Source organism: Monodelphis domestica, chromosome 4, assembly GCF_027887165.1.
Source record: "Monodelphis domestica isolate mMonDom1 chromosome 4, mMonDom1.pri, whole genome shotgun sequence".
NCBI classification, from domain to species: Eukaryota; Metazoa; Chordata; class Mammalia; order Didelphimorphia; family Didelphidae; genus Monodelphis; species Monodelphis domestica.
The window spans coordinates 352,072,418-352,144,506 of record NC_077230.1 but is presented as its reverse complement, the minus strand read 5'-3'; the positions used below and the strand labels follow the sequence as shown (position 1 = coordinate 352,144,506).

Below are 72,089 nucleotides of genomic sequence, written 5' to 3'. Positions count from 1 at the left end.
GGGTTTTTAATTTGATCGCTTTCGAGTTTTTTCAATTGCATTTCCAATTGATTGATCTCTGCTCTCCCTTGTTTGTTAATATGAGCTTTCAGGGATATGAATTTGCCTCTGATTACCGCTTTGGCTGCATCCCAAAAGGTTTGAAAGGATGTTTCGCCATTGTCATTTTCCTTGATGAAATTATTAATTGTTTCTATGATTTCTTCTTTAGCTAAACGGTTTTGGAGTATCATATTGTTTAATTTCCAATTGGTTTTAGATTTGGTTTTCCATGTACCATTACTAATCATTATTTTTATTGCCTTGTGATCTGAGAAGGCTGCATTCATTATTTCTGCTTTTTTGCATTTGTGTGCTATGTTTCTGTGACCTAATGTATGGTCAATTTTTGTGAATGTGCCATGTGGTGCTGAGAAGAAGGTGTATTCCTTTTTATCCCTATTTATTTTTCTCCATATGTCTATTAATTCTAATTTTTCTAAGATTTCATTCACTTCTTTTACCTCTTTCTTATTTATTTTTTGATTTGATTTATCTAAATTTGATAATGGTTGGTTTAAGTCTCCCACTAGTATGGTTTTATTGTCTATTTCTTCCTTCAATTCTCCTAGTTTCTCCATTAGAAATTTGGGTGCTATATTATTTGGTGCATACATGTTGATTAATGATATTTCCTCATTGTCTAGAGTCCCTTTTAACAAAATATAATTACCTTCCCTATCCCTTTTGATCAGGTCTATTTTTGCATTGGCTTTATCAGATATCATGATTACCACTCCTGCCTTCTTTCTATCAGTTGAGGCCCAGAAGGTCTTACTCCATCCTTTAATTCTGACCTTGTGGGTGTCAACCCGCCTCATGTGTGTTTCTTGAAGACAACATATGGTAGGGTTTTGGATTCTAATCCATTCAGCTATTCGTCTACGTTTTATGGGTGAGTTCATCCCATTCACGTTCAAAGTTATGATTGTCATTTGTGGACTCCCTGGCATTTTGATTGCCTTCCCTAATTCTAACCTTTTCTTCTTCGGCTCTACCTTTTAGTCCAGTGATTTACTTTGAATCAGTCCCCCTTGTCCCCTCCCTTGATGTTTCCCTTTTTAGTCCCTCCCTTTTTGTTCCCTCCCCCTCCCCCCTCTCTTTCCCTCCCTTTTTGTTCTCCCTCTCCCCCTCCCCCCCTTGGTTTTCCCTTCTCCTTACCCTTGTTGGGTAAGATAGAATTCAAGATCCCAATGGATCTGGATGTTTTTCCCTCTCAGAGTTGATTTCCCTGAGATTGAGGTTTAAGTAACCCCCCCCCCCTCTCTTCCTCTCCTTCTTATAGGAGTTTTCTTCCCCTCCCCTTCCCCTGTGAATCTTTGTGTGAGAACCATTATTCTATTTGGTCTTTCTTTACCCCCTATTTATACATTACATTTTCCCCACATATTAGTATACATAGGTTGATATAAATGTAGTCCTTATAGAAGAGAGTTTGAGTAAAAGAAGATAACATTTTTCCCCTTTCCTTAATATTTACCTTTTCAGGTATTCCTTGCTCTTTGATTTTCGGTATCAAACTTTCCACAGAGCTCTGGTCTTTTCTTTGCAAAAAGTTGGAAGTCTTCTATTTTGTTGAATGCCCATACTCTCCCTTGGAAGTATATAGTCAGTTTTGCTGGGTAGCTGATTCTTGGTTGGAGACCCAGCTCTCTTGCCTTTCTGAAGATCATGTTCCATGCCTTACGATCATTCAGCGTAGAACTTGCAAGGTCTTGTGTGATCCTGATTGGCATTCCTTTATATCTAAATTGTCTTTTTCTGGCTTCCTGTAGGATTTTTTCTTTTGTTTGATAGCTTTGGAATTTGGCAATTACATTCCTGGGAGTTGTCTTTTGGGGGTTTAGTGTAGAAGGTGTTCTGTGAGCTCTGTCAGTGGATGTATTGCCCCCTTGTTCTAGAATCTCTGGGCAATTTTCTTTGATTATATCTTGTATCACCATGTCCAGTTTGGTGTTTATTTCTGGCTTTCTGGGAGTCCAATTATTCTTAAATTTTCTCTTCTCCCCCTGTTTTCCAGATCTATCACCTTGTCGGTGAGATATTTTATGTTCTCTTCTAATTTCTTGGTGTTTTGGCTTTGCTTTATTAGTTCTTGCTTTAAAGCCTGGTTTTCTTTTACAGTTTGGTCAAACTGGTTTTGTAGATGCGTGAATTTCTTTTGCATCATTTCCCACTTTTCCTCCCAGAGGGCTTCCATCTTTTTGGTCCTTTCTGATTCAAATTCTTCATGGGTTTGTGGAGAGTTTCTATTTCCTTTGGAAGATTTTGGAGAATTTTCTTGTATATCTTCTTCTATCTGCTCTGTATTTTGTATTTTGGCTCCATAGAATGTGTCCAGAGTCGCCCCTTTCTTCTTATTTTTCTTGGTATTTTGGGGCTTCTGTGCTTCTGTGGAATTTGTCATCTCTGAACGTGGAGGATTGGCTTTTCTTGTCTTTGTCTGGTGATCAGTGGCTTTAGTCCTGGGCAGATGTTGGTTCTATGAGCGTTCCCTGGGTTAAACTGAATATGCCTCACTGGAACTGGAATGGAAGGGTCGGACCACGAGGCCACACTCTCCCCCTGGCTCGATTTCCGGAAGTTGCCTTCAGAATCCCTGGCCGTGAGGCTGTTTCGTCGGCCTGCGGGGGGATGGGCTGCCGCTTCCCCAAGCTCCGAGAGCACAGACTTTCACTGAGACTTGGATAGCAGGATCCAGCCCGTGAGGCTGTCTTGCCCGCCCTGAGGGTTGCTGTTGTTTTGACCAGCTCTCTGCAGCGGAGGCCCCAGGCAGTAACTTTCACCCGGACTGACCAGCTCTTTGCAGCGGAGGCCCCAGGCAGTAACTTTCACCCGGACCTACGGGCTCTCTGCAGCGGAAGCCCCAGGCAGTAACTTTCACCCGGACTGGGACTTGGGTAGAAGACCCTGAGGGTTGTTGTTCCTCAGACCCTGCTCTCTGAGCCCGGCGCGGCCGCCGCTTCCGGGAGCCTTGGACTCTGCGCTCCTACCCCTGAGGTCCGAGGGATCTCGGGTTCTGGCTTTTAAGGGGAGCCGTACCTTTTGAACCGGGTCCAGGTCCAGGAGGAGGGTTCCCAGGGTCTGTGCTGTTGATCGTTTTGAATTTCGGCGCCTTAGGAGCTTCTAGTTTGAGATCGGTCGGGAAGGGTTTTCCAGAGATCTGAACTTCAGCTTTCTCTAAGCCGCCATCTTAACCGGAAGTCTTCTCCAATTTTTAAGTAAACACTCCAAAGGGGAATCTCGGGGTACTCTCTGTCTCTGTCCCATTTAGATGTGAGATGGCCAATTCCACACCTGAGGGTCAACAACTGTGCATCCACAGAGGTTGCCCAAACAAGAGCAAGACTTCTCACATACCAGAACATCTTCCAGTGTAGAAGGGGGAGCCAACAGATAGACCCCAAACTCCAGCAGCCATACTGATCTGGGGTAGCTTTCAGGAGAGCCAAAAATGTTGGGAACCAAAATGTTATGGGGGTTCAGATGTGTACCCCTGGGGTTCAGGAAGGATACCTTTTTGCAAAAAATGCAAGGCTCCAAAACTTAGCTTAAAAACAAAAAGAGAAATTTGTTAATTTAGGAAGTAATGTTGAGAATGATCAGGAAGATAATAAGGTGGAACAGCAAGATGGGGAGCAGTTCCTTGGAAGGACAGTATGGATGAAAGGCTGTCCCCCAGATGACATCAGTTCTGGGGATTTTATATTCTTTACAACAGATGCTATGTCATGGTATGGACAGTAAGTAGTAAGCCCTCAGGCATTTGGTGGGGTAGGGTGGTCATCTGACTGTGGTCTGCCTGGAGGCATAAAGATTCATGTCTTTGTCCATCTTAAATCTAGAGACAATCAAAGAGGATAAACATGTCAGGACCCTAGGGGGGTCATTGGGTGTTTCTAGGTTCAGAGTCATGGGGATTCAAAGGCAAGGGAGTTTCCCTGATAATAGTTTGCCTGGGTTTCTGGGGGTACAGTGGCCATGTCAAAAACAATGCTCAGTTTCCATACTCACTGCTTTCCTTAAAGTCTTCACAGAAAAGAGCAAAATTGACCTAAAATTGCCCCAGGCATTGAACATATCATTCACATCCCTTTACATTATAGTTTGCTCCCCTCCAGTGGCAAACAGAGTAAATCTAAATTGTGGGTAAAGCCAGATAGATCAAAGTGGATCGTTAATAAAGTGACCTCAATTCCTTGAAGACACAGGACAAAAACTGCACAAACAAATGACCTCTTTCTTAGTAACTAAGGAAGATAAAACCATTCCTGTAAATCCCTATCCACTCTTACTCTTACTTTTACCTTCATCTTAACTTACCTTGGTTACTCACTTTCTTAATTATCAATAGCCACACTATTGAAGAAAAAGATCATAGAAACTTGCCCTCCAGATTTATCCCAATGGGGCCACATATCCCAAGAACTAAGAATGACATTCCTTATGTTTCACAAGGCTTCACAAGATATGTTATCTCAGGGATATGTTATCTCAGGACTTCATGTTTCACAAAGATATATTGTCTCAGAGGTCACCGACCTGACCTAGGTCCTCAGGACCATATGTTGAACATCTGGTACCAAAGACTAAGATTGATGTGCCCTTCCTTTTGGCGCCTAAGTGCTGAGACTACCCCCTTCCCTTACTGATCATATATAAACCCTCTCTAGGTAAGGCTTGGGGTCTCACTTCTTGTGAAGACCCAGGCAATAGCTTATATTAAAGTACCTCCTGCCTATTGCATTGCCATGTGTGTGTGTCCTCCTTGGATTCAGAACCAGAACTGGACATTACATTTGGGGGCTCGTCCCTATGAGAGCTCCCGGGAGATTCCAAAGGTTTAGACTACACAGTGGTAAAGGTATTTGAATCACTGAAGGGAAATCTGAGTGTGTATGAGTGGGCTTGTCTGTGTGAACGTTGTATGGGGAAGGAGAGTCTGGATCATTGGGTAAAGCTAAGTGGCTGGCAGATTCCATGCTCCCCGGGTTATAGGGAGACAGCCTATTGCTAGGTTGGGTCCATAAAAGCCTCCTTTCACCTGTTTCTGAGTGAGGACCTTCCCAGTATGCGGTTCTTGAGTTGTGCGAGGGGCCTGGGCCTCAACGGCTGGGAAGCGAAAGTGTTATTCGAGAGACTGAGAGATTTCCCTTCTAGAGGATTTGTTAAGAGCTCTCAGTAGGAACTTTAGGGTGGTTAGAGGCCCCCCACCCAAGTTGAACTTGGGACGACAGAGGTTTGAGTCCTGTGTCCTAAGGAGCACCATTAGACGGTGAGTGTGAGGGATTTACACTTTGGCAGACATGCCAAGGGATAGGATATTTAAGATAAGCCCTTGGGATTGGGGTAGTGCACTTCTGCCTGTCTCAAAACCTTGTGAAAGTCTGCATCTCTGTTGTTTGTCATATACATCTATTTGTTGTCTTGTCATCTTGCCCTTATTGTTTGTCTCGTGTGTCTGTCTATATTTGGGCAGTTAATACTCCTCATGGGCCAACAAACTTCTACCCCCTTAGATTTGGCCCTGACTCACTTCTCTGACTTTAAGGAGTGAGGCCAGAATCTCTCCCTCATTGATATTTTTTTCATATTAAACATTATTTTATTTGGTCATTTCCAAACATTATTCATTGGAAACAAAGATCATTTTCTTTTCCTCTCCCATAGCCGATACATGATTCCACTGGGTATCACATGTGTTCTTGGTTCGAACCCATTTCCATGTTGTTGGTATTTGCATTAGAGTGTTCATTTAGAGTCTCTCCTCAGTCGTATCCCCTTACCCCCTGTAGTCAAGCAGTTGCTTTTCCTCGGTGTTTTTACTCCCATAGTTTTTCCTCTACTTGTGGATAGTGTTTTTTAGATCCCTGCAGATTGTTCAGGGACATTGAATTGACCCTAATGGAGAAGTCCATTATCTTCGATTGTACCACAGTTTATCAGTCTCTGTGTATAATGTTTTCCTGGTTCTGCTCCTTTCGCTCTGCATCACTTCTTGGAGGTTGTTCCAGTCTCCATGGAATTCCTCTACTTTATTATTCCTTTTAGCACAATAGTATTCCATCACCAACATATACCACAATTTGTTCAGCCATTCCCCAATTGAAGGGCATCCCCTCATTTTCCAATTTTTGGCCACCACAAAGAGCACAGCTATGAATATTCTTGAACAAGTGTTTTTACTTATTGTCTCTTTGGGGTACAAACCCAGCAGTGCTATAGCTGGATCAAAGGGCAGACAGTCTTTTATCACCTTTTGGGCATAGTTCCAAATTGCTCTCCAGAATGGTTGGATCAATTCACAATTCACCAGCAATGAATTAATGTCTCTACTTTGCCACATCCCCTCCAGAATTCACTACTTTCCTTTGCTGTCATGTTAGCCAATCTGCTTGGTGTGAGGTGATACCTCAGAGTTGTTTTGATTTGCATCTCTCTGATTGTAAGAGATGTAGAACACTTTTTCATGTGCTTATTAATAGTTTTGATTTCTTTGGTTGAGAACTGCCTGTTCATGTCCCTTGCCCATTTATCAATTAGAGAATGGCTTGATTTTTTGTACAATTGATTTAGCTCTTTGTAAATTTGAGTAATTAAACCTTTGTCAAAAGTTTTTATGAAGATTGTTTCCCAATTTGTTGCTACCCTTCTGATTTTAGTTACATTGGTTTTGTTTGTACAAAAACTTTTTAATTTGATGTATTCCAGATTATTTATTTGCATTTTGTGACTCTTTCTAAGTCTTGCTTGGTTTTAAAGCTTCTCCCTTCCCAAAGGTCTGACATGTATAGTATTCTCTGTTTGCCTAATTTTCTTATAGTTTCCTTCTTTATGTTCATGTCATTCACCCATTTTGAATTTATCTTGGTGTAGGGTGTGAGGTGTTGATCTCAACCTAATCTTTCCCACACTGCCCTCCAATTTTCCCAGCAGTTTTAATGAAATAGTGGATTTTTTTTTCCAAAAGCTGGGATCTTTGGGTTTGTCATATACTGTCTTGCTGAGGTCACTTACCCCAAGTCTATTCCACTGATCCTCCTTTCTGTCTCTTAGCCAGTACCAAATTGTTTTGATGACCGCTGCTTTATAATATAGTCTGAGATCTGGGACTGCAAGGCCCCCTTCCTTTGTATTTTTTTTTCATTATTTCCCTGGATATCCTTGATCCTTTGTTCTTCCAAATGAACTTTGTTATGGTTTTTTCTAGATCAGTAAAAATTTTTTTTTGGAATTTCCATAGGTATGGCACTAAATATATAGATGAGTTTGGGTAGGATAGTCATTTTTATTATATTGGCTCATCCTACCTATGAGCAGTTAATGTTTTTCCAATTGTTCAAGTCTAGTTTTAGTTGTGTGGAGAGTGTTTTGTAGTTGTGTTCATAAAGTTCCTTTGTTTGTCTCGGGAGATAGATTCCTAAGTATTTTATTTTGTCTAAGGTAATTTTGAATGGGATTTCCCTTTCTAGTTCTTGCTGCTGAGCTGTGGTGAAAATATATAGAAATGCTGATGACTTATGTGGGTTTATTTAGTATCCTGCAACTTTACTAAAGTTGTTGATTATTTCGATTAGCTTTTTGGCTGAATCTCTAGGATTCTTTAAGTAGACCATCATGCCATCCTCAAAGAGTGATAACTTGATCTCCTCATTGCCAATTTTAATGCCTTTAATTTCTTTTTCTTCTCTAATTGCTACTGCTAGTGTTTCTAGTACAATGTCAAATAATAGAGGTGATAATGGGCATCCTTGTTTCACTACTGATCTTAATGGGAATTCATCTAGTTTATCCCCGTTGCAGATGATATTAGTTGATGGTTTTAGATATATACTGTTTGTTATTTTTAGGAACGACCCTTCTATTCCTATGCTTTCTAGTGTTTTTAATAGGAATGGGTGTTGTATTTTATCAAAGGCTTTTTCTGCGTCTATTGAAATAATCATGTGATTTTAGTTGGTTTGCCTGTTGATGTGGTCAATTATGTGGATGGTTTTCTTAATATTGAACCAGCCCTGCATCCCTGGTATAAATCCTACTTGATCATGGTGAATGACTCTTCTGATCACTTTCTGGAGTCTTTTTGCTAGTATCCTATTTAAGATTTTTGCATCTATATTCATTAGGGAGATTGGTCTATAATTTTCTTTCTCTATTTTTGGCCTGCCTAGTTTTGGAATTAGTACCATGTTTGTGTCAGAAAAGGAATTTGGTAGAACCCCCTCTTTGCTTATTATGTCAAATAGTTTGTATAATATTGGGGTTAGTTGTTCTTTGAATGTTTGATAGAATTCACTGGTGAATCCATCAGGCCCTGGGGATTTTTACTTAGGAAGTTCTTTGATGTTCTGTTGGATTTCTGTTTCTGATATGGGATTATTTATGAAATCTATTTCTTTTTCTGTTAGTCTAGGCGATTTATATTTTTGTAAATATTCATCCATATCACCTGGATTGGTATATTTATTGCCATATAGGTGGGCAAAGTAGTTTTTAATGATTGCCTTAATTTCTTCTTTGTTGGAGGTGAGGTCCCCCTTTTCATCCTTGATGCTGTTAATTTGCCTTTCATCTTTCCTTTTTTTAATTAGATTGTCTAGTACTTTGTCTATTTTGTCTGTTTTTTCAAAGTATCAGCTTCTAGTCTTGTTTATTAGCTCAATAGTTCTATCACTTTCGATTTTATTAATTTCTCCCTTAATTTTTAGGATCTCTAGTTTAGTTTTCTTCAGGGAATTTTTAATTTGTTCTTTCTCAATTTTTTTGATTTGCATTTCCAATTCATTGATCTCTGACCTCCCTAATTTGTTAATATATGCACTTATGGATATGAATTTTCCTCTAAGTACTGCTTTGGCTATATCCCATAAGGTTTGAAAGGATGTCTCACCATTGTCATTTTCCTCAATGAAATTATTGTTTCTATCATGTCTTCTCTAACTAACCGATTTTGGAGTATCATATTATTTAATTTCCAATTAATTTTTGATTTGGCTCTCCATGTACCCTTTCCGATCAATATTTTTAATTGCTTTATGATCTGAAAAGGTTGCATTGTTATTTCTGCTTTTCTGTGTTTGATTGCCATTTTTCTGGGACCTAGTGTATGATCTATTTTTGTGAATGTGCCATGTGGTGCTGGGAAGAAGGTGTATTCCTTTTTGTCCCTCTTTATTTTTCTCCATATGTCTATTAACTCTAATTTTTCTAAGATTTCATTCACCTCTTTTACTTCTTTCTTATTTATTTTTTGGTTTGATTTATCTAAATTTGATAGTGGTTGTTTCAAGTCTCCAACTAATATGGTTTTACTGTGTATTTCCTCTTTCATTTCTCCTAGTTTTTCCATTAAGAATTTGGATGCTAAACTATTTGGTGCATACATGTTGATTAGTGATATTCCCTTATTGTCTATACTCCCTTTTAACAGAATATATTTACCTTCCCTATCCTTTTTGATCAAATCTACTTTTGCTTTGGCTTTGTCCAATATCATGATTGCAACTCCTGCCTTCTTTCTATCAGTTGAGGCCCAAAAGGTCTTACTCCATCCTTTAATTCTAACCTTGTGAGTATCAACCCACCTCATGTGTGTTTCTTGAAGACAACAAATGGTAGGGTTTTGGGTTGTAATTCAATCTGCTATTTGTCTACTTTTTATGGGTGAGTTCATCCCATTCATGTTCAAAGTTATGATTGTTACTTGTGGATTCCCTGGCATTTTGATAACTTCCCCTAGTTCTGACCTTTCTCCTTTATCTATATCCTTTTGAACCAGTGATTTACATTAGGTCAGTCCCCCTAGTCCCCTCCCTTGATATGCTTCCCTTTCTAGCCCCTCCATTTTTATGCTCCCTTTCCAACCCCCCTCTCCTTCCCTCCCTTTTTGTACTCCCTCCCCCTCCCCCTCTTTGATTTTCCTTTCTTTCTTACCCTGTTGGATAAGATAGAATTCAGGATCCCACTGGATCTAGATGTTCTTCCCTCTCAGATTTGATTTCACTGAGAGTAAGGTTTAAGTAATACCACTTCACACTCTCTTCCTCTCCTCATATGAGAATTCTTCCCCTCCCCTTCCCATGTGTATCTTTGTATGGGAAAGATTATTCTATTTAGCCCCCCCCCCATTTCTTGAAGTAAATGTTAGTATTATCGAAGATTCTTCCCTCCTTTTTTCTTTCTCTGCCCCCTTTCACCAAATATTTTGATGCCCCAATCTTTCCCTATGTATGATTCTTCTAACTACTCATATGATGCATACAATATTTGAGAGTTAAACAATATATTTTCCCCACATATTAATATATATAATTTGATATAAATGTATTCCTTATAGAAGAGAGTTTGACTTAAAGAAAAAGATAAGATTTATCTCCTTTTCCCTTTCTTTCATATTTACCTTTTCATGTTTCTCTTGCTTTCTGCGATTGGATGTCAAGTTTTCCACTAAGTTCTGGTCTTTTCTTAGCAAATGCTTGGAAATCTTCTATTTTGTTGAATGCCCATACTTTCCCCTGGAAGTATATAGTCAATTTTGCTGGGTAGTTGATTCTTGGTTGGAGACCCAGCTCTCTTGCCTTTCTAAATATAGTTTTCCATGCTTTGCGGTCTCTTAGTGTGTTAGCCGCTAAGTCCTGTGTTATCCTTATGGGAGCCCCCTATATCTGAAGCTCCTCTTCTTGGCTTCTTGTAGGATTTTCTCCTTTTATTGGAAGCTCTTGAATTTGGCAATTACATTCCTGGGGGTTGTCTTTTGGGGATTTAGTATAGAGAGTGTTTTATGAACCCTTTCTATTTCTATTTTGCCCCCTTGCTCCAGAATATGTGGGCAATTTTCTGCTATAATCTCCTGTAGAATAGCATTGATGATTTTATCTCTGGTTTTTCAGGGAGACCAGTAATTCTGAGGTTGTCTCTTCTTCCTCTGTTTTCCAAGTCTGTGACCTTTTCAGTGAGATATTTCATGTTTTCTTCTAATTCATTAAGTTTTTGGCTTTGCTTTATTGATTCTTGCTGTTTTGTAATCTTGTTGTCTTCCATTTGTTTAATTATGGTTGTTAGGGACGGGTTTTGCTTTTCAGCTTTGTCTGCCCTTCTATTAGATGCTTCCAGCTCTTTCTCCAATTGTGAAGTCTTGTCTATCAGACTGCCGATTTCTTTCTCCCATTTTTCTTTCCAAAAGGTTTCCATCTTTTGGGCATGCTCGCTGTCTTCTAGTTGCTTAATTCTGGTTGTTAGGCACTGGTTTTGCTTTTCAGCTTTGTCTGCCCTTCTATTAGATGCTCCCAGCTCTTTCTCCAATTGTGAAGTCTTATCTATCAGACTGCTGATCTCTTTCTCCCATTTTTTTTTCCAAAAGCTTTCCATCTTTTGTGTAACCTCCAGTTTGAGATCCTCCAGAGCTTGTGGATAGTTTCCATTTTGGGAGGCATGTTCTGATTTTGTTTGAATTTCATCCTCATTCTCTTCTTTTCCTTGGGTACTCCCTCCATAAAAGTTTTCAATAGTCACCCCCCCCCCTTTCTTCTTGGAGGCTTGATTTTGGGCCATGTGAGCCATCCCTTTGGTGGTTTTATTCCACTTTCTTTTTTGGTCTGGGGTCTGGGTGATGTGGGCGGGTTTTCTGTGAATTAAGGTTGCCTCAGACTAGTTCTTCCCAGCCTCTGAGGTTTCTTAGAGCAAAGGTCCCTGTGCTCAGTGCAGCAGCCCCTTTGCTCAGCACAGCCTCTCAGCACAGCCGCCCCTTTGCTCAGCACAGCCTCTCAGCACAGTCACCCCTTTGCTCAGCAGAGCCTCTCAGCGCCCCTTTGCTCAGCACAGCCTCTCCGCGCAGCAGCCCCTTTGGTCAGCACAGGATTTTCCCGTGAAACCACCCTGAGAGATCGTTTCCTTGCAGTCTTTAGACCCCAAGGATCCTGGTGTGGCCCCCCCCAGACAGAGACACTCCTCACTCACTGGCTGTCCCAGTGAGCGCTCTGATAGCATACTCTGGTTTGGTTGGGGGGGGGAGGGGAGGCTCAATTCACGTTTTTGTGCGAGCTTTTCCTCCTCCTTATAGTGTGGAAATGTTCAAACCCCACGTACCTTCGTTTCTGTGGGGTACTCGGGAATCCTTTTGTTCTTCCAAAGGTAATTTTTATGCTCTTTTGAGGTAGTCTATTTCTTTCGATGCCAGGGAGGGGAAGCGAGTCACGTCTAGATTGCAGCCATGTTTACCTGGAAGTCCTCCCTCATTGTTAAGCAGGGACACCTTGTCACCTATTGTGACTCCAAGTGGCCTACCCTTGAGTTTGGATGGCCCACAGGAGGCACCTTTAACTTGGGGGTTATCTCCAGCCTCAGATCCCGTATCCTGGACCCAGGACCCTCTGGTCACCCAGATCAGACCCCATATATACTCGGCTGGCAGGATCTGGCTCTGAACCCACCTTTGTGGTTGCAGCCTTTCCTACAACCTTTGCAACCTTCCCCTTCCCCTTCTCTACCCACCATGAGGCAGGACTCTCCCCAAGTTCTAGCCCTCCAACTACAGGCGACAGCTTCTCCCCCTTCCTCACCCAAGAAACCAGTTCTACCAAATTCAGATAATATCCCCCCTCATCCTCCCCCATCCCCTTATTCCCCTTTGTATCCTGATATGAATCTTCTCCCTGGGGAGGCAGTTGCAGTTGCAGCAGACATTCCCCACTCCAGTCCCCCAGCAAGTTGCACTAGGGGAAGAGGGAGGGCACCAACCCTGGACCCTGAGACTGAGCAATCTTCTTCTACTAGTGCTATCTTACCTGTGTGGGTTATGGACCCGTCAGTTCCAGGGGCCCTCCAACTTTACCAATATTGGCCATTTTCCTCCAGTTACCTTTACAACTGGAAGACCCCAAACCCTCCTTTTTCCCAGGAGCCCCAGAAATTAATTGATCTAGTGAGTCTATTATGTCTACCCACAGTCCCACTTGGGACGATTGTCAGCAGTTTTTGCAGGTCCTTTTCACCCTCGAAGAGCGCAAATGCATTTTCGAGGAGGCCCAAAAAAACGTGCCTAATGGGATCGATGGTTGTCCCATGACCCAGCAACATCTCATCTATGAAGTTCCTAGGCTTGGGTATCCTGGTACCTTGTCACTCTCCTTGGAATACTCCCTTACTACTGATCCAGAAGCCAGGAGGGGTGGAGTATCATCCAGTCCAGGACTTAAGGGAAGTGAACTCTAGAGTTGAGGACATCCACCCAACTGTGCCTAACCCCTACACCTTACTCAGTTTTCTCTCTCCCATTTTGACCTGGTATACTGCCCTAGACCTGAAGGATGCCTTCTTCACCTTACCCCTGGCACCCTCCAGCCAGCCACTTTTTGCATTTGAATGGTTTAATAAGAGTACCCTGACCTCCGGGAAACTCACCTGGACTAGGCTACCCTAGAGGTTCAAAAATAGCCCTACCTTGTTCAGTGAGGTTTTAGCTCAGGACCTTCAAGATTTTCGAACTACCCACCCTGAGGTCACCCTCCTCCAATATGTAGATGATCTTCTTTTGGCCACCCGCACTTCAGATGATTGTGAGCAAGCCACTCTAGCTCTTTTAAAGACCTTGGACCACTTAGGCTACCATGTGAGTGCCAAAAAGGCATCCCTGGTCCAGTGGGAAGTCAAGTTCCTGGAGTATAAACTGAAAGGGCCATAGATGGCTAACTCAAGCCATGAAGGACACTATCCTGCAGATTCCATGTCCCTCCACAACTAGGCAGCTCCGGGAGTTCCTGGGCTCCATGGGGTATTGCAGACTGTGGATACCCTCCTTTGCTGAAATTGCGCAGCCCTTATACAATCTGACCCAATAATCCCCAGAATGGGAATGGACCTCACAGGCCCAAGAGGCCTTCCAACAACTTTGTAGGGCCATGCTTGAGGCCCCAGCCCTAATACTTCCAAACCCGGAAAAACCCTTCCAACTTTTTATTGAGGAGAAACATGGGGTTGCAAAAGGGGTGTTAACCCAAAGGTTAGGGCCCTGGAATAGACCAGTGGCATGTATTTCAAACTGCCTTGACCCCATGGCTGCTGGGTGGCCCCCTTGTCTTCGCACTGTAGCCACAGCTGCCTTGTTAACTAAGGATGCTGACAAACTGACTTATGGACAATCTCTAATTCTCTCTACCACCCATGCTATTGAAGGGGTATTGAAACAGCCACCAAGCCGCTGGTTTTCACACGCCAGATTGGCACATTACCAGTCACTGCTATTAGATACTTCATGCATCTCATTCAAGGTCATCTCTTCACTCAACCCAGCTACCCTGCTGCCTAATTCATCTCCTACTAATCCTGCCCCTATACATGATTGTGGAGAAGTTTTAGCAGAAGCAATCACTGCCCGACCTGGGTTACAAGATTACCCGGGTTACAATGATCCCCTTCCAAACAGTGATCTAATTCTATTCACGGATGGCAACAGCTTTCTTGAAAATGGGTGCCTCTTGGCTGGGGCAGCCATCGTGAATGCAGCAGGTGAGACTGTGTGGGCTACAGCCTTACCCACAGGAACCTCAGGCCAGAAAGCTGAGTTGGTTGCCCTAACACAAGCCCTTAGGAAGGCAGAAGGGAAAAGAGCCCCAGTATATACGGACAGCAGGTATGCCTTTGCCACCCTACATGTGCATGCCCCAATATATCAGGAAAGGATGTTTGTTACTTCTGGTGGAGCTCCAGTCCATAATCTTCCTGAAATCCAGGATCTCCTATCGGCAGTTTGGGAACCAAAAGCAGTGGCCATGGTACATACCCCTGGGCATCAAAAGGGAGGCTCCTTGGAAGCACAAGGGAATAGGTTGGTAGATTGGGCAGTTAAACAGGCGGCTAAGGGACAAGTCACGATCCTCACCACAACGATCATCCCTCCACCTCCGGATGGAGAACCTCAGTACAATGAGGAATCTTGGATCAAGAGCCACCTAGGACAGGCAGAGGGAGCTTGGTACCGTGACCCCGAAGGGAATCTGCTCCTTCCAGAGACATTGGGGAAGCTCTTTACTACCCACTTACACCACTTCTCTCACCTAGGAGACCTAAAACTTGCCTAACTCTTGGACAAAGGCAAACTCAAGTATAGAGGGAGAGGTCACTTCCTTTGCTGGCTGGTTGACTCTTGCAAAGCATGCCAACTCCTCCATGCAGCCAACCCTGACAAACACATTGGGCAGAGAATAAGGGGACAAAGGCCTTGCCAGCATTGGGAAATTAACTTTACTGAAATAAAACTGGGGAAGTTTGGGTTTAAATATCTCCTTGTTGACACCTTAATATCTAGTTGACACATTCTCAGGATGGCCAGAAGCATTTCCAATTAAGACCAAAACTGCACTAATAGTTGCAAAGAAACTTCTTGAAGAAATCATCCCTCAATATGGGTTACCCGAGATGATTGCCTCAGACAATGGTCCAGCTTTCGTGAGTAAAATTACACAAGGGGTTGCTGCAGCTCTGGGGACAAATTGGAAATTGCATTGTGAATATAACCCTCAGAGTTCAGGCCAGGTAGAGAGGATGAATAGAACAATTAAGGAGACCTTAACCAAATTGGTCCTCAAGACTGGCATAGACTGGGTGACCCTCCTTCCCTTGGCCGTGTTCCGAGCCCAGAACACCCCAGGACCCTCATTCTTAACCCCTTATGAAATCCTGTATGGTTCCCTGCCCCCCATTCTTCCCACACTCCCAAACCTGAAGGGAAGGAACATACCTCCTGAACTACAGCCTATGCCATTGAGACTAGCACATTTTCAGCAGGACCTTTGGGCTTGAGTCAGGGACCTCTTTCAACCTGCTCCTTATGACCCCCACCCTTACCAACCTGGCGACTGGGTGTGTGTTAAAAGACATCATAAAGGCTCCTTACAGCCCCGGTGGAAGGGCCCCCTTTGTAACCCTCTTTGTTACCCCCTCTGCTCTAAAGGTCGACAGAGTTGGTCCTTTGGTTCACCACTCTCACGTCTGGAAGGCTGAACCACTGGACCAGAATTCACTGAACGTCTGGGTGGCCCATAAGCATCTAACAGACCCTTTGAAGATTAAGCTGACTCATCACCCATCTCCCTGACCATTTCTGGGATAAGAAAAACTCCACTATGGCATCCACCTTCTTCCTTGCTTTCCTCCTCATCCCCTGGTTTGCCACCATTCACAACTCTCATTGACCTGGAAATGGTCCCTCAGCAGCTGGGACACCTTAACGACTATTGCCTCCACTATGACTCCTGATTCTCTGAGCTTCCTCTTTACATCTTGCCAAGCTCTTACCTCCATTAGCTGTGACAGTCTGAGCATTAAGCCTTTTGTGCTTTTTGGCTATTATCTGAGCCTAGCCTCTGCCCCAGGTCGATCCTATTGTAATTCTCCCAACCACTTTTATTGTGCCTACTGGGGGTGTGAAACTTCAGCTATAGGGTGGCAGGCCCCAGTCCCTGATTCCTCATTACTCCTAACCTGGTCCCCTCTGGGATGTAATCCTTGTAGTATGATTCTTTGGTCCAGTAGAATGGGCCACAATGGCATGGTAGAAGTGGCAGGGAACTGCCGGTTCCTGAATATAACCATCCTAAATCCCCAGGATCAGAGCTGGCTCCTAGGGAGAACCTGGGGTTTTAGGGTGTATGTATCAGGAACTGACCCTGGTGAGATTATCCTGATAAAAAAAGAACCCCTAGCCCTCCCCTCATACCTGGTGGGACCCAATCCAGTTATCCAAAATCCAGTTCTCCAACCCCTAGCCCCTGTTCCCTCTTTGCCCCTAACCCCTGCTCCCTCCTTGCCCTCAACTCTTAACTCCTCCACGAAACCTATGTCCGCCTTACCTCCATCACCCTCACTTGGGTTAGCCTAGCCTACCTCATCCCCCAACTCTGCTCTTCCGGACCCCCTATTTCCTCTTCTCAAAGCTGCCTATATGACTCTGAACCACACCTTCCCAAATATGATCACTGATTGCTGGCTCTGTTTAGTTTCCTACCCTCCCTACTATGATGCTATAGCCCTCAATGCTACTTATAATATTTCCACAGAGATCAGCCCTGACAATTGCGATTGGGAGGATGGAAAGGCCGGCCTGACCCTCCCAGGTGTCTCAGGCCAAGGGGTTTGTATTGGAAACTCTACCCTGATCTCTCGCATGCCACAATGGCTCCCCTTCCAGGCCTGCACAGACTCTGCTGCTTGGTACCTTCCTCCTGAAGGGGTCCTTTGGGCTTGCATGATTTCTAGCCTTACTTCCTGTGTGGTTGCCTCTACCTTAACTAACAACAAAGAGGCATGAGTCTTGGCCACTGTCATACCCAGGGTCCTATGCCACCCGGGAGACAAATTCCTTACCTACTGGGAGCAACACAAACACCCCCTCATTCGGAGGGAGCCTATTCTGGCATTAACACTGGCCTCCGTACTTGGTCTGGCAGGGATCGGTACAGGCGTAACCTCCTTAGTCCTCCACCACAACGATCTCCAGACCTTGCATATGGCTGTAAATGAAGATTTAAGATGCATTGAGAAATCTCTCAATGCCCTGGAAAAGTTCCTGTCATCCCTTTCCGAGGTAGTGCTCCAGAATTGCAGAGGTCTTGATCTCCTCTTCCTACAGGAGGGTGGACTATGTGTGGCATTGAAGGAAGAATGCTGTTTCTATACTGACCACACAGGTGTAGTTAGGGAGTCCCTGGACCAACTTAGAAAGAGCCTAGACGCTAGGGAAAAAGTCCTCACTTCCCGCAAACCATGGTATCAGCAGGTCTTCCAGGCCACCCCCTGGTTCACCACCATGATCTCCACCTTTATAGGACCCTTGGCCATTCTCATCCTCCTCCTGGCTTTTGGGCCTTGTATACTCAATCGCTTGGTCCAGTTTGTGAAAGACCAGATCAACACAGTCCAACTCATGGTCCTAAGACAGCAATATCTACCCTTAAATGACATTAATACCCCTACCAGGATTTCACTCCCATGAGTAGGATTCCTCAGTTTCCTAAAAAGAAGTGGGGAGTGAAGAAACAGATTAATATCATAGAAACTTGCCCTCCGGATTTATCCCAAATGGGCCCCATATCCCAAGAACTAAGAATGACATATCCTTATGTTTCACAAGGCTCAACAAGATATGTTATCTCAGGCTTCATAAGGATATACTATCCCAGGCTTCACAAGGATATGTTATCTCAGGGATATGTTATCTCAGGACTTCAAGTTTCACAAAGATATATTGTCTCAGGGGTCACTGACCTGACCTAGGTCCTCAGGACCATATGTTGAACATCTGGATACCAAAGACTAAGATTGATGTGTCCTTCCTTTTGGCACCTAAGTGCTGAGACTACCCCCTTCCCTTACTGCCCCTATATAAATCTCCTCTAGGAAAGGCTCGGGGTCACTTCTTGTGAAGACCCAGGCAATAGCTTGTATTAACGTACCTCCTGCGTATTGCATTGCCGTGTGTGTGTATGTCCTCCTTGGAATCAGAACCAGAACCGGACATTACACTATTACTATATTCTCTTACAAGAAAGCTTATTATTGTTTCTTCAGAATAGAGTTGGTTTGAGCAATCAATCATGTCCTTGGATGAGACTCCAGTGATTATTTCCCACATCACAGCCAGGTTTTCCTTCCCACCTCCCCAGTCCCAAGAACAAGTTTTATTCTTTCCCAGATCTGGGGCTTTAAAAATAATAAGTATCATAGTTTTAAAAGTGCTTTACTCAAAAATAACTTATGAGTCTTGTTATATCCCTTAGACAGCATGAGAACATATTATAGATTGACTAATCTGAACCTCTTAATCTAGACCAATATAATGGAATGTATCTAGAAGAACCTTTAAAACCCCTCACTTGTTATAACAAGTGCCTTTTAGTGGAGGAGTGACAAAAGGTCCAACAGTGAGAGATTCTACTGAGCAAGGCTGAGGTTTCAGTCTGTCAATAATGGTGTCAACTTGAAATTTGGAGGCCCAAGTTTGCCTCAGTCCCATGAGAATTCACCCTGAGGGAGGCCTCAGACTCACTAGTTTCAGACTGAACAATAGACCTAAAAGTACTTGATAATCCTAGTTTAAGGTGGAGCTAGAAGATCCAAGCAAATGCTAAGTAACTTTTTAGTCTTGGAAGTTTCCTCCATTGTTTCAGAGATCCATTCCCAAGAAGACCAACACCCATGCAGGGACCATCTTTTTAGTTGTAAGTAGACCACTCCCTGATACCCCAGCCTCTGGTTATGCTTTCTTTCCCAAGCCTGTTTGTATCCTGTCAGTATAGACTAAACCTCTCATTTCCTTGTAGCCATGGTAATGTCAATCAGTGATACTTCCCCATCCTTAGATCCACAAATGGTATAAGTTCCCCAAGTTGTGTTGTTCTTTGGAGAATCATCTAGGGCAGTGATTCTTTCAGAGATACTGGTGCCAGAGTGCCAGAGCCCTTGGCTCTGAGTGGTTTTTAGGAACTTGATTCTGTGTAGCAACAGATATATTGAACACCACCTCTTTCCTGATTAAAGACTTGTTTTTTCTGACTACTTTAACAGTTCTGTGTTTTTCCCAGGTTGATAATGTAGCTTAATGACTTCATTGGTAAGACAGGGTAGAAGATAATAGGGACTTCCATGTGTAGAACAGAGAGACGAAAGCATGTTCAAATATTTATTTTATGCAAGTCTTTTCTAGAGAGAGAAAGATGCTCCCTCAAGAATTTTACAATCTCGGAAAATAAGCATATATAGACACAGAAAAACAAAACACAATAAAAGTTAATTAAGGTGATTCCTTGATGAGTTCTGCTGAAATAAATAACTCCTTGACATAGAAGCAATTCTCTAGAAAATAAAGGTATTCTTATTAGCTTCATTTCTCTTAATATTGTCCAAATTTTGGACTTTTTATCTTTTTTTATCCAATTTTATTTTTCCTTCTTTTTCCTAGTTGGTCTTGATTTTTCTCCCATCCACACTCAGTGCCTACTTTTCTAAACAATTGAGCATCTAAGTAAGTCCAGGGTAGAGCACTGAATGTCTATGATCATTGGTAAATCCAACCATTCCCTGAAACCCATGAAAGAATATAGATTGTTGGGGATGGGCTAATAGGCAGTGTGTGAAGTTAGAAATGAGTGTGTTATTCTCAAGTTATTAAAAGTTATTAATTTCTAAAGGTTGGTTCCCCCATTCTTATAAAAGTTTTGCAGCTTTAAGTGAGCCTGTCTGGGAACTACTCCAGGCAGTAGTCCCAGGCTGATGGTCTTAGATCTTGAGGTACTTGTGACCAGATCTTGTAGCTCCTCCTAGATAATCTGGATACTACCCTCTTTGTATTGTGAATCTTAAAACTGTTCAGACTCTACTTCAGAAGATTTGATTAAGCTATTCCCCATTTTTAACAATGGAGGTACTTGGTCAGGAATGTATTGAGCACTTTTAAAATTACTCTACCCTACTCAGACAGTACCTTAAGGGAAGAAAAAGTTGCAAACTCCTGATTGAACAATGAGAAGTCCCTAAGTCAGACTTATAGTAAAGCTAGAACCTCAAGCCAGGTCTATTTTTAGATCTAATACAAAAGGGTGTTAAGTACCTATAAAGGTTAAATTAATCGCTAAAAGGTCAAGCAACTTACAAAGGTGTGAAGTTTTAGTCTAACCAGAGAAGGTGAGAACCAAAGAAGATGAGAACTATGAATGGGCAGTCCTGGGAAAAAGCATCTACTGTGATTGGTAGATGTGAAAATTTAGGGGAGGTGACATAAGAGAAAATTTCTTTAAAAGGAGAATTCAGTTTAGTTTGGAGTGAGTTCAGTTTGGAAGTTGAATTGGAGGAGGAGTTCAGGAGTTCAGTGGAGGACTGGAGCTTGCTTGAGACAATCTAAAGACTGACTTGATCTCCCTTAGGCTCAGGCCTAGGCCAAATGGCCTAGGCCCTTTCTACTATTTTTTCCTCTCTCTCTCTCTCCTTCCCTTAATTCCTTCATTTGTATTAATTAAAATCTCCATAAAACACAGCTGACTTGGGTATTTTCATATTTGGGAATTTTCCCATGGCGACCACTTAATTTTAGATTTTTAAGTCAAGATACTAAAATTTATCTTTACAGTTTGGCCAAAACCCTTTACAGTTTTGGCATTACAAGTATTTTAGCATTCACTGTCTTGGCAAACCACATTTTGATGGTTACAGTATCTGTCTCCCACTTCCTGGTCATTTCTTTAAAATATCAATTTATTTGTATGTATCCATTGTGAATCTATACTCCAATTTCTTGAAGATGTTAATAAGTTTGAATGAGTTCATTGTAAAGTCAATGTAAAAACATTATGTCTCTAACTATTATAAAATGTTATCATTCCTTGTGGGAGACTTGATTACACTGGAATTCTCCTATGAGTAAGGGATTTTTCTGTGAATTTTTTGGCATTTGTCTTGGGTGGATAACTTGAGGCAGTAACATGCCCTTTCTTTGTAACCTCTTGGGGCATCTGTCGTGGGTCCATGACCTGAGACACTGCCTATCCCCCATCTCTCTCTCAGAAAAACCTTATATTTTAAATTACTATTTCCATGGTCATATATTTGTTAATAAGTGGTTAAAGAGGACGAAGTACCCTCAATTTCCACTCTACACAGCAGGGATCTGAAAAAGGCATTAAATTGACAGTAGGTCTATGCCCTTCAAAACCTTTGACACTGTGGAGTTCCTATTACTGTTTCCCAAATTCCATCAACACTTATCTCAGTCTCAAACACAGGTAGTTCTATAGCATTTGCCAAATACTATGTAATCCACTCTAATGTAACGTTTTTATTTTAGTGAATCTCTTATCATGGTTCAGTTAAGAAAGATCTTCCCGGCATGAAAAATTGATACTTGGGAGGCATTTTCTTATAGAAATATTCCATGGTTGTGAGATTCTTGGGTACCATTTGGATAATACTTTCTTTAAGGGACAGTTTGAGTTCAATGAAAGGCAATGCAGTATAAAGGACTGAGGGAAAACCTTGGAGTCAGAAGGATCTGGGTACAGGATTGGCCTCTTGCACATACTATTATTTAACCTCTAAGTGTCCTATTCTCTAATATATCCATTGAAGAAAAGTTTGGTAGAGGGAGTTTCTTTATAGAGAGCACCCTAAAAAAGGTAATCCTGAGTTTGGGATGAAACAAACCAAAAAAATGAAAAGCATTAAATATTATTTTGTGAGCTACACTGAGTACCTAAGCTCCATATATTATATATATTTTTATGGGGAAATATATCTCACTTTCCAAAGGACTGCCCTACAAATGAAATTGGGACCATGAGATTATAAATTTATGAGTGAAAGGGATTTTGATGGGCATTTAGTCCAAAGTAATTCTTTTATAGATGAGAAAACAAAAGCCCAGACAGCTTATATGCTTCCCTAGGATCACAGAGCTAAGTATTAAAGGTGGTATTTAAAGGTCTTCTGACCCAGATTTTGAATTTGTATGTCTTCTGACTTCAGAATCAAAGCTGTTAAAATAAAGATAGATGAAGGCAAACTTGCAAAAGACTGGGAAAAAAAGCACTCAGTAATCTGGTGGAAGAGACTGTTTGTAAAGACAGTTGATAGCATGCCTGGAACCATTAGGGGTCGCATTCTAGACTGAGAGGGAAGGATAAGTAGGAGGACAGAGTTCCAGGTGGTCTTTTGGTTTTGGGGTGCTGTGAGTGGGAGAGGGGGGATTTCCTTTGGCCATTTTGATTGGTTACAAGGGGTTTGGCTAATCTCTGGACCTACCTGAGAAGATCCCCAAATCCAGAGACTCTTTACCTGATCCAAACCCTAATCCAGATCTCATTTTAGTGCTGAGACCAGGTTCCTGGAGATTTCATCTGTGTGTGAGAAGTTGCCTGGACAGAATCTGTCTGCCATACTCCAACCCAGACCACTTTTTGCTTAAGCCTGTTGGCTTCTAGCTAATCTGAACTTTGTTCTCATACTTGTGGACTAGCTAGTCAGATTTTAGTTATCTAGAAGGGTTTAGGCAGATATAGAGAGTAAGTAGAGTAGCCCAACAGTGTTGGGACCAAGGAGGTCCTTGTGAACCAGTATCTGAGTGGGAGGAGGTAGAACCTGGTAGTTTAGGAAACTCCTTTTACCCTGGTCCACTACCCATCCTGCTATTTATAAAGTAAACATCATTTATTTGAATAACATCAAATGGCAGACAGATTTTTGTTAACCATTCAGAGGTCTGGTGTGACTGATCCCTGGGCCTATAGATAGACCAGAACCACTGTTTGGGTCAACACTGATCCACATCTAAACCTACTCTAAGATACCTCTATTAGTAGGAGAAACCCCCTTCTTTCAAAGCTCTATTTACTGTGCCACATTTCTTCCTTTTGTATGTAAGTAGAACCTGTTCATAAGCTAAACCTTGTGGATAATTGTGTATGTGGTAATAATTATGTTAACAGATGATGATAGATAAGAAGATACAGTTAGATAGATTAATTGATTAGTATATTGGCAAATGAACAATAAACAGCAAATAGACATATAAATGACAAGGTTCTATAGGAATTCATAGTAACTAATCACTTTATCCTTGGGTGGTCAAGGAAGAAACATTTATGTTAGGCCTAAAAGGAGAGAGAGAGAGGAAAAAAGAGCTCTTTTATATATGTTTTGGAAAGGTATAAGGTGAAAAATTGAGATTTAAAAAATATGAGTGACAATTGGCTGGATCAGTAGGTAAAATAGGTAGAAGAGAGCATTCCAGATACCATTAGATGCTGGGGACTTAAGAGTGGAAAAAGAGGGGATGGCTCCAAAGGGAGAGGATATTTTGTCACTACCTTTAAAGGAATGGAGGGAAGAGTTTTGCTACAGGGGCTGAATATTAACAGTTATAATTTTTTTAATGAAAAAAATAGACTTCCTAAGACATAGGAAAGAAAAACCAGAGAAAAGGAAGTCACTTAATATAATCCCCAAAATCATTCTAAGTAGTGGCATACTTAACCTGAACATTTGAGAAGGCATCATGTCCTAAAGCTTTCCTGGGAAGGGAAGGGAAGGGAAGGGAAGGGAAGGGAAGGGAAGGGAAGGGAAGGGAAGGGAAGGGAAGGGAAGTGAAGGGAAGGGAAGGGAAGGGAAGGGACTGCATCTCAATCACTCAATGTTACATTTCATCTACATTCATTTTTGTGACCCATCTTCTTAATTTTATTATTTACTTCTTCAGTGAATAAGGATTAATAATGAACTTTTACAGATAGGAAACTTCTTTTCAACATTCTCTTTAACCTTTTGTTCTCTGAGCTAAGTTGCCTACCAGTTCTTTTTATTCATCTCCTCTTCAGACCCATCTTCTCCAGGATCTTCTCTCGGATCTGCCTGGTTTTCACACAGTACACAATGGGGTTCATGAGAGGTGGCACTAATAGGAAAATATCAGCCATCAGGATGTGGATCAAGGGAGAGACATGCCGGGCAAAGCGGTGGAGCATTGCTGCACTCAGCATGGGCACGTAGAAGATGAGAACAGCAGAGATGTGGGAGATGCAGGTGTTGAGAGCCTTGAGCTGCTCTTTGGGGGCTGCAATACCTAGCACTGTCTTTAGGATCATGATGTAAGAGAAAGTGATAAAGACCAAGTCAAGCATGGTGGAGAGGGCAGCACAGAGACCATAGATGATGTTCACTCTGTTGTTGGAGCAAGCCAGTTTCATGACATCCTGGTGGAGACAGTAAGAGTGGGAGAGATGAGTCTTCTGACAGAATTTAAGCCGTCTCAAAAGGAATGGCAGTGGGAGTATCAAGAGAATGTTCTTAGCAGCCAGCACAAATCCTATCTTGGCCACACGGGAACCGGTCAAGATGGTGCTGTATCTCAGAGGGTTGCGGATGGCCACGTAGCGGTCAAAAGCCATGACAGAAAGTACTGATGCCTCAGTGACTGTGAACAGGTGGATGAAGAACTCTTGTGTGAAGCAGGCAGTGGCATGAATCTCTTGGACATCAAACAATAATATTCCCATTGTAGTGGGTAAGGAAGAGAGGGACAAGCCCAAGTCTGAGACTGACAGCATGGAGAGGAAGTAGTACATGGGCTCATGAAGACTGCCTTCAGTCTTAATAAAGAAGAGAATGGTGCAATTGCCCAGAATGGCAACAATATACACGGAGGAAAATGGGATAGAGATCCAGATGTGGACATGCTCTAGTCCTGGAATACCAATCAGGAGGAAGTTCAAGTCATCATAATTGGTCACATTGATAGTGGACATAGTGAAAAGCAAGATGGATAGAATCTTGTTTGAGGAAGTTCCTAAGAAGAAGTCAAGGCAGGTTTAGAAAAGTCTGTTACCTCAAGAGATGGAAGAATCTTCTTGAGGTCATTTGTTCCTTCTCTTGATATTTGAAATTAACTAAATGGTGAATAAAAACAAAAATTAAAAATAAAGAAGTCAATCAAAGGGAATCCATTTTCTTCTCTCAGATACCTATTCTGCCTATTGAAAAAATGTCAGGATGAGCTATGGTTGATAGCCAGATCTATAGACAGCAAGTTCTGGGTTTAAATTGGGCCAAAGATACTCTCTACTTGTGTAAGTCTGGTCAATTCACTTCCATCTCATTGCCTAGCTCTTACCATTTTTCTGCTTTGGAACCAATTCACAGTCTTGATTCCAACATGTAAGGTAAAGATTTAAGTAAATAAATACATTCTAGGGGGATTGATAATTTCCAATAAATGCTAACTGATGCTCTTGATTAAGAAAAATAAAATTCAACAAAGATGTATTAGTTCTTATATTGTACAAGAACATTCTACTTAATAACAAAAGACATAGGAAAATATACTTTTTTTAATAGTTCAAGGACGATCATATTGAAAGGAGGATTAGATTAATTCTTATATGTCTTGGGAATGAAGAATTAAGGCCAATGTGTGGAAGTTAAAGGGAGAGATTCCAGGTTATGATTTCTTAAAAATAATCCTACCTCCATATGGATAAAATTTCCTGATTCCCAGCTATTGGACACATTAGAACATGGCTTGACAGACCATTTGTTGGCAATATTATAAAAAGAATCTGTACTTTAAGTGAAGTTGTATCTAAAAATAACAATGTTTTTGGTAGCATAATTTTAGTACATCTTTTTGTTACGTATACAAATTCTTGTTACATATGCAAATCCACCAAATTTTAGCATATTTTTGTTACATATAGAAGCCCTAAAATGTCCTTGAGAACTTAACAAATAAAATATATGTAATGTAACTTTATCTGAGATAAAACCAGTGCCCCTAATCAGCTAGACATAATATTTAATCATTTTAAAAAATTAAGAATGTTTTAAATAGAAGTTGTACTGTCAGTTGTTTCAAGCATCAATCTCCAATAAATGATAAGCATCCAAATTATAGACAAATATAGAAGGAGAAAGGAAAACTACTTGTGAATAGGCTGAGATATGAATCATTACTAGATGCTTCCTGAAGAAACTTTGTATTGACCTAAAACCAATTGACTATAATCCCAGAATTTTTCTTTTGTTACAAAAGAAAATCATTTTATTCTCCTATGCAATAGTGTAGAAAGTAGTAAAAGCTGAAAAAGTATATAGAACATTGAATTATCTCAGGTCATTTCTATCTGTAAAAATATATAGAAAGAGAAAAAAGCATAAGATAATAATGTTGATGATATTTCATAATATTCTATTTTTAAAAGATGTTTTATACAGATAATTTCATTGGATTCTCTCAATAATTGTGAAAGACAGGTGCCACTATTACCACAGTTTGACAGTTGAGGAAACTCAGACAGAGAGGTTAAGTTACATTCCCAGTGTCATATAGACAGTAAGTGTCTGAGTCAGGATTTGAATTAAGGTCTTTCTGAATCCATGTCTAGCACTCTATTCACTGTGCTATGTAATTGCTTTTAATGATAAGTAAATTTTTTTTTTCTCAAACTCAGTTTCCTTACTTTTATGAGATAGCTAAAATACTTGTATATGCCTCACAGGGCTATCATAAGGAAAGTACTTTGAAAATTTGAAAACCTTTTACAAATATGTGTTATTGACTTAATAAAGTGAAGAAAAATTATTTCATGTCACTTGTGACTCACATCTGTGTAAATATGTATATGCAAATATATATGTATTGTGGAGAAGAGAGAAATTTCTTTCTTGTAATTTCTCTCTTCTCCACAGTATACACATACATGTGATTGCATAGGTGCATATTGATTGGTTCCAAGTTTAGTACACTTTAAATATTTGAGAGTTTATTAAAATTATTTCTTGTTTATAACCTATTTTACTTTCCTTTCCACCCAAATGGGAACAGGAATGGCTATGGCTTCATTGATATAGGAAACTTCCTATACTAATGATGATGATATATATATATATATATATATATATATATACATATATATATTATCATCTAAACATATAAAACAGATTGATTCAAATGTCAAACATACTGTCTATAAAAATTCTTAACCAGAGAAAAAATGATAACAAGCATCAATATTACCCCAGTTCCAAAATGCATTGCTTTAATACTTTCTCCTCTGCAAGAGAGGCAGGAAAGAGTTGGTGAGAGGGGAGAGAGGAGAGCTCTTAAGCAAGCCTTTTCAATCCTCCCTATTCTTTAGAGTTATCAAGCAGAGAGTGACTTATAATCAAAATATTGTTGACTCTTTCAGACTAAGGACCATTTTTTACTTTTTTAAATTTTATGTCTCTAACAATTTGCGTGCTTAATTAATATTGTAGAAGAAAATAAGGAAGGGAAAGATGGAGGATAGAAGTATTCTTATATCCTATATATATATATATATATATATATATATATATACTATAACATGTTATATTAGGACATGTAAGAAAGGGGAGGGAAGGGAAAATGTATTCTTTAAGTACCCCTACTATAAGTGCTTTATAAATATGAACTCATTTGATCTATTCAATAACCCTATGAGGTAGGTACTATTATCATTCCCATTTTAAAAATAAAGAAACTGAGGCAAATATAGGTTAAGTTACTTGCCTTGGGTGGGTCAACCAGCTAGTAACTAGAACTCTGTCTACCAGGACTAATTCTCTATCCACCATGCCATCAGTAGCTTCAAAGTAAAAGACATAACTATTAAGTCTTATACAAATGGCATCTATTCTGTTTTTATGGCCAAATTAGAACATCTTGATTTTGTCCTCTTATAGATATTTCTTAACAAAGGCAGAATCAGAAAACTTTTCTTACCTGGCTAATGATTTCTGTACCTCCCAAGAGTAGTCTATGCTCATGAAAGATTTCTTTCTGTTCTTTTCTTTGGAGACTGTAATAACTTCAGGAAGGAGTCAGTGTGGAAACTTGTAATAGAAATGAAAGCTTGAGCATTAATGATGTGGGAGGAAGGAAAGAGAAACATGGATTACAGGCAATAGGAGATACCATAAGTCTAGCAAGGACTAGAGACTCTCTGCCCATTATCACCCAGATTCAGCATAGATACCCATTCTGGGAGCAGCTGGATATTCTTTCCAGGCAAAATCAATGCAAGGTCCTGATGAGGAATATGACAGTAAGAACATTAACAATTCTCATCTCACATATTCTTCCATGGTTGCTCATTATATATAACACCATTGTGAATTGCATGGTGCAAATATCATATACTTATTCTAGAGAAGAAGGAAAATGATGCTTGCTTCAATGAAATGGCCAGAAAACTAATAAATATCAGAGACACAGTTTAAACCCAGATCTCTTGATTCCAAATTGATCACACTTTTCATGATGTCATACATCTCTTTATGCCTTTGAATAATTTTAGTTTGCTCCATTATTCAAAGCCTGAGAGAAAAATCTAAAGAAGGAAAAGAGAAATTTTGCTACTCAGAATTAATTGCCCAGCTCTGTCCTTTCTCCTCAAAATTTTGAGCTCTTTTGTCTCCAGAGTAGGGATATATTTCTACCTCAATCATTTCAGTTCATTCATTTCTCCATCTCTTACCTGTTCAACCCAGAAAAGCATTCAACAGACCTTAACAATACAGAATTTGCCTGCTCTGAGGTCAATGTCCCCCATCCTTACCTATAGTCAGTGTCGTCCCTTGGAGTTCTGGTTCATTCTTTGCCTTTCTCTAATGTTGGAGAATCCACAGTTGTCCCTCAACTCTCACGTCTTCACCAGGTATGAAAATTCAGGGAATATGATTTTATGAGTCTTATGGACATTTCTGGACTCATTTAACCTGAATTTTTAAGGATTCAATTTCCTTAAAAGCTCCCCAGATAGCATACTTACAAACTTACAGTTACTTACAAACATAGGGTGAGTCTAAGACTTTCCCAGTGTTTGTCCTGCATCCTGGCCATATTTATCATAAGGTACATGTTTACTCTGGAGACAAGTCTTGGGCTATAGACTCCTCCGGGGATTCAAGCAAGCCAGTTTTATTTCATAAGTAAACACTATATAGAAATGATGGACTCATGCAAGAAGAAAATGAAGCTATCTGGGGAATAGGAAGCATTGAAGTAGGGTAGAAAGGAATTGAACTCCGAGTAAATAAAAACAAAAATATTGAAATTGATTGACAGTGAAGCATATTTCCTTATGCATAGCAGAGCAATGGGTAACTACAAGGACAGACCAGTGTATCAAGTAACTAAATTAGGTCTTTTCAATTTTTAAAAATGATTTACAGAAGAAGGTTAAATCTGGAGGAGAAAAAGAAACTTCCCCCTCATAAAAATAAGTACAATAGAAAGACAAAAGGTTTTAATTAGTAATGTTTACATTTTAAAATTCTAAAAAAATTCAAATAAAGAAAATCAATAATCGTGTGTCATTTTATATCTCACTGTTACATTTATAGGAATGCTAAATGTACTTTTAAATTAAATTATTGTATTTGGTTTATTGTCTTTTATCTTTACCTAGGATGATGTAAGATCCCTAGTACTGTCAGTTTGTAATAAAACAAAACATTGCAAAAATCACAGAAGAACTATTTTAGAGGAAGAGAAGCAGTATGGCATAGTACGTATAGAGCTTGATTTGGAGTCTGAAAGAATTGGATTCTGATACATACTGATTGTGTGATCATGGATGAATCACTACAGATTCTAAAAATAAAATTAAGAGAAGGCAATGATCTGCATTGGAGAGAAAATTTCCTTTATCAATGAAGCTAGGTGCTAATCGTGTCTCCCTTTGGGTAGGAAGCAGAATAAAACAGGTAATGGACAAGAAATAATTTAATCAATTGTCAAGTATTTTTAAAAAAGTATTGAACTTGAAATCAATAAATTTGGGTCTCAATATTGACCTTGTCATTTGCTATCTGACTTTAGCCTAAACACTTTCTACTCTAGGTGTGTTTCCTTAACTTTAAAATGAGGGGATGGAGTTACATAATCACTAAAGTGTCTCCAAGAGAACATCTATGATTCTACAATAAGTATGAAAGGTAGGATGATGAAGCAGTCACTACAAGTAGAAAGAAAGAAAAAAAATCCTAATAAGAAGCTCACATTATAATTAGAGAAAATAAACATGTTTATAAAACATTATCTCCATATAAATAAATATATATATATATATTTTATTTCTCCCCAACATTTCTCTCTCACTCTCAGGCTAGAGTGGCTTGCTTACATGTGAGGACAAAACTCTAGGTGTTGGTTTCTTATCACAATGTCTATGCATATTTTATCTACCTGCTGGCTGAGCTGCAATAAATTTTGTGGTTGTAGCATTTTTCAAAGTGCCAATTTTCAAGAAATTCTCCAACCTAGATATTTACTTTAACATAAGCTATGAAACCAAATAAAGCATGAAAGAGGAGATCAATTGACTATTTTTTATAGAGGAAGTGGGAATGAAACCCGCATGTGTTTATAATAGCAGCTCTTTTTTTTTTTTTTTAAACCCTTACCTTCCATCTTGGAGTCAATACTGTGTATTGGCTCCAAGGCAGAAGAGTGGTAAGGGCTAGGCAATGGGGGTCAAGTGACTTGCCCAGGGTCACACAGCTGGGAAGTGTCTGAGGTCAGATTTGAACCTAAGACCTCCCGTCTCAAGGCCTGGCTCTCAATCCACTGAGCTACCCAGCTGCCCCCTAGCAGCTCTTTTTGTAGTAGTTAAGGAGCTAGAATTTAAGGTGGCTTCCATCTATTAGGGAATGACTAACAACACTATGGAGAAATTGGATGGCATACTGGATACAGCATTAGGTCTGGAGTCAGAAAGACCCAAGTTCAAATTAGGTCTCAGACATTTATGAGCTATATGACCCTGGGCAGGTCATCTAACCTTGTTTGCCTCAGTTTCCTCATTTGTTAAATGAACTGAAGAAAGAAATGGCAAACACTCTAGTATCTTTGCCAAGGAAACCACAAAAGGGGTCATGACATGTTAGACAAGACTGAAAAACAAAAACAACAAATCTTATAATGATATATGAATGTGTCTGAATTTTAGTGATCTATAAGAAATTAAAACAAAACAAGGCTTTCATAAAAAGCTGAGAAAGACATTTATAAAAGCATATCTAATGAAGCAATTAGACCCAGAAAACAACTTTTGTAATTATAGCAATGATATTAAGAAAAATAGGGGCAGCTGGGTGGGTCAGGGGATCAAAAAGCCAGGCCTGGAGATGGGAGATCCTGGGTCTAAATCTGACCCTGATCAGACACTTCCTGGCTGTGTGATCCTGGGCAAATCACTTAATCATAATTGTCCAGCCCTTGGAACTGATACTTAGTATCATTTTTAAAACAGAAGATAATATTACTTTAAAAAAAGAAAAGAAAAAGAAAAGAAATGTGTTCAACATTCAAGAGCTCCAGCCAACCACAATTCCAGAGGACTAGGGATGTAGAAAATGATATATATCTTGACAGTAACATGATAGAGTTGGGAAATTTTTTTGACATGTACAATGTGGGAATTTATTTTCCTAAAATATGCATATTTGTTACCAGGGCTTTCCTCATGTATCTATGTACATACATATTGATATTTATCTATATATGAAATATATTGATTAGAAAACAAGATTATATAACTGATATGATTACTGATCCTTTGTAAGGACAAATGAAAATGAAAAATCATTCGTTAACCTGATTAAGCAGAATGAATAAAATGATATCTTCACCTTCCCACCCCCACCCCAAACACACAGGTAAGAAAATTGTCTCTCTGTCTTACCAACAGAGAGAAGGAATAAAAATAATTATCAGAATATACTAAGCATAATCATATTCCAGTAAAACTGAGTGCAAAAAAAGAAGAAATGACTACAAACACAAAATATAAACAAATTAACAGAACTTAAATTTGAGATCTTAAACAAATGAATATGAAAAAAAGAAATCAAAGAACTCTTTGGAACTACCAAATAGTGGAGTTGTGATATGATCCAACCATTCTGGAGAGCAATTTGGAACTATGCTCAAAGAACCCTAAAACTCTGCATACTCTTTGAGTCATAAATACCATAACTAGGACTGTATTCCAAATAGATTTTTTTTTTAAATAGGAAAGGACCTAATAATAGAGAAATATTTATCGCAGTTCTTTTTGTGGCAGCAAAGAATTAGTGGCTGACTAAGTTATGGTATGAGATTGTAATGGAATACTATTTTGATTTAAGAAATAATAAGTAGGATGATGTCAGAAAAATTTTGGAGGACTTATATGAATTGATGCAAAGTGAAGTGAGAAGAACCAGATGAACATTATACACAGTGACAGCAATATTTCTTTTTTTTAAATAAATAATTTTATTTAATTAATTAATTTTGAATATTTTCCCATGGTTACATGATTCATGTTCTTTCCCTTTCCTCCTCCCACCCCACCATAGCTGACACAAATTTCACTGGGCTTTACATGTCTTGTTGATCAAGACCTATTTCCTTATTATTGATAATTGCATCAGGGTGATCTTTTAGGGTCTATATCTCCAATCATATCTCCATCAACCCATTTAATCAAGTAGTTATTTTTCTTCTCTTTCTACTCCCACAGTTCTTCCTCTGGATGTGGATTGCATTCTTTCTCATGAGTCCCTCAGAATTGTCCTGGATCATTGCATTGATGCTAGTAGAGAAGTTCATTACATTCTGTTGTGCCACAGTGTATCTGTCTCTGTATACAATGTTCTCCTGGTTCTGCTCCTCTCACTCTGCATCAATTCCTGGAGGTCATTCCAGTTCACATGAAATTCCTCCAGTTCATTATTCCTTTCAGTACAATAATATTCCATAACCAACAGATACCACAATTTACTCAGCCATTCCCCAATTGGAGGGCATCCTCTCATTTTCCAATTTTTGACAGCAATATTTGTTGATGAAACAACTGTGAATGACTTAGTTATTCTCAGCAATGCAATTATTCAAAACAATCCCAGAGACTCATGGTGAAAAATGCCATTTGCCCTCTAAAAGGAACAGATGACATCAGAAATACAAGTGGAAACACAATATATTTTCATTGTTTTCTCCTTCTTATTTTACTTGAGATTTCTTCCCCAAAATGACATAAATGGAATTTTTAAAAAACCTTCCCTTACCTCTTGAAATCAATAAGCTACTTAGCTGTTCCCTGGAATGATTTTTTTACATGATTACACATATAAAATATAAATCGGATTGTTTATTGTCTCAGGAAAGGGAAAGGGCACGAGGTACACAAGAAGGGAGATAATTTGAAACTCAAATCTTATTTTAAAATTTTTTTTACATGTATTAGAAGAAAAATAAAATGTTATTTTAAAAGGATAGACCATTAAAAAAAGGAACTACTGAGTAGGAAAAACAGGGGCCTTACTTCAGTTGGATTTATAGCTACATAAATTCTATCAAACTTTAAAGAACTGATACCTAATTATTCTAAAATAAAAGGATAAAGAAAAGGTACTATAGAACTATTTTAATAAAACAAATAGATTTCTAACATTGTTAATTTTTCCTTTCAAATGGGACCAATAACATCATGTGGTGATGTCTTGACTTGCAAATGAATTGTATTTAAGTGAAGCAGAATTACACAAAGTTGTCATCTTCACTCTCCTTTCCAGAGTCATTGAAGTCGAATGGCAAGACAATAGTCAGGATGACTGGCAATGGCCTGGGAAGCAGTGGATGGTTGACCTTGGTATCTTTCGTGTATAACCAACCTTTGAGCAATCCATAGGGCACATTTCTGTTACCTTCGTGGTCATTAGACAAATTATTCTCATCATGTGCCCATTCTATTGGGGGAAGTTTTCATATACTTCGGTTATACACCCTTTTACTCACTCATAGGTTTGAGATATTCAGGGAGAATTAGCACCTCTCTTATGAGGAGGGTTATACATCCACCTTTGGTGTCCACCTTTCACACAACTCTCACCCATAGCCCTAAGAAGCTGTCCCATGCACAGTGGCCTCAACTCAGTAAAACTATCCCAGGAGATGGCTAAATCAGGATATTCCTAATCTCTGTAGGGAAGAAGAAAGCAAAGGAAAATAATATATTAACAACATCATTGGCTATTGATTTAAATTGTTTTAAACAAATTTTTATTAAAAACAAACAATAGGAAAAAGCAAAAAAGAAGTACTTTCATAAAATTGAATTTATGAATGGAATACAAGGATTATTCAATATTAGGAAAACCATGAACATAGTCATGTCAAAAATAAATCCATCTATACCATGTGGTAAAGAAGAATAGATGTTAAATTGGGGTAATAAAACCAGGGTTTGAGTCCTGACTGTTTTATTACTGTGTCACCTTGAGCAAGTCACTTAACATCATGGACCTTTTTTTCTCATTATTAGCATGAAGGAATTAGAGTAGATAGTCTTCAGGGTCCTTTCTGGGCTTATATTTATAATACCTAAAATTTAAAAAATACTTTGAAAATGTATAGCACAAATTTACACCAAACAAGAGGTAATAGTAATAAAAGGCATAAAAGGTAAAAGTAAAATAATAAAAAGTATATATACAAAAACTAGAAGCTGAATTTATGTATGAGAAAATTCTAAAATATTCCAAATAAACATGAGTGTATAAGAAGAAATCCCCCTTACCTCTATTTATTTGACATAGTTTTAGAATCAGTCATGAAAGTGAGAAGACAAAAAAATGAAATAGAAGGTAGAAAGAGTAGAAAATGAAAGAATAAAAGAAAGTAGGGGTAGTTATGGGAGAAAAGTAACAGTTGATTGGACACCCAAGCAGATGATAGAATCATATTGGCACTTGTCATGACCTGTAGTCATAGGAATAGTGATACTATATTGGAAGTGCAAGGGAATCCGATCACTTCCTTATTCCTTTTTGTTCATGAAGAGGTTCTATGAAGTTAAAAAACCCAAACAACCTGTAATGTCTGTTGTTATTCTTTTTCACATCTACTGTGTAGGAGCAGATTTAAAAGGATAGGAATCCACAAGGTAAAATAGTTTCACCACAGCTTGTTATTTGGAAGTTTCTTTACCATTTGGCTTTTTTTTTTTACATATTACTTTTATATTTAACTAACTCTATTTCAGTCAATCACATGGCCATTAACAATAATCCAAGGTGGAAAGAAAGAAGAAAATAAAGTGAAGAATAATTGAATGAATGAATGAAGGAAGGAAGGAATGAATGGTCTGAGTCCTAAGATTTGTCACTTCTGAATAAGGGAAAGTCCCCAAATGAAAATGGGAGATGAACAGAGATGAGTTTCTTAGTTTTAGTAATGTTAAATCATTTTCATATGTACTTGGAGCACCCTCTAGTGGGGAAAATATATCTATAAATATACATACATGCACATGCAAAACAACTCTAGCTAGCTAATTATGCAAATATTAGCCTATTTATATGAATTATAAAGACTATATTTTACAACCATCTTCCTCTCACAGTTTTACAAATTTTTTTATGATTAGAGAATTATTTAAACATTTGTAAGAAATCTCTTGTTACCTGAGACTGGACAAATATGTGTATGTTTGTGGGTATTTGCATATTTGTATTTGAGTATCTGCATATTTGTATTTGAGTATGCATGTGTTTATGTATGCATATACCTACAAATATGTTCATACACGCACACATACTATCTAACAGTTATAGAGTGCTTTAAATTTTACAAAAGAATGTAGAAATGTTGTTCCATTAAATTATATCAAATTATCTTTACTCTACAAAGTAGATTCTATTATTAATATCATTTTATAGATGAAACAATTGAGATAGTTTCATGACCAGACCAGGGACATAAAGTTAGTATGTAAGGCAAAATTTGAACTCATTTCTTATGAAGTATTCTATCCATTGTTCAACTTAGCTAACAATATGCACATTCATATTCTAAAACTGTATTATGTTAAGATTTAACATATATAAAATGTATATGTGCATATATACACATGTATAGATGCATTGATATATACATACTGTATAACTGAAAACCTGTTACTCTAAAAAAAATAACTACATTTCCCAGAAGCCCACTGTCTTCCTGTCCTTATGTACTTCCTTTAGACAGGGCATATTAGGCAAGGACATGAAGGGTCCCATTTCTTTACTTCCCGTCCTGAGCTTGTTGATAAGGTAGGTGTTTGACCTAGCTGATCAGTCATGAACAAGTGGGCTTTATTTTGTACCTTCTTTATTCCTTGATTTCTAATGATCATTAATTAATCTCTTAAAATATAATATTTTTATTATCAGAGATTAAAATTTTAATTTTTACAATACGCATACATATTTGTATATCCTTTGAAAAATTTATTCAAAGGCTGTGTGCTTATATGTGTGTGACCTGAATAACATTTCTTTAGACAGGGGCAGCTGCACTAAGTCTGGCAATCATGTGCTGAAGACTTTGTAATGGAAGAAAATAGTGTCAGAAACATATATGTTAAGACTTATTTGGTGATCCAGGAACATGGGCACAAGCATATGGACTAGAGTTACTGTAGTGGGCATGTTTAGAAAATGAGAAGTCTTAGTAAATGCCTAGTGAACTGGGAAAATGTAGGAGATGTCAATGAGTAGTCAATTTGGGAGTTTGGGTGGCTAAAGAATAATAAAGAATAATAATAATAAAGAAGAAGAATGAGTATCAATGAAACTATGATGTTTTGTTGAGGAAGCATCACCTCTAGAACTCCTTGAATTACCCATTGGAAAGGGTCCTATCTTGCTCTTCTGACATCTCCAAATGTGGCTAAATTAGAAAAAAAAAATGATTCTTAGATATAGTTGTTCTAACTAAACTCCGCTAAACTACCTTCCCCTTGGACAGCCCTACTGATAGCTGGACCCAAAGTTTTATCCCTCACTTCAAGGATCAGTCAAGGGAAATCTTTCCTGAAACTGACCTCTTTGGTTCCCTCTGGTGATCTTTGGAACTTATCTGTTCATCTCCACTTCCGTTTCCTTTTCCTACTTGCTATGCTTCAATAAATTACCTGTTTGCCATGAAAGCAAGAACCAGATTCCAGCTTTAATTCCTATTAGTGAGAATTAGACCCTGCCCCATTATACATGATTAGATTTTAATATTAGTGATATTTGTGAGATAATCATAATTTTAATTCCCTGATAATTAGTATAAGTCATGATTTTATAAGGCTCTTTCATCTATATTTAAGTTAAGTTTTAAAACTGCTTTAACTTTGGCCTTGGAGTCAGCCCCTACCCTTTTAGTTTTTAGTCCATGCACATACATTCCTTGTGATGAGAATGTGCATCACTGTGCTGACCTTTGAGTTTCAATAACCAGATATAGAACTGATCATCACCACTCAAACTTATCCAGAGTGAGTGGGCCCACGTAACATCCTTCTCTCCCTTGATCACCAAAAAGTGATTCTTAGTTAATGGTCAAAAGACCTCTCTCACTAAATGAGGGGTACTTCCTACATGACCTACCTATGGACAAATATGTGTTATTTCCTAGATGAATTGACCAATGGGCATTGTTACTGGGTGACTGGACCCTTTGAAGGGATGGTCAATCTTGTGATGATCTTATATACTTGTATGGAAAAATCTGAATTTTATTCTAAGGGGATATAAGACAGTTCCTCCCAATGCTCTGGGTCTTCTGTTCTGAGGTAGGGGAAAGGATGGAAAGTAGTGAAAGAAAGGGAATGGAGGTAGGCACCCTTTTCCCCCCACCATGGTGGGGAATTTTGACCAGGGTTTTACATAAAGTAGGTAGGCTAGGGAGCAAATTAAATCAGGCTAGTCTCCAGAGAAAGTTAGGTAGGTTTATTTAGGGTTAGGAAGAGAAAGCTTAGAAAAGCAGGCAGGGACCAAAGCTCTCACCCTAGGTTAGGGGAAAGAGGCACCCAAACCCAAGCTTCTCTACTCTTTTATTCTCCTCTGACACCTCCCACAAAGGAAATGAGAGGTGTCAGAGGAAGTTGCAGTAGAGTCCTGGGAGATGGAGTCTCTTAGGGCTTAGGTCCACTTCAAAACACACCTTCCCCACCTAGGATTCATTGGGATACCAGTCTCCCCAATGGATCATAACAAGCATAACAGATTAAAGACATACAATTTTACATGGGGAAAATACAACCTGGGGACGATGAAACAAAAGAGAAACAGGAACAAAACAATTAGGGGGCAATCCCCTTTTCTCAGAAGATACAAAAAAAAGCATTTAACAAAACAAATTAGTTCAAACCCCAGGTTCAATTCTGCACATCCAGTTTGCTCAAGATCTCTTGGAGCAGTGTGAGGTCTCCATGGGAATCTCCATGGCATCTTCCACAAGAAGTTCAGTCTCTGGATTCCAGGAGGCAGCAAATTTCTTACTCTTAAAATAATTTACATTTTTTTCCATATAAAATAGAAACACATTCCCCCATGAGGAGTATATAAAAAACATTGAAATTACACAGAGACCCATGGGCTGAGGTATGAGACATATGAATCATTGCCAATTAAAATAACCAGAAAAATATTACAAAAAGACAAATAAGTAATGGATGAAAATTCTAAATATCCAATTCCAAATTTGATATGGAAAAATTCTAAATAAGGAAAAAAAATTACAATAGGTCCTTGAATCATGGCCCAATTAAAGTAATCCATGTCTAACATCCTGCACTTAACCTCTCAGCATCCAGGACCACAGTCAACCACCATAGTATGAAAGATAGAAAAGGGACTAGATTTTCAGCAACAAATGGGAAATAGCATTCCTTGGTCTTCTCTTTTGTCGTCTCAGGGATAGGGGAGCCAGAGCAGCTAACTGTTAGGTACTTGATAAGAAATTTTACAATGAATATGGTACAAGGAGTCCTGCATCTTAACATATGTCAAGCATTACAACCTTGAGACTCACACATGGTTCAAGTCCTTATGTATTGCTGTAGAAGTTCATTAAACCTACTTGGATTGGTTTCTTCTTGACCTGTGTGCTCTTGTGGCACTATTTAGGCTAAGTCCATGCTTCTTTGTCACTGTGCAGATGAAGTCTGTGCCCCCTTTTCATCCCATTTCCTTGAATCAGACATATTCATGAAGCAAAGTCCCATAATAGCTAAATATAAATGGCAATTTCAACAGTCTAAGGCAGGGGTGACAAAACTATGGCCCACAGGCATGTGGTCCCCTGAGGCCATTTATGCAGCCCTCACCACAGTTCCAGAAGGGGCAACTCTTTCATTGTTTGTCAGTGAGAGAAGCACTGTATGTGGCGCCACCTCGAAGAGTGGCATCAGTCACTTACAGTGCTACACTTACACTTACAGTACTACTTCTGGTGATATAATCCTTTGTGTGGCGCCTAAGAACAAGGTGCCTCACAAAGGATTATGTGGCTGCACAATGGAAGTCGTCAGCATGGTGAATGGTGATCTGAGGGAGGGGATTCCGCATTGTGTATACTGCTGCCCAGTTATGGTTAGGGTTAGGTTTTTATAGTCTGACCCTCCAATGGTCTGAGGGAAAGTGAGCTGATGCCCAGTGTAAAAATTTTAGACTCTAAGGTTTTTGGGCAGGCAGTTACAGTCAGGACATTCTAAGACCTACATTAGTGTAAAGTTAAAAAAATCTTTAAATATTGATGACATGTGCTTCAAATACAAAAAATGAGAGAAAAATCAAATATAGTATCGCACATACAGGAAGAAAAAAATAATGAAAAATATCAAAAATGTATATATTTTACAATCACAGATATAAACTATAGAGGCTACTTGCCAAAAAAATAAGATTCATTTCCTCTTTAACTACCATGATCCACAGGTGTGAGTTCAAATGAGGTAGATAAATCAATCAGGGTATAAAAGCAATAATACATTCAAGAAAATAAAATAAAATCACAAAAGGCACAGAATGTTACAAAAGGAACATCAAGTCAAAATAGATCACTAATACAGGTTTTCTTCGAGGGAATATATGTATTGTCCTACAATGGTAGTTTGTTCAAATACAAGGATCAATCAAATGCAGTGCAACAAAATGGTACAGATTTGGCAATAGGGAAGTCTTATCATGATCAATAGTCAAATATAATCAATACAGTCAATTATTCATTGTCAGTCACATGAATTGAAACCTTGGAGGAGATAGATTTCAATAAATTCCAAAACACAAACCTCTATACTACTAATAAAAATACTCGTTGGGTCCTAAAAATCAGCTAGAAGCCACTAGACTTCATGGGAAATGCTCCCTCTTGGGAGTCATCCAGGGGTATCATGTCCCTTAGGAATACTTTCACACCTTCGTTGGTACAAAACTGACACTCTATATGTCTCATCCATTACATTTCTACAAAAGTAGAGGTGTGGAATATAAATATTGCTACAGTACTTTACTTTGGTTACCAAATGGATCCTTATATCTTATTACACACAAATCAAAAGCAATCAGTCAGAGGTAGTGGGGCTATGAAAGCCCCTTAAAATAAATTAATATTTAGCTTATTAGTCTCCAAAGGTTGTGTACATGGTGATGGACCATTTTGCAATGTGACAAGTAGGATGGTACAAATAGAGATAGTAAGAGGGTAGATAGGCACTGTATTTAAAACCTGTTTCTTCTTCTTTGCTACTATTTGGAGGGGAGACAAAACTGAAAAGTATTAACATCAACAAAAACAATAGAATCTAAGGGTCACCACCTTTTGCCCCACGTGAAGGGGCAGTAGTACCCTGAGTATTTCATGGACAAGCTCCACATAGGATATACTGTTGTGGGATAATTTGGTTTGAGTTATCATTTGCCTCATTTATATTCCTGGAATTTTTATCAGTCCTAAAGTTGTAATTGATTAAATTATTATTGTAGTTATTCCTATAGTTATTGCTGTAGTTATTATTCCAGTAGATATTATTTCTGATTGCCTGGAAGAAATTCCAACAGTTCATCATTATGTGGCCATTCTTCTCAAAGAAGTGACAGGTAAGGGATCGATAATTAGATTCTTTGAAAAGGGCAAGTGCCATTGGTTGAGTATCATGCCCTCTTTCTTGTTTATTCATTCTATCCTTAAAGATTTTAGTTCCTTCTGAAGCATTTCCAGTAAATCATTAGTCTCTGCCTTTCTCTCTTCATAATCTTTAGAGACATAAACTGAAGTTTTCCTCAATTCATCAAGATTCATATTAGAGCAACTTGGGCAATGAATTTTAAAGTACTCATGGACCAGTTGTTGTCAAACTGTCACCTTATTTGCCTAATACCCTTTTCAGTAGAAAAGTCAAGGACTAGGTACCTACCTCCCAGCTCAATGAGCATGTCCATGAATTGGGGAGTTGTCTCATCATCAGATTGCTTAAGGCATTCAAATTTGGTCCATGCACCTGGCCTTTTGGAGCATTCTCGCATTGCTTTGAGAATGGTGTCCCTAGTATGATATAATTATAAATATTCTTTGGGAATATTAATATCTCATTGAGGATCTGAGATGGTCAGTGTGCTGCATTGCACCCTCGGGCTTTATGAACATGAGAGATGATCTTATTCCTCTCATGTTCTGTTAGAAAGACTTGGGGCAAATATTCAACATCTTTATAAGAAGGATCATGTTGAAAAAAAATTGGCCATCTTATTCATTACCACTATGGATTTTTCTTTGTAGCTTGGGGAATCTTGTTTTAATTCCTTTATATCTTGGAGTGTGAAAGGCATAAGGTGTTGTAATGTTAACACATCCTTATTGTGTCCTATTGTGGGCACTTCCCTTAAGGGGAAAAGTTATTAATAGGAATTGGTCAGTGGTCATGGTTTCTTAGTACTTGCCTGCGTGGATACTGAGGCAGTATGGGTAGGAACCAGTATGGTAGGAGGATGAGGTTGCCTTGGGGCTGGGGAGGGTTCATGGGGTGGGAGAAGGGACAGGAAAGGATGGGGCATTGGGAGAAGGAGGAGGGGAGGGAGGGATAGCCAGAAGTTGCACAATATAAAAGAGGAGGTTCTCCAACTGAGACATAGGAGAGGGGTCTTCTACCTATATTTTAGGAGAAATAGGATTTTCCTCTTTTAGTAGTTCAGGATCAGGCTTGCAAAAATGAGATATGTTTTGGATGGGGTCTTCCTTTGTCACTGGACCATGCAAGGATTGCTTGAAATTGTCTAGTTGAATTTGCATATCTGCTTGCATTTTCCATAGGCTAGCCAGTTATGGCTTAATATTTAGGATCAGAAAAAGAAAATTTCCTAGCAGCATAAGGAGAAAGAGGCATTCTGAAACTTTAAAAGTTCCCAATTGGGCAAAAGCCAGAAGATTTTCTTGCAGAGTAGCAATCATGCTGCTTGGAATAGTAATCAGAAGGTTAGATTTTTAAAAATGGAAAAAGAAGATAATTTTCAATTTCTTTTAATTTATTCATTTTATATTTTTATAGTTTTAATTTTTTTGAAGTTATTATTAGGAGTGGGAGTAGTATAAGGAGTAGGGATATTTTATCTTATTTTATTTTATTTTATATGCTGTTATATGATTTTATTTGAAAAAAAAATTTTATTTGCAATTTTTTTATTGTTGCTGCCCTGGTGGTAGAAAGGTAGCACTTCAACAGGGTTGTTATCTCAGCAGAAAAAACAAAACAAAACAAAACTGATGTTCAATACTGGTTTCTGGTGGCCAAGGGGCAGCAGACAATGAAGGGGGAATGTTTGTGGGGTATGGGAGTTAGAGAGGGAATTTTGGGTAAGGGGGCAGTGTTAATGCATTCCAGAGTGCCAGAAACCAAATGAAGGATCTTGCTGCAAAGGTAAGTTGGGTTTGGGCTTGAGTTTGCTTTTTTAAAGGCAAATTCGACCCAGAGGGAAAGATTAGAGCAAGACAGTTAGGGTTAAGGGCAGGCAAGGAGTTTAGGAAGCAGACTGGGGTGGGTGGAAGAGACAGGGTCTGGGTCACCCCCCCCCCCCCACGCACAACTGTTTTTAGCCAGGCAGGGGTGAGGAGGTTTAGATTGTAAGCTACTTTGATAATCTTCTTTGTGTAATCTTTCACATTAATCCTTCATTAATTCCATTAAATTCTGTCAATTTCATATTTTCTTCAATTTAGCCTCTATTATATATATATAGTACATATGTATATTATATAAACATGTGCATATGAATATATGAATGAATGTGCCTATATACATATATATTATGCCACTTCTTCCATTAGATGGATATTTTGTATTTTTGTACTCAGGGACATTTAATTTGACTTTTTCAACAAGGCAAGGATCTAGGACAACTCCAAGGGACTCACCATGAAAAAGGATATCCACAACCAGAAACTGTAAGATTTAAATTAATATCCATAACTCTAAGTATTATATTTTATAAGACTTATTAGTAATCACTTGAAGTAGAAGAAATAGAAAGCTTAAGTATGAACACCCAAGTAAACTTCTCTGCCAGATTCTCCCCACCCCCCATCCCCCACCTTCACATCAGAGTTCTGGAAAGAAGAGATAGAGGGGCAGGCAGGGTTACACTAAAACTTTATCTTCAGTGTGTTCACATATAGCATACAGGATGCAAACAGGATGCTGTGTAAGTTCTGGGGAGAAAATTCCATCTACACAGAATAGATGGAGTCTGAATGTAAATTGAAACATAACATCCTTCATTTTATTTTCTCCATGAATTTTTTCTAGTGTAAACAATATGTATCTTGTTTTCCAGTAAGGCAATCAGTGAAATATGCATTATTTGATAATATATGTACAACCTTTATAATATTACCTGCCTTCTTGGTGGAGGAGAAGTGGAAGGGAAGAGAGAAAAAACAAACTTTTGGATAGAGTTAATATGAGATTTTTTTTCTTGGATAAACAGAGTTATAATTTATTACATATTAATAACAAAAATGAAATGTTTTACAAAAGAATGTATTAATATAGTAATAGACTTTTTTAGAGTGAGTTATCTATTGTAAAATAATTATTTTATTTTATTTTTTCTCTTAATAAAGGACACATTCATATTATATGTTCATTTGAAAGTATAACATGTTTATATAGCTATATGATATGATTTTTCCAATGAACTAACACTGTTAGAAAATACTTTATGGTTTGAAAAAAATGATAATGCTTAAAAAATGTCATTGATAAAATGAAGTATGTCCAGATGACAGAAACCAGGAAAGCAAATGGCCTTGAATCCATGTGATATGTAGATAAATTGAAGGAATTAAGCATCTTGACTCTGGAGAAAAGAAGAGTCTGGGGGAAGATAGAATCACAACTATGTCCAAGTTGTTGAAAGACTGTCATGTGGCAGAAGGAAGAAACATGTTTACAGAACTGAGAGAAATAGATTGAGCAGCCAAAAGGCAAATTTATTTTTGCTGTCAGGAAAAACTTAACAATTCAATCAATCCAAAAGTAGAATGGTCTGTATCCAGAGATAGTGGAAGTCTTTAGATTTTCCTTGGAAGTCTTCAAGAAGATATGTGGTCAAGTGAATATAGTGTTGGGCCTGGAGTCAGGAAGGTCTGATATTGACACACTTGACTAGTGTGAACCTGGACAAGTCACTTAACCATTGTCTGCTTCATTCTCCTCACTTATAAAATAATGATAAATAAAAGTACCTACTTTTAAACAACCTACAGTATGGTTGTAAGGACCAAATGAGCTACTATTGTAATTGCTTAGCAGAGTGCCTAGTACAAATTAGGCATTTAGTAAAAGTTCATTTCCTTTCTTTCTTACAAGCAAAAACTGGATATTTTTTTTTCAGTGAGTTATACAGTAGAGATTCTTTTCACATAGAGCTTAAACTAGATCATTCTAAGGGTCCTTTATGAATGCTAAATTCTATGATACTATACTAAATACTATGATACTATAATTCTGTGAATATGTGAGTCAAAGGCAATCTAAAGAAGCTGTACAAGTTTTCTCTTCATCTGTTTGAATCTGAGGATAAGAATAGACTGACATGTCCTTAGCAAGGAAAGCTGTGGAGTATCACCTGGCCCTTTACAGCTATCAAGCACTCATTGGTTATCATTCAGTCATTTCAGTGGTGCCCAACTCTTTCTGACACCATTTGAGATTTTGTTTGGTAAAGTACTGGAGTGGTTTGCCAGTTCTTTCTCCAGGTAATTTTGCAGATGAGGAACTGAGGCAAACAGGGTCCCACAGTTAGTACTTGTCTGAAGGCCAGATTTAAACTCAGGAAGAGAAATCTTCCTGACTCCAAGCCTAGCACTCTATTCACTGAGCCAGTTAGCTACTCCTTTAGCTATCATTTCTCACTGTAATTCCCAGTGATTCTCTAGCCAGCACTAAAGCCTTGCCTTCTAAGTCTCAGTGTTTTGTGTGGAGTTACTCAATAAATACCACCCAGCCTCCATCCCACTTAAACTCCTCTTCAATCCATTGCTACTTTTCAGCGTACATCAGTCCAAAGACATAAGTGGACCTAGCTCTTTAATCATGATATTAGAATGAAATAACAATACATACATTTTTACTCAGGATGGTCATTTACTTGGAGACCACACCCTTTCCCTCAAGTTCAGGCCCAGCTCCAGAAGAGAACACAAACCCTAACTCCCAAATCTCAGTAAGAACTATTGTTGTGGCGTAATTTCAGTAATATGTGACGCTTTGTGTGCCCATTTGAGATTTTCTTGGCAGGGTCTCAATCTCCTCAGCTAGCTAAGATCCTGAATGGAGACTGACAGATAATTTTAATGGACAAAAAGAGGAGGACCCAAAAACTAGAAGACAACATCATATGGGAAGAAAACCATATAACTGGCTACACGACTGGCTGGAAATGTGAATTCAAGGCTAGCAACACTCCCTCCTTTCACCTTGTCATTATGGAAGGCTTATTGATGAAGAGTGGTAAGGGCTAGGCAATGGGGGTCAAGTGACTTGCCCAGGTTCACACAGCTGGGAAGTGGCCTTAATGGGCAGTTTGTGGTTCAACAACAGACTAGACTTTCTGTAAAGAAATTGGTATTGCAAGATATTAGAGCAGATTCCATGGAACCCACCTTCATCCTTCAAGGATAACAGCATTTCCCCAGCACTACACATACACAGAATTTTTGACTATTTATGTAAATGAGGAAAACCCCAGACAAGTCCTTATCTGTCACATATGGTGAACAATTTCCCATGGATCTTCTCCCAGATCTGCCTGTTCTTCACACAATACATAATGGGATTCACCAGGGGTGTCACCCATGATGTTAGGAAGGAAGATGTTAGCAATGAAGATTATTGAGTGGAGATTTGTGCTTGGCAAAGCTATGCATAGCAGCTAGGGTAATGATAGGCACATAGAAGATGAACACTGCACAGATGTGAGAGACACACATATTAGAAGGCTTTGAGTCTCTCTGAGAAAGAGGCAAATCCAAGAACTATTTTTAGGATTAGTAAATAGGACAAAGCGATGCATACCGGGTCCATTATGGTACAGAGGGCAGCAAAGAATCCATAGATAACATTGACTCTGTTGTCACTGCATGCCAGCTTCATAACATCGTGATGGAAACAATAGGAGTGGGATAGGACGTTTTTGTGACAATAGCGCAGCCTCTTTAGTGTTAAGGGAAATGGAAGCACTAAAAAGAAGTTCCTGATAGCCATAACCAGCCCCATTTTGGAAATCCTGGCAGTAGTTAGGAGGATTCTTTTTTTTTTTCCTCAAATTTAAACATATTTTTATTTGGTCAATTTCAAACATTATTCTTTGAATACAAAAATCATTTTATTTTACTCCCTTCTCTCCCGCCACCCTTCCCATAGCCAACGTACGATTTCACTGGGAATCACATGTGTCCTTGACCTGAACCCATTTCCATGTTGTTGGTATTTGCACTAGAATGTTCATTTAGAGTCTACATCCCCAATCATATCCCCTCGGACCCTGTAGTCAAGCAGTTGCCTTACTTCGGTGTTTTTGTTCCCACCATTTGTCCTCTGCTTGTGGATAGTGTTTTTTCTCATACATCCCTGCAGGTTGTTCAGGGACATTTCATTGACAATAATTGGGAAGTCCATTACGTTTGATTGTACCACAGTGTATCAGTCTTTGTGTACAATGTTTTTTCCTGGTTCTGCTCCTCTCACTCTGCATCACTTCCTAGAGGTTGTTCCTGTTCCCATGGAATTCCTCCACTTTATTATTCCTTTGAGCACAATAGGATTCCATCATTAACACATACCATAATTTGTTCAGCCATTCCCCAATTGAAGGGCATCCCCTCATTTTCCAGTTTATTGCCACCACACAGAGTGCAACTATGAATATTTTTGTATAAGTCTTTTTCCTTATTATCTTTTTGGGGTACAAACCCAGCAGTGCTATGGCTGGATCAAAGGGCAGACAGTCTCTTAGCACCCTTTGGGAATAGTTCCAGACTGCCCTCCAGAATGTTTGGATCAATTCACAACTCCACCAGCAATGAATTAATGTCCCTACTTTGCCACATCCCCTCCAGCATTCATTACTTTCCTTTGCTGTTATGTTAGCCAATCTGCTAGGTGTGAGCTGATATCTCAGAGTTGTTTTGATTTGCATTTCTCTGATTATCAGAGATTTAGAACACTTTCTTGTGCTTATTAATAGTTTTGATTTCTTTAACTGCAAATGGCCTATTCATGTCCCTTGCCCATTTTTCAAATGGAGAATGGCTTGATTTATCATACAATTGATTTAGCTCTTTATAAATTTGAGTAATTAAACCTTTGTCAGAGGTTTTTGTTATGAAGATTGTTTCCCAACTTGTTGCTTCCCTTCTGATTTTGGTTACATTGGTTTTTGTTTGTATAAAAACTTTTTAATTTGATGTAGTCAAAATTATTTATTTTACATTTTGTGGCTCTTTCTAAGTCATGCTTGGTTTTAAAATCATTCCCTTCCCAAAGGTCTGACATGCATACCATTCTGTGTTCACATAATTTACTTATAGTTTCCTTCTTTATGTTCAAGTCATTCATCCATTCTGAGTTTATCTTGGTGTAGGGTGTGAGGTGTTGATCTATTCCTAGTCTCTTCCACACTGTCTTCCAATTTTCCCAGCAGTTTTTATCAAATAGTGGATTTTTGTCCCAAAAGCTGGAGTCTTTGGGTTTGTCATAGACTGTATTGCTGAAGTCACTTACCCCAAGTCTATTCCACTGATCTTCCTTTCTGTCTCTTAGCCAGTATCAAACTGTATTGATGACCACTGCTTTATAATAAAGTTTGAGATCTTGGACTGCAAGGCCACTTTCCTTCGCCTTTTTTTTTTACATGATTTCCCTGGATATCCTTGATCTTTTTTTCTTCCAAATGAACTTTGTTATGGTTTTTTTTCTAATTCAGTAAAAAAGTTTTTTGGAAGTTCAATGGGTATGGCACTAAATAGGTCATTTTTTCTAAAGAATATAGATGCAAATTTTATATAGAATCTTAGTGGAGAATATTCCAATATATATGTATATATTTGTACATATAGGTGTATGTACACCTACATCTATGTGCACATTTCTGCATAGGTAGATAGGTTATATAGAAAATTGAGTGTTGGACATGGAGTCAGGAAGAATTGGAGTCAATAAGAATCTAGCTACAGACAAGAATAACACTGATTTTCATTGTTAGAAGAATTTATTACTAGGAACATCTTAGTATGATGAATAACAGGTCCTATGTTATTCACTTACATTTTAAATGCATGTCAGATTCTACTTTTATTCCAATTACATTTCACCTCAATGAATTCAACCCATTAACCTAAACTTCCCAGACCTTTTTTGGATCCTATAATCCAAGATACCTATTTTATTCAGCTTTTTGTTAACTACAATTTTGAAAGTAAGAAAACATGCTAATTGTTTTTTCTTGCAATAATGGTTCTCCATATAAAATAGAGTTAAGTCCAGAAATTTATTCTATGCCCCTAGAAACCTTTTTCCACCCTGGAAATGATCCATTTATTCTTTTTCTTTGGGTTAATCATTACACCAATTTTGAATCCTCTTCATTCATTCTTCCTAGTCTATATCTATCTTGTCTGAAGTTAAATCTTGAAAGTTATCTTATAATTTTTGGTGAAATCCAGATATGTCTATGGAATTCCATCAATAGACAAAACTCTAAAGAAAAAATGAATGAATCTACTAATGTTGAGTCAACTTTTTTTAGCATTTATTATATTCTAGGTTCTGTGATAAGTACTAACATTCAATACCAGCAGAAATACAGTCCCTGCCTTTAAGGAGCTTACATTATAATGATCTAGCCCAATCCAAGAAATATTTATTAAGTACCTACTCTGTTCCAGGCACTATATTAGCAATGGGGTTACAATCTATAAAAAGAAAGACTTTCTTTGGATGTTATTGTCAGGAACTAGAACTAGAAATTTTGATACCTGGAATAAGCTTTAAAAAGTACTTTGGGGCAGGGAACTTACCCTCAAATTAATTTTTTAGACAAATTAAGTTTGGGGAAGGTACAGAGACCCTATAATATTATGATGTCAAGACTGAAGTCACCACTAGGGATGAGGGTTAAGGAGAGGGTTGGCTGGGATTTACCTTCTTACCTCTACCTTTAAGATGAAAGAAGTGTTCTGATCATTTCCTCTGTTTACTAATCATTTTCAATAACCATATACTAAATTCAGTTGTTTCTACATTTCTGATAGAGTTGAAGCAAGGATTTATGAGAGACCCTTCTAATTTTCTAATCTCTAGAACAAAGTGTCAGGCACTTCTCTCTAATTATGAATGTAGATGCTATTATATTTTTACTAAATAAAATTTAATTGAGAGTATAAATACATGTGATAATAAATTAAGTTTTGCTTATCACTAATTTTAGAAAATATTTTCACTCCTATTTAATGGAAATAAATAAAGCAGATTCTTCTACTAGATTAAACAAAACAAAACAAACAAGCAAAAAAAAGTCTTTACCTTCTGTCTTAGAATTAATAATATGTATTGGTTCCAAAACAGAAACATGGGTAACATGTAGACAATAAGGTTTAAGTGACTAGACCAGATCATTCTCTAGATTCTTAATAGAATCAAGGATGTTGCCAATATCTTAAAATTTAGGGATTATATTTTACTACTATTGATGTCATTAGCTTCTGAAGGTTTAGAAGAAAACTATTTGGAATATATGTTGACTAGAACACTTACTGCATGCTACTTAATATAACTAAAGAGAAAATTTACACTATATCAGCTGTCAGTCAGAAAGACTGGCTATTAGAATGCTTTAACACTACCTAATTTGGAAGAAAACAATATTATTCTCTTATAATACTAGAGTACCCACCAGAATTCTGGGTCCATTCTATTTGCTTCCTAAGGGCAGCAACTGTGACATTGTTGTCTTTGTACCCTCAGAATCTTGCACATAGTAGATGTTTAAAAGAAATTTGATCTAGCTAATAAATTTAATTTCTATTTCTGTGTTAGTTCCCCTATCTTTCATAATGACTTTTACTTTAGGACTTTGCAAATAAAATAAAGTATATTCTAATAAACATAAATATTGAAGGAAGAAAAAGACTGACCTTGCCATCATGGAATTATAATCTAAGGGGGAAACAGGAGGGGGGACAACATACAAAAGGAAGCTGAAAAAGGAGGTGGAGTGAATGCCCAATGTAGGTACATTTTGCTCCATGAAGTTGAAACTAGGCAGAGTAGCAGATGCAGAGTGAAGTGAATCCCAAAGTTCTGTTTATGTCCTTAGTAAAGGAAAGCATTGCAAGAAGTTTAAAATTCCATCATCCATCATTCTAATCAGAAAGGAGCAGAGAGAAGATGCTGAGGCAGGTGTTGTCGATCAAGGATTGAGTTAGCAGCATGATCAATAGAGGAAATGAGCTTAACCTGGGAGATGTAATAGTTAAAATTTAGAGAAACTGAGGCAGGTAGAAAATTAGTTTCTCTCTGCAAGGAATATTATATTTTTAGAGGTTTATTGAAGATTAAAATATAAAGTAAATACAAGTAAGAGAGTCACGTGTCTAGGCCCAAAGAGCCCATTCACGACCACTCACATCTTGCCTGCTGGGTGGAGAGCCGCGTCTGTTCCCAAACAGAAGTAGGAAAGAGAGCAGAACCTTTTTACAACCAGGTTAAATACCCCATCTCGCTCTTGGCCCAGGTGAGGTTACAAGGCATTCTGGGGAAGTGGAGCAAGGACTTCTGGGGATTGAAGTCTTGTATTCAAGTCTCCATTTTTACAGAGAAGCACTTAGTTCCATGAAGTTGAAATCAGGCAAATAGCAAATGTTGAATGGAACAGTGATAAAGGCATTAAAACAGAGTGGTGGGGAAGATAGAAAGAGGTGAATATATTCAGCTTAGAAGTAGAGTAGATGAAATCCTATGGGGATGAATTTGCAGTATACCTTGAAAAGGAATGAAAATAGGGTTCCTCTTGTCTCCTCCTTAATATACAGGTTCTGGGAGGAACCAGAAAGTCAGAAGGAGAGGCTATAAGGAAGAACGATACTTCCCGTGTGAGAAGTAGTTGAGTGTGGTGAACTTAGAAACATCTAGCCTCTAGTGACCATAGGAAAAATCTATGATAAAGTAGACAGATAACTTGTAGAAGAATGAGGGTGAGTTTTACTCCTGATGAACCCAAGTTTGGAATTAGTGATCACCACAGTACTTTCTCAGTGTTTATAATACAATTCCTTTTAAATGTTGAACACTTTGTTTTATGAACATTCCCTCCTGTGTTTTCTGAAAATTGGAAAAACATTAGATGCCCACAAAATCAGAGATCACTGATACTGACTCACTAGTGACATTTGAATTTTCAGTACACATTGAGGCCCAGTACTTATTTCACTGATTTCCAGCTTTATCTTTGAGGTAAGAATAGTAAAATGAAAAAAATTAACTCTCAATTCCATTTCCTAACTTTCTCTATGGCATTGGGTTTGCTCCCCAATTTCTCTGGACTTCTGGAATTACTTAATAAATATTACAAATAAGAAACAAGTCTCCAAGGATACCTTGCTTAGCCCAAATATGACTTAAGTTAGCAGAGAGAGAGAGAGAGACAGACAGACAGACAGACAGACAGACAGAGAGACAGAGAGTCAGAGACAAAGACACAGAGACACAGAGAGAGACAGAGAGAGAGATCACAAAGATATTATTAAATCCTCACAAAGAATGTTTACTTGTCATAAATGGGCTTTCTAAGAATGCAAACAGAAGGGTACAGTGAGATGGCTCAGTGGGTTGAGAGCCAGGCCTATAATCAGAAGGTCCTGGTTGCAAATTTGACCTCAGACACTTCCTAGCTATGTGACTCTTGACAAGTCATTTTACCCCATTGCCTACCCTTACCACTCTTCTGCCTTGGAACCAATACACAGCATTGATTCCAAGGCATAAGGAAAGGGGCTTATTTTTTAATATGCTTCCCAAAAGACCACTTAATTCCAAACATAGACAGACTAAAAAGGAACCAAAAATGAAGACCAAAACTTGATAATAAGCCATTGTAAATTCTCCAAAGGTCCTTAAAGAAAATGGCAAACTCAAATTACTTTCTGAGCTATTCACCTAAAAATGGAGATTAATATTTCTAACTTTGGCTGTTACTTGACCTGTATCTCAAACTAAGGCTCACCATTGATCTCTATTCACAATCAGGAGGAAAATATACAAATATAAGAATTATTTGGGAGGACAGAACTGGTGAGGGAAAGTCAATTGAACTGAGAGTCTAATACAAGAGACAGAGCACTGGATTCTGAATTCAAGGGTAAGATTTCATGTCTGGGTGTCTAGGTTGCTAGTTCTGTGACTTGGGCAAAATACTTAAATTTTCTACACTATTCCCCTTATCCACCCACTTTACAATATAGTTGGGAAGATCAAGTGAGCTGATATATAGCAAAACATTCATTTTTCTATATCATTCAACTTTAAAAAAGTGCTACAGAAAAATTAGTTATTGTGGGGAAAGCAAGTGGACAGTAGATATCAAAAATTAGTTAGGAGTCCCTAATCATGTATCATTATACCTAGAGACATATTTACCTGTCCCAAGATGAAAGGGTGGGTCATATGAATTCTCAAGTTCAAGTCTGGCTAAATACATTTCAAAAGTTCTCAAGAAATGACACAATCTGTTGCTAATTTCTCCATAATTACCTGGTAGTATAAAGAGAATGTCATTTAGTCATAAGACTTGGGTCAGTTCTGTGACCTGGGACAAGTCAATTAATCTCATTTTTCTCATCTGTCAAATAAGGATAATAAAATTCAAATTCTCTATTCTACTCTGTTATAATCTCAAAGGAGATAATATATTTAAGGCAGTACATAAAGCATTTATGATCTTCATTTGCTTCCTGTTTTTCCTCCTCATCAATTTTACCACTACTACCATCACTTTTGACACTCCATAAGATGCTACAAGTCACTTGATGAACTTAATTTTGATCATCAAATGAGGGAATAAAATACAGAATGGACTACCTTCATCTCTTCAGGAACCTGTAAGCCCAGCTGTCTACAATACAAAATCTGAAGCAGTCCTCTCCAAAGAATAGAACATGTCCATTTGTTGTCCCTTGGTTGCCATCCCCAGATGTAAGACTGTTAACTCTGTGGCTCTAGGGACTAATTCAGCCCAGGGATTTACCTCTGACAAAGCTCCATGTTTATACATAGACTGAGAGATTTATGTGATTCCCCAGAGAATTTCCGGGAGTGGCAAGGAGTGGGAGGGTGAGATCTTTGTGAATGGGGATAAGACCTGGTCAGTGATGCAGGGGGCCCAGAGGCTGAGGAGCCTCCATCTTGAGTCCTTGCATGTTTCTCTTGCACAAAGAGAACTAAATCCTGGTAAGTTCTCAGATGCCCCAGAGAACTCTCCTAGACAACCTCAGGCATGGGGGAGTGGGAAGAAGAATGGAGGAGAAAAACATATCTGAGGCATATTTCTGAGGAAGTGAATGCATAGGAAGGGACTGAAATATTTATGTGCACACATCAGAGTGAGTGTGTCTATATATGTATTATAAAGTGTTTTCATGTTTGTTCATGATTATGTTAACAGATGAGTATTTGGTATATAAATGCACTATGTCCTTGTATACATAGTATATAATTAGGTGCTAATATATGCATGTGAATGCTAATAATCAGGTAAGCACTGGGGATGAGGACATTTGATTGCCTGAGGATTCTGATATAATGTGTGTATGTGTTTTTTTCCCCATATGTGTGTGTGTGTGTGTGTGTGTGTGTGTGTGTGTGTAATGAGCGTGTGTGTACTCAGATATATGATTAAGTCCTAGAATGAATGAGGAAGGAAATAATAAGGAAGTGACCAAAGGTGAGGAGATGTCTGATTCAGGGCCAAAGATAAGGGGGGAACAAACTCCATTCAGTGACCCTGTAGGGACAGGTGAAGCTTTTCTTCTACCACTCTCAGGGACCCAGATGTAGAGTTTGGGAGGTGGTTTATACATTTCTGCCAAGATGGAGCAGGAAAGAGGGATCTATGGAGAAATCTCAGTCCAGAATTCATGCAATCCATCCAAGAATCACCTTGCATGGTCCATGGTCCATGTCTACCTCTTTGAGAAAAAAAAATGTTACATTTTCTCCACACTGTGGGAAGTATAAGGGTCTATAATAAATCCCCAAAGTATATGGCAGAGAGATAGTAGAGCAGCATAGGGCAAAAAATGTGGATTTTAGAGTCCTTGAACAAGAAGCCAGTACTCATGATGTACTCTCTTCCTCTATCACACCAGAGCTAGAGAATTGTGTTCAGTTTTTTTGGGGGGGAGCTGGGCAAGAAGGCCATACTTTGAAAGGTCATTAATTTGCCAATGAACATTCTGAGAAAGTGAATGGAGATTCTGAAGGATGGGGAGTTTGTGATGTATAAGAAATGATTGAAGTGATATGTTTAGTCTGTAAAAGAGGAGACTCAGTAAGGAACATGATGGCGACCTGTGTTTATAGGAAAGCTATGTGCAAAGCTAAAGCAAACAGACTTGAAAGATTTAGAACTGGAAGCAACAGGTGAAAGTGGCAAAGAAATAGATTTAGACTTAATATAGGGGGAAATGTTCTGAAGTTAAAAAGACTTGAATTCAAATCCAGCCTTGCTAACTCTCTTGGAAAGTAATTTAACCAGTCTGTTTCAGTTTTCTCATCTGTAAAATAAGGATAATAAGAGCATTTATATGCCAGGGTTGTTGATAGGCTTATACAAGATAAATATAATAAAATGATTTGTAAACTTTAAAGCACTATATAAATCTCAGAAAGTATTACTATTAACAAAACTTGAGTTATATAAATGCTGAATGTGATACATTGGAAGATTGTTTTGTTCTTAGGAGTCTACTCATCTGTAATCATTACAGTCTAACCCTGGCATTCTACTTAGGGGCATAGAATATGAAAGAATTGAATGAATACATTTTAGAAATATTTTAATCTAATCCCCCCAAAATTAGCAATCATTTCTATAACATAACTGATGGGTACATATTAAACTTCTATTATAAGAACTCCATTGATGATAAAATTCTCTCTCTCTCTCTCTTTCTGTCTCTCTCTGTCTCTCTCCCCATTTCTGTTTCTTTCTTCTTTCATACCATTCCTCCTCACATCATTCATTTCCTTGACTCTTTTTTCTCCTTCCATCTCTGGCTTTATTGTTACCTTGACATACTATGGTTCCTCTCTCTTGGTAGGCATCACTAGATTCCAGGTTACATCATTCATCAACTTTCTCTTAGTTCAAGGGATCTTTAACATATTTTTGTCACAAACCCTTTTGAAAATGTGGCGAAGTTTATGGAGATCACATTATTAAGATTTAAATGCACAAAGTAAAATATATAAGATTACAAATAAAACCAGTTATATGAAAACAGAGTTTTTTTAATTTATTTTTATTTATTTTTTTTAAAACTTTTTTTTAAAAACTTTATTTAAAACTTTATTTTTAAAAACTCATTTGATATAAACTTGTCCTCCATTTGTGTCATTTTAGATTTGGAAAGAGAAATTGCTTTCTTGCTCATTATGTCAGAGCTCAATACCTCGGAAGTTAAAATTTTTTTCTTGATTGGGATTCCAGGACTAGAGCATGTTCACATATGGATTTCTATTCCAGTCTGCTTCATGTATTTGATTGCCATCCTAGGCAACTGTACCATTCTGCTTGTGATCAAGACAGAAGCCTCTCTCCATGAGCCCATGTACTATTTCCTCTCTATGCTAGCCATCTCTGACCTAGGACTTTCCCTCTCCTCCTTACCCACTATGCTGAGAATCTTCTTGTTCAATGCCCCAGGAATCACCCCTGGTGCCTGCTTTGCCCAAGAGTTCTTTATCCATGGCTTCACTGTCATGGAATCCTCAGTGCTTCTGATCATGTCCTTTGATCGCTTCATAGCCATTCATAACCCCCTGAGATATAGCTCCGTCCTAACTACTTCCAGAATCTCAAAAATGGGACTGGTTATGGCTATCAGGAGCTTCTTTTTAGTGCTTCCATTTCCCTTAACACTAAAGAGGCTGCGCTATTGTCACAAAAACCTCCTGTCCCACTCCTACTGTCTCCATCAGGATGTCATGAAGCTGGCATGCAGTGACAACAGAGTCAACGTTATCTATGGCTTCTTTGTTGCCCTCTGTACGATGATGGACCTGGCATGCATCGCCTTGTCCTATTTACTAATCCTAAAAACAGTTCTTGGACTTGCCTCTTTCTCAGAGAGACTCAAAGCCTTCAACACATGTATCTCTCACATCTGCGCAGTGCTCATCTTCTATGTGCCCATCATCACCTTAGCTGCTATGCATCGCTTTGCCAAGCACAAATCTCCACTCACAATGATCCTCATTGCTAACATCTTCCTGTTGGTGCCACCCCTGATGAATCCCATTGTGTACTGTGTGAAGACCAGGCAGATCCGGGAGAAGATCCATGTGAAATTGTTCACCATATGTGGTAGATAAGGACTTGTCTGGGGAAGGGACAGGAAGTGAAGAGGAAAAGGACTATAAAAAAGTCTGAACATCCTGTCCAAGGGACTTCTTTGAACTTCTCCTTTGGAGTTCATCTTTGGATTCTGTGTCAGTGAGCTAGACTGGAAGAGGAGACTCTTTCCTTGGATCCTGTGTTGGTGAGTGGGATGATTTCTTCCTTTCTTTGGTGAGGAGACCCTCTCCACTCCTTGTTGCTTTGGGACACTCCCTTCACTGTGAGTTCTCGTGAGATTCTTGGTGGTCTTACTTTAATGTGCACTGACGATTCTCAGCAGATTTCTTCAGCATCTCCTGACTCTTTGGATTTCAGCTTCCTAATTACCACTTTGGATTCTGGCGAGATTCCCTTTCGGATTGGCATTTGCAGTCTAGAGACATTAGGAATAAACTCAGGGTATTTATAACTAGGCAGTACTTCCTGTCTCTTTATCTATATTTTTCCACTTTCACTCTTTCCTGTTGGTGCTCTTTTTAAATAAAGCTGCTGAAAGTCATTTTGACTTACGCTGTAATATTTTTAAATCGGCAACCACAATATTACTTTAGAATTCTCATATTTAGCATAAAACCTAAATTTAAATTCTTATAAGACCCTGCCAAGAAAATCTCAAATGGGGACACAAAGGGTCACATATGACTGAAATGACTCAAAAACAATAGTTCTTACTGAGATTGATTTTGGAGTTAGGGTTTGTGTTCTGTCCTGAAAGGAGAGCTGGGCCTGAACCTGAGGGAAAAAGTATGATTTCCAAGTAAAATTCACCCTCAGTAAAAATGTATATATTGTTAGTTCATTTTAATATCATGATTAAAGAGCTAAGTCCACTTATGTCTTTGGAGTGATGTACATTGAAAATTAGCAATGGATTGAAGAGTTTAAGTGGGATGGAGGCTGGGTGGTATTTATTGAGTAACTCCACACAAAACACTGAGACTTAGAAGGCAAGGCTTTAGTGCTGGCTAGAGAATCACTGGGAATTTCAATGAGAAATGATAACTTAAGGAGAAGTTAGATGACACAGTGAATAGAGTGCTAGGTTTGGAGTAAGGAAGATACTGAGTTCAAATCTGGCGTCAGACAAGTATTAAATTTGTGACCCTATTTGCCTCAGTTCCTCATCTGCAAAATTATCTGGAGAAAGAACTGGCAAACCACTCTAGTATTTTACAAAACAGAATCCCAAAGGGTGTCAGGAAGAGTTGGGCACAAGTGAAATGACTAAACAACAACAAATGACAGCTTGATATTTTTAAAGGATCAGGTGATGTTCCAAACCACTCCTTGCTAGATGCATGTCAGTCTATTCTTACCCTCATATTCAAACAGATGAAGAGAAAACTTTTATAGATCCTTTACCATGCCTTTGACTCAAGTTTATATTTCATTCACATTCACAGAATTTCAGCATGATAGAATTTGACATTTATGAAGGACCCTTAGAATGATCCAATATAACCGATATGTGAAAAGAATCCATACTATGTAACACACTGAAAAAAAATGTCCAGCTTTTGCTTGTAAGAAAGAAAGGAAATGAACATTTACTAAGTGTCTAATTTGTACTATGCACTCTGCTAAGCAATTTACAATATGTTTTCATTTGATACCCCCAACACCACTGCCAGTTAACTGCTATTGTTAATCTTCATTTTATAAGTGAGGAAAATGAAGCAGATAGTGGTTGTGACTTTGTAATAGGGAACCGTCCTAGAAGGATGTGAGATGATGATACAACCTACCTGTGAACTCCCCAAGGCCAATAAAGCACAAACCCCTTGGCTTATAAATAAAACAAAGTTTACTTTATAAAAGGAGTTAGGGAAACTGATAGCTAAGACCCTAACACTCTTAAAAACTAAGTTCCACCCAACTTATAAGACCCCTGAAAAAGGAGATCCTTCTTTTTCTTCTCTGGGCCCTGCTTACAGCTCCCTGCTCTGTCTAAAAACAAAACAAAACAAAACAAAACAAACAAACAAAAAAACCCCACATGCTATCTGACTTTAACCTGATCTACCCACTAGTGATTAACCAAAAAGAAAAAAAAGAAAGAAAGAAAGAAAGAAAGAAAGAAAGAAAGAAAGAAAGAAAGAAAGAAAGAAAGAAAGAAAGAAAGAAAGAAAGAAAGAAAGAAAGAAAGAAAGAAAGAAAGAAAGAAAGAAAGAAAGAAAGAAAGAAAGAAAGAAAGAAAGAAAGAAAGAAAGAAAGAAAGAAAAGAAAAGAAAGAAAGAAAAGAAAGAAAGGGAAAAGCCAGATATCATGTGGGGTTGTTTTTTTTTTTTTGCACTAAGTAACCCAAATTCCAGATGAAAATCTTTGGATTACCTTAGCCCAAGAGGATTTCTGGCAAATGGATCACTGGCAGATGATCTCTGGACTCAGGAAAAATGATTTTCTCCAAAGTAAATTCTCTACCAAGAAGACAATAATTTCTCCACAAAATCTTTATTATCTAAGGAGACTATCAGAACAAAACCTCTTTCCAGCTTGGTAGAAATCCAAGAAGGAAGGAAGTCAGTTATTGTCAGTTCAAACTCCCACAATTCCTCGCTCCTTCCCAGAATCCTCTCCCAGGGCTTGTATCAAAGTTCCCTTCTTAGAACTAATCCTTGAAATCACTCTACCCCTAACTATATTCCTACAATTTGTCTAGGTTCACACTAGGCAAGTGTTTTGAACTCAGGCCTTCCTGACTATATTCACTGGACCACATATCTTCTTGAAGACTTCCCAGGAAGACCTCAAGACTTCCACTATCTCTGGATGCAGACCATTCTACTGTTGGATTCATTGAATTGTTAATTTTTTTTCCTGATTGCAAAACTAAATTTGCCTTTTGGCCACTTCTATCTGTTGCTCCCAGTCTTGTCAGTATATCTCTTTCCCTCCTCCACATAACAGCCCCTCAACCACCTGAACATAGCTGTAATTCTCTCTTCTCCAGAGTCTTTTTTTCTCCTGAATCAAAATGCTTAATTTCTTCAATTTATCTGCATATCATGTAGATTCCAGGTCTTTTGCTTTTCTGGATTCTGTCCTCTGGACATACTCTTATTTATCAATGACCTTTTATTTTTTAAACATTAACTTTATTTTTATTTTTTTTCAAACCATAAAATATTTTCTAACAGTGTTAGTTTATTGGAAAAATAATATTACATAGTTATATAAGCATGTTATAATATACATTCACATGAATATATAATATGAATGTATCCCTTATCAAGAGAAAGGGTAAAATAATTTTTGCAGTAGACAACTCACTGTAGAAACTTCCATTGCTCTATTAATATATTCCTTAGGAAAACAGAATTCATTTTTTGTTATTAATATATAATATATTATAATAACAATGCTTATCCAAGAAAAAACACATTCTCACACTAACTACATTGAAAAATCTCTCATTCTTTGTTTTTTCTATTCCTTCCACCTCTCCCCCTCCTCTAGAAGGCAGGTAATATTATATGGGTTGTACATATATTATCATATAATACATATTTCCCTGATCATCATGTTGGGAGGCAAAATAAACTGATGAGTGGTTTGTTTTACAAAAGATTATCAAAGTTTAGCAGAAAATAGGGTGTGTTCCATCTCAGGGAGAGACAGGAAATTTGAAAGAATTTTTTAATGTAGTTAAAAATTGTATATTTAATTAGGGAAAAACCAAATATTATTTTAAAAAGTAATACATATTTATATGTATATATACTTATTAAATTACTAACTCCAGTTTCTTCTTTTCCCATCATCTACTCATGCCTTTAATAAACAACAGTCTCAAAAAGAACATAAATGTTCTATTCTTTTCGAATCATAACATTACAGATTCAGACCTGGAAGAGACCTCAGAAGTCATGTAGTCAGGTCATTTTACAAAGACACAGAGGTTCATCAAGATTAAGTTACTTCCTTGGGGAAACTAAGGTAGCACAATAGAAGAGTATGAGGCCAGGAGCTGACAGGTCCTGGATTTAAACCTAACCTTAGACACTTTCTTCCTAGCTGTGCGACCCTGTGAAGGCCATTTAACTCCTATTGCCTAATCCTCACCAATCTTCTGCCTTAGGACCTATTTACACTATTAATTCTAAGAGAGAAGATAAGTGGTTTAGTTCTTTTTTAAATGTTCACAAAATGACCACTTAATTCCAAGCATAAACAAACAACTAAAAATGAACCAAAAAGAAGACCAAAACTTGATGGCAAGCTATTTTAAATTCTCCAAAGATCCTTTAAAGAAAATGCCTAAATCAAATTACATTCTCAGCTATTTACCTAAAAATGGAGATTAATATTTCTAACTGTGAACTATATCAATAGGACTAAGATTTAGCATTGAGCTCTAGTCACAACAAGGAGCAAAACATACAAATTCAAGAATTAGTTGGGAGGAGAGAACCTTTAAGGAAACAAACAAACAAACAAATGAACAGAGGATCTGATACAGGAGGTAGATTCTGAATTCAAGGGTTAGATTTCATGTCTGGGTGTCTAGGTTGCTAGTTCTGTGACTTGGGGCAAAATACTTAAATTTTCTACACTTTTCCCTTTATACACCCACTCTACAATATTGTTGGGAAGATCAAGTGAGCTGATATATAGCAAAAATTTCATTTTTCTATTTCAAAAAAGTGCTACAGAAAAAGGAGTTGTTGTGGAAAAAGCAAGTGATGTGGACAGTAGATACCAAAAATTAGTTAGGAGTCCCTAATAGTGTATCATTATACCTAGAGACATATTCACCTGTCCCAAGATGAAAGGGTGGGTCATATGAATTCTCAAGTTCAAGCCTGGCTAAATACATTTCAAAAGTTCTCAAGAAATGACACAATCTGTTGCTAATTTCTCTCTAATTACTTGGTAATAGAAAGAGAATGTCATTTAGAGTCATAAGTCTAGAGATGGGAGGTCCTACATTTACATCTGGCCTCAGACTAGCTGTGTGATCCTGGGCAAGTCACTTAACCCCCATTGCCTATCCCTTACTGATCTTCTGCCTTAGAATCAATACATGGTTCTAAGACAGAAGATATGGGTTTAAAAAAAAGCAAGAAAAAAAAGAAATAATTGAAGGGATATGTTTAGTCTGAGAAAGAGAAGACTCAGTTGGGAATATGATGGTGGCCTATAAGTGTTTATAGTACTGCCATATGCAGTTGATTATAGACTTAAAAGATTTAGAACTGGAAGCAACAGATGAAAGTGAGAAAGAAAATTTAGTATTAATATAGGAGGAAATTTCCTGGAGTAAGGATGATCTAAATTCAAATCAAGCCTTGAACCCTTGCTAGCTCTCTTAGAAAGTCATTTAACCTCTGTCTGTCTCAGTTTCCTCATTTGTAAAATAAGGATAATAAGAACATTTATATGCCAGGGTTGTTGTCAAGATAATATAAGATACAATTAATAAAATGCTTTACAAACTTCAAAGAATTACTGGAAATTATAGAAAATAATTTTAGAAATCCTGGCAATTACTATATTAGTATCAACAAAATTTGAGCTATACAAAAGCAGAATGTGAAGCATTCGAAGATTGTTTTGTTCTTAGGAGTGTCTACTCAACTCTAATCATTATAGTCATTCATGGCATTCTACTTTGGGGCATAGATTATGAAAAGTTTGAATGAATGCATTTTTAAAATCTAATTCCAATAAATTTAGTAATCATTTCCATAACTTAACTGATTGATACATATGTAAGCTTCTATTTAAAGAATTAAATTGATGATAGGGAATTCACACATTCTCTCGCTCTCCCCTTTTCCTTTTTCTCTTTCCTTCTACACCTTTCTCCTTTTGTTCCTCCCAACATCATTCACTCCCTCTCTACTTTTCTTCTTCCATCTCTGTCTTTTCAGTTACTTTGACATACTTTGGTTCCTCTTTCTTTATAGGAATCACTGGTTTCCAGGCAACCACATTCATCAACGTTCTCTAAGATCAAGGGATTTATAAGAATTTTGTGCCACAGATCCTTTTGGGAGTATGGTGAAATTCATGGACATCTCATTATAATGATTTAAATGCACAAAGTGATATATATATATATGTGTGTGTATATATATATATATAAGACTTCAAAAGAAACCAGCTACATTGACATATAGTTATTAAAATATTTATAAGAGCCCACTTGACATAAACTGGTCCTTCATTCATTTAATTTAAGATCTGGGAAGATAAATTGCCTTCTTTCTCAACATGTCAGACCACAATGCATTTGAAGTAAATTTTTTTTTCTTGATTAGGATTTTAGGATTAGAGCATGTTCACATATGGATTTCATGTATTTGATTGCCATCCTAGGCAACTGCACCATCCTGCTTGTGATTAAGACAGAAACCTCTCTCCATGAGCCCATGTACTATTTCCTCTTTATGCTGACCATCTCTAGGACTCTGCCTCTCCTCCTTAACCACTATGTTGAGAATCTTCTTTTTGAATGCAGCAGAAATCACCCCTGATGCCTGCTTTGCCCAAGAGTTCTTTATCCACGGTTTCACTGCCATAGAATCCTCAGTGCGTCTGCTGAGACAAACACAGGAACTATATGAACACAACTACAAAACACTCTCCACACAACTAAAACTAGATTTGAAGAATTGGAAAAACATTTACTGCTCATGGGTAGGACGAGCTAATACAATAAAAATGACCATCCTACCCAAACTTATCTATCTATTTAGTGCCATACCCAATGAACTTCAAAAATACTTTTTTACTGAACTAGAAAAAAACATAACAAAGTTCATTTGGAAGAAAAAAAGATCAAGGATATTCAAGGAAATCATGAAAAAAAAAGGTGAAGGAAGGAGGCCTTGCAGTACCAGATCTCAAACTATATTATAAAGTAGTGGTCATCAATACAGTTTGGTAATGACTAAGAGACAGAAAGGAGGATCAGTGGAATAGACTTGGGGTAAGTGACCTCAGCAAGACAGTCTATGACAAACCCAAAGACTCCAGCTTTTGGTACAAAAATCCACTATTTGATAAAAACTGTTGAGAAAATTGGAAGACAATGTGGGAGAGATTAGGCTTGGATCAACACCTCACACCCTACACCAAAATAAACTCAGAATGGGTGAATGACTTGAACATAAAGAAGGAAACTATAGGTAAATTATGTGAACACAGAATGGTATACATGTCAAGACCCTTGGGAAGGGAAAGATTTTAAAACCAAGCATGACTTAGAAAGAGCCACAAAATGTAAAATAAATAATTTTGACTACATCAAATTAAAAAGTTTTCGAACAAACAAAACCAATGTAAACAAAATCAAAAGGGAAGCAATAAGTTGAGAAACAATCTTCATAACAAAAACCTCTGACAAAGGTTTAATTACTCAAATTTATAAAGAGCTAAATCAATTGTTCGAAAAATCAAGCCATTCTCCAATTGATAAATGGACAAGAGACATGAATAGGCCATTTTCAGTTAAAGAAATCAAAACTATTAATAAGCACAAGAAAAAGTGTTCTAAATCTCTGATAATCAGAGAAATGCAAATCAAAACAACTCTGAGGTATCACCTCACACCTAGCAGATTGGCTAACATAACAGTTATGGAAAGTAATGAATGCTGGAAGTGATGTGGCAAAGTAGGGACATTAATACATTGCTGGTGGAGTTGTGAATTGATCCAAACATTGTGGAGGGCAATTTGGAACTATGCCCAAATGGCACTAAGAGACTGTCTGCCCTTTGATCCAGCCATAGCACTGCTGGGTTTGTACCCCAAAAAGATAATAAGGAAAAAGACATGTACAAGAATATTCAGAGCTGCGCTCTTTGTGGTAACAAAAAATTGGAAAATGAGGGGATGCCCTTCAATTGGGGAATGGCTGAACAAATTATGGTATGTGTTAATGATGGAATACTATTGTGCTCAAAGGAATAATAAAGTGGAGGAATTCCATGGAGACTGGAGCAACGTCCAGGAAGTGATACAGAGCGAAAGGAGCAGAACCAGGAAAACATTGTACACAGAGACTGAAACACTGTGGTACGATTGAACATAAAGGACTTCCCCATTAGTGTCAATGCAATATCCCTGAACAACCTGAAGGGAGCTATGAGAAAAAAACACTATCCACAAGCAGAAGACAAACGGTGGGAACAAAAACACCAAAGAAAGTCAACTGGTTGACTACAGGGGCCAAGGGGATATGATTGGGGATGTAGACTCTAAATGAACATTCTAGTGCAAATACCAACAACATGGAAATGGGTTCAGATCCAGAACACATGTGATTCCCAGTGAAATCATACGTTGGCTATGAGAGGGGTGGTGGAGGGGAGGGAAGAAAATATAATGATTTTTGTATTCAAAAAATAATGTTTGAAATTGACCAAATAAAAATAATGTTTAAAATAAAAAAATAAAAATAAAAAGAGAAAAGAAAAGTTTACCACCACAACAACAAAAAAATAAAAGAATGGTATTACTTCATTGTCTGTGGTACTTTTCACAAAATTAGTTTCCTTAATTAATGGTTTCAATTACAATTATTTTTGCTTTTGCTTTGTCCAAGATCACAATTATTGCCTCTCCCCTTCTAACTTTAGTTGAAGCATAATAGTCCCTTATAAAGAGATGAAAGAAAGAAAGGAAGAAAGAAAGAAAGAAAGAAAGAAAGGAAGAAAGAAAGAAAGAAAGAAAGAAAGAAAGAAAGAAAGAAAGAAAGAAAGAAAGAAAGAAAGAAAGAAAGAAAGAAAGAAAGAAAGAAAGAAAGAAAGAAAGAAAGAAAGAAAGAAAGAAAGAAAGAAAGAAAGAAAGAAAGAAAGAAAGAAAGAAAGAAAGAAAGAAAGAAAGAAAGAAAGAAAGAAAGAAAGAAAGAAAAAGGCTACTCTTTTGGGGCTTTATCTTGCTTGCTTCAATATCAGATTTTTTTCCAAATAAAAAGAATTTTATAGAGAAATTACTTTTGTATATCATTGAGGAGCACATTTGTTGAATAGGTACTTATTTAAATTTTTTAATAGTTGATATAATTTGTATTTTGATAGAATTTACTTATAAATTTATTTAGTCCTTTCCTTGACCTTTTTCTTTGGCATGCAATTTATGAATGTTTTGATTTCTCATGTAAACACTAGATTTTTGTAAATGAATAAAAAACAAAGAAACTCCTCTATTTCTTATTTTGGTAATTTGTCCTTAATTATTATTTTTAAATAATATTTTATTTGATCATTTCCAAGCATTATTCATTAAAGACAAAGATCATTTTCTTTTCCTCCCCCTCACCCCCCATAGTCGATGCGTGATTCCACTGGGTTCTTGATTCAAACCCATTGCCATGTTGTTAGTATTTGCATTAGAGTGTTCGTTTAGAGTCTCTCCTCTGTCATGTCCCCTCAACCACTGTAGTCAGGCAGTTGCTTTTCCTCGGTGTTTCTACTCCCACAGTTTGTCCTCTGCTTATGGATAGTTTTTCTTCTAGATCCCTGCAGATTGTTCAGGGACATTACACCGCCACTAATGGAGAAGTCCATTACGTACAATTGTACCACAGTGTACACAGTCTCTGTGTACAATGTTCTCCTGGTTCTGCTCCTCTTGCTCTGCATTACTTCCTGGAGGTCATTCCAGTCTTCATGGAATTCCTCCACTTTATTATTCCTTTTTGCACAATAGTATTCCATCACCAACATATACCACAATTTGTTCAGCCATTCCCAAATTGATGGGCATCCCCTCATTTTCCAATTTTTGGCCACCACAAAGAGCGCAGCTAAGAATATTCTTGTACAAGTCTTTTCACCCATTATCTCTTTGGGGTACAAACCCAGCAGTGCTATGAGTGGATCAAAGGGTAGACATTCTTTTATCGCCCTTTGGGCATAGTTCCAAATTGCTCTACAGAATGGTTGGATCAGTTCACAACTCCACCAGCAATGATTTAGTGTCCCTACTTAGCCACATCCCCTCTAGCATTCATTACTTTCCTTTGCTATCATGTTAGCCAATCTGCTAGGTGTGAGGTGATACCTCAGAGTTGTTTTGATTTGCATCTCTCTGATTATAAGAGATGTAGAGCACTTTTTCATGTGCTTATTAATAGTTTTGATTTCTTTGGCTGAGAACTTCCTGTTCATGTCCCTTGCCCATTTATCAATTGGAGAATGGCTTGATTTTTTGTACAATTGATTTAGCTCTTTATAAATTTGAGTAATTAAACCTTTGTCAGAGGTTTCTATGAAGATTTTTTCCCAATTTGTTGTTTCCCTTCTGATTTTAGTTACATTGGTTTTGTTTGTACAAAAGCTTTTTAATTTTAATTTTTAATTTAATTATTTTTAATAATTGCTTATTTCTTTTAAAATGTTTCCTGGCATATAATTTGTTTGTATACTTTCTGATAATTATCCTTCTTTCCTCACTCATGTGGAATCACCTTGTTCATTCCCATTAATTTTTTTTACCTTCACTTTTAAATTTTCACTTTTACCTTTAACTATATTTTTCTCAAAATTGCTTTATAGTGTTTATATAGGAATATATAATATTATCTCTTTAGGGGGCAAATCCAGTACTGGTATAGTTGGATCAAAAAGCATGCAATCTTTTAAAGTCCATTGGGCACAAGTGAAAGTTTAATTCTTAAAGAGTTATTTTGGGATGTAAACTTTTTTCTTTTTCCAAAAGGACATATTATAATTTCAAATATTATTTATCAAAAAAGACATTGTTCTGAGAAAAATGAATAGATTTTCATTGACAAATAATGGGGTTCTCTTTCCTGCTTCAATATTATATTGTTTTAATTTTACATTAAACATATTTTGTTGAGTAGAATGGAAAATATTTGTGTTCTTGGGGCAACTGGGTAACTCAGTGGATTGAGAGCCAGGCCAGGAGATGGGAGGTCCTGGGTTCAAATCTGGAATCACATACTTCCTAGCTGTGTGGCCCTGTACAAGTCACTTAACCTCCATTGTCTAGCTCTTAAAGAAAAAAAATTGTATTCCTGTTCTATGAAGTTCATGAACACCATTTTTTCCTTGTTTTAAATACTTCTTGAATTTTTAAAAATTTTATTTTTGTATATTAATTCTTTCAGAGACCTCCTATAATTCATAACGTTTCTCTTAATAGCCCATCTAGAAAGCTGGCTGAATTGAGTCTAATAGAATACATGATTTATTCAAATGTTTTTCAAAAGTTATTTTCCTGAGATACAAGTTGGACCAAATCACTCCACTAATTAATAATTTCTAGTGTCTTCTTATTTCCCCTAGAAGGAACATAGACTTCTATTTGGTACTCAAAATTCTTTACATCTTAGCCTCAATCACAAACAATCTTTCTTTCTTTCTATTTTTTTTAAACCCTTACCTTCCATCTTGGAATCAATACTGCGTATTGTTTCTAAGGCAGAAGAGTGGTAAGGGCTAGGCCAGAGGTTCCCAAACTTTTTATACAGGGGGCCAATTCACTGTCCCTCAGACCATTGGAGGACTGGACTATAAAAACCTAACCCTAACCCTAACCCTAACCATAACCCTAACCCTAACTGGGCAACAGTATACACAGTGCGGAATTCCCTCCCCCAGATCGCCACTCACCATGCTGAAGTCTTCCATTGTGCAACCACATAATCCTTTGTAAAGCATCTCATTCTTGTTCAGTTACTCTCAGAACAAGGTGCCATGCAAAGGATTATGTCATCAGAAGTAGTACTATACGTTAGTGATGCCGTGCTTTGTGGCATCACCATATTCAGTGCTCCTCTCACTGACCACTAATGAAAGAGGTGCCCCTTCCAGAAGTGCAGTGGGGGCCAGATACATGGCCTCGTGGGGAGGTGGGGCTCATGTGGCCCACACCCTGTAGTTTGGGGACTTCTGGGCTAGACAATGGAGGTTAAGTGACTTGCCTAGGGTCACACAGCTAGGAAGTGTCTGAGGCTAGATTTGAACCCAGGATCTCCAATATCTGGGTCTGGCTCCCACCTTGCTTCCCCCACAAGCAATCTTTCTTGACCTGGAACTATGACCTCAGTTTTTGCTCCTGCTAGTCCTCCTCAGCCTAGATTGTGACCCAGAACTGTATATGGGCAATACAACAGAATGCTACACACAGTGCCAGCGAAGCATCTCCCATAATCTTCTTTTAACCAATTTTATGACCCACTTATTGTCTTTCAGCTGAAGGCTATAGAAGCTTCCCTGAAGATGATGTTCTACCCAGATCAATTGCTGGTTTGCTATGGCACAGCCTGCACCCCTGTGCCAGACCACGTTCTACTTTCACCCACAGTGAGACACATCTTTCTTGCTGATCTTCTAACTTAGCATGGAAAATCATTTCAGCCTATCCTTTTGTTGGTACTTCCACTTCAGAATTCATTTTGAGTTATTATTTCAATGTTATTTGGAAAGGGATTTGGGAGAACTCAGGAGAAACCCTTCCTTTACTCTGTAATATTTACTCCATCCTCTTCAACAATCTTCTAAATTCTCCACTCCATCTTTACATCATGGTTCCCTTTAACCTTAGATTAGATATAAAAAAGAAATAATTGGATTTCATGTTGATGTCTTACAAGACTGTTTTTTGCAAATGTGTCTTTTACAAACAGATAACTTCTGATAGTGCTAAGTACAATTGTGTGATTCTCTTACTCTGAAAAGTCCCTTAGATGGATATACAAGAAAAGAAAAATCATAGTGTTGCTACACCTTATGGTGATGGTGGTGGTGATAACAACAATGGTTGTGTGTGTACGGTGATACCTTGGTTGACGGCGGTTATTGTTGGTTTCAGTTTTTTTAGATTTTTTCAGTGAAAAATTTGTCTCAGTTTTCACCTCAGATTTTGTTGGCCTGCCCACATGTCCTCACTGCTAATTTAGTAAAAATAAAGAGCAACCCAGGCATTCTCTTGCTCAGTGTGGCATTGGTTCTCTTTGTATGAGCATCATCCCCCGTGTCTGCCGAAAAATTGCATTCAAAAATCCGGTAGATGTGCAGTCCAAGAAACCGAAGCCTATGTTATCAAATTCTTCTGAAGGCAACAGCCCTCACCCTCACCCCTCCTCACTCCCACCCCTATGGGCATGGAGGCCAGCTTACTGCTCCCCTGCACGATCTTGTCCTCTTTTTTTTTTTTTTGATGCTGAACTCACGGAGGACATTGAGCTGCTCCTCATTTGCCTCAATGCTGATTCTGTCTAGGGTCTTCTTCAGGTCCTTGGAGTTGGGGGAGTCATTGCTGCTTAGGACAACCAAAAGTTAGACAGTCTTGTAGGGCATCCTGGTGGTTTGGGTTCCCCTCAGGTGCTCATTTATTCTTTATATTAGTCTTTTATACTCATTTTTATATTCATTTCTTATTGTTTTTAGTATCAAACACTTTCTTCTCCATGAAATGTGTTTTCAGTATGTATTTTGGAGTGATTTGATCAATTTTTTATCAGTTTCCGATTTCCTTGATTGTTTTCATATGGATTAGAGTGGAAAACCAAGATCACTGTATCAATAAGGATAGTAATATTGGTGCTATTGAGAGAGTCCTCTAGGCCACTAATATTTAAAGACATATTCTTCTTCTCCCTTTATAACAACAACCCAAATCTGGCTCAATCACCTCTGCTTGAGACCCAACCTCCCCAGGACTTTTTCCCGGATCTGCCTGGTCTTTACACAGTACACAATAGGGTTCATTAGGGGCGGCACTAACAGGAAAACATCTGCAATGAGGATCAATGCCAAGGGCGACTTCTTACCAAAGCGATGCATAGAGGCCAAAGTGATGATGGGGACATAAAAGATGAGAACAGCACAGATATGGGACACACAGGTGTTAAGGGCCTTGAGCCTTTCTCTGTGGGAACCAATACCCATCACGGTCTTTAGGATAAGTATGTATGATATAGCGATGAATACACTGTCAGACATCATACAAAGAGCAACAAAGAACCCATAGAAAAAGTTGACAGTGTTATCAGAACAGGCTAACTTCATGACATCCTGGTGTAGGCAATAAGAATGGGACAGGAGACTTTTCTTACAATATGTCAGCCTCTTTAGAGTGAAGGGAAATGGGAGCACCAAAAGCATGCTCTTAATTACAAAAACTAGTCCCATTTTGTAGACTCTGGCTCCAGTCAGAATAGAGCTGTATCTCAGTGGGTTCCAGATGGCTAAAAAGCGATCAAAAGACATGATCAGAAGGACTGAGGACTCCATATCAGTGAAGCCATGGATGAAGAACTCTTGGGCAAAACAGGCACTGGGTGAGATTCCTGTGGCATTGAATAGGAAGATCCTTAGCATGGTGGGCAGGGAAGAGAGGGACAGGCCCAGATCAGATACAGCCAGCATGGAGAGGAAATAGTACATAGGCTCATGGAGTGAAGGCTCTGTCTTGATAATGAAGAGTATGGTGCAGTTGCCCAGGATGGCGATGAGGTACATGAGACATATAGGAATTGAAATCCATATATGGAAATGCTCAAGCCCTGGGATGCCAATCAAGAAGAAGGTGGATATCTCAATATCAG

At 38.1% G+C, this 72,089-nt stretch overlaps 3 protein-coding genes and 1 pseudogene across 3 annotated transcripts in view; 1 reads left to right on the top strand and 3 right to left on the bottom strand.

Moving 5' to 3' along the window:
• Positions 1-24,237: 24,237 nt before the first annotated feature.
• On the bottom strand, positions 24,238-28,442 carry LOC100019925 (olfactory receptor 51A4-like). Its single transcript, XM_007491112.2, has 2 exons — positions 28,316-28,442; positions 24,238-25,460 (listed from the first exon to the last, which is right to left on the bottom strand). Exon 2 carries the CDS (start codon positions 25,317-25,319, stop codon positions 24,378-24,380), a length of 942 nt encoding a protein of 313 aa, XP_007491174.2. The 5' UTR covers positions 25,320-25,460; positions 28,316-28,442; the 3' UTR covers positions 24,238-24,377.
• Positions 28,443-46,646: 18,204 nt separating this feature from the next.
• On the bottom strand, positions 46,647-51,195 carry LOC100618863 (olfactory receptor 51A7-like; annotated as a pseudogene).
• A 5,402-nt stretch (positions 51,196-56,597) lies between these two features.
• Positions 56,598-57,543, top strand: LOC100019899 (olfactory receptor 51A7-like). Its single transcript, XM_001372556.5, has one exon. The coding sequence runs from the start codon at positions 56,598-56,600 to the stop codon at positions 57,534-57,536; it is 939 nt and encodes a 312-aa protein (XP_001372593.3). The 3' UTR covers positions 57,537-57,543.
• A 13,626-nt stretch (positions 57,544-71,169) lies between these two features.
• The window catches only part of LOC100618824 (olfactory receptor 51A7-like), a 939-nt gene continuing 19 nt past the window's right edge, over positions 71,170-72,089 (bottom strand). Inside the window, exon 1 of the mRNA XM_007491111.2 lies at positions 71,170-72,089. This exon is cut by the window's right edge and continues 19 nt beyond it. Within this exon, the coding sequence (XP_007491173.1) occupies positions 71,170-72,089 (920 nt within the window).

Bases quoted from the DNA above. Each gene is read 5' to 3' on its own strand.
- LOC100019925 (XM_007491112.2), bottom strand. From the start codon at position 25,319: ATGTCCACTATCAATGTGACCAATTATGATGACTTGAACTTCCTCCTG.
- LOC100019899 (XM_001372556.5), top strand. From the start codon at position 56,598: ATGTCAGAGCTCAATACCTCGGAAGTTAAAATTTTTTTCTTGATTGGG.